This window comes from Castanea sativa, chromosome 1, assembly GCF_040712315.1.
Source record: "Castanea sativa cultivar Marrone di Chiusa Pesio chromosome 1, ASM4071231v1".
NCBI classification, from domain to species: domain Eukaryota; kingdom Viridiplantae; phylum Streptophyta; class Magnoliopsida; order Fagales; family Fagaceae; genus Castanea; species Castanea sativa.
This window is the reverse complement of record NC_134013.1, coordinates 43,492,925-43,565,013: the sequence shown is the minus strand read 5'-3', so window position 1 is coordinate 43,565,013 and position 72,089 is coordinate 43,492,925. Positions and strand designations below refer to the sequence as shown.

At 35.9% G+C, this 72,089-nt stretch overlaps 2 protein-coding genes, 2 long non-coding RNA genes and 2 pseudogenes across 9 annotated transcripts; 1 reads left to right on the top strand and 5 right to left on the bottom strand.

Annotated features, from left to right (window-relative positions):
* Positions 1 to 7,504: 7,504 nt before the first annotated feature.
* LOC142637339 (uncharacterized) lies at positions 7,505 to 18,000 on the bottom strand. Of its 4 annotated transcripts, none has more exons than XM_075811630.1 (8): positions 17,883 to 17,989; positions 16,509 to 16,601; positions 16,143 to 16,262; positions 15,980 to 16,058; positions 15,602 to 15,688; positions 14,446 to 14,508; positions 13,979 to 14,063; positions 7,505 to 7,987 (listed from the first exon to the last, which is right to left on the bottom strand). In XM_075811630.1, the coding sequence occupies exons 2-7, from the start codon at positions 16,562 to 16,564 to the stop codon at positions 13,986 to 13,988; spliced, it is 483 nt and encodes a 160-aa protein (XP_075667745.1). In that variant the 5' UTR covers positions 16,565 to 16,601; positions 17,883 to 17,989; the 3' UTR covers positions 7,505 to 7,987; positions 13,979 to 13,985. The 4 variants fall into 4 exon arrangements, with proteins under 4 accessions (XP_075667745.1, XP_075667731.1, XP_075667738.1 ...); XM_075811623.1 differs by lacking the exon at positions 7,505 to 7,987 and adding an exon at positions 9,717 to 9,973; XM_075811637.1 differs by lacking the exon at positions 7,505 to 7,987 and adding an exon at positions 13,559 to 13,879 and having other exon boundaries at positions 17,883 to 18,000.
* Positions 18,001 to 25,980: 7,980 nt separating this feature from the next.
* On the bottom strand, positions 25,981 to 32,625 carry LOC142639592 (uncharacterized). 3 transcript variants are annotated; one of them, XR_012845160.1, is made up of 3 exons: positions 32,393 to 32,625; positions 28,775 to 29,125; positions 25,981 to 26,391 (listed from the first exon to the last, which is right to left on the bottom strand). It is a non-coding gene; the product is annotated as an uncharacterized LOC142639592 (long non-coding RNA). The 3 variants fall into 3 exon arrangements; XR_012845162.1 differs by having other exon boundaries at positions 28,775 to 29,083; XR_012845161.1 differs by having other exon boundaries at positions 28,775 to 29,078.
* A 16,913-nt stretch (positions 32,626 to 49,538) lies between these two features.
* On the bottom strand, positions 49,539 to 51,596 carry LOC142627723 (ubiquitin carboxyl-terminal hydrolase 6-like; annotated as a pseudogene).
* A 449-nt stretch (positions 51,597 to 52,045) lies between these two features.
* On the bottom strand, positions 52,046 to 55,690 carry LOC142627713 (purple acid phosphatase 15-like; annotated as a pseudogene).
* Positions 55,691 to 61,606: 5,916 nt separating this feature from the next.
* Positions 61,607 to 62,591, top strand: LOC142639664 (uncharacterized). The gene is made up of 2 exons (XR_012845163.1): positions 61,607 to 61,650; positions 62,351 to 62,591. It is a non-coding gene; the product is annotated as an uncharacterized LOC142639664 (long non-coding RNA).
* Positions 62,592 to 66,500: 3,909 nt separating this feature from the next.
* On the bottom strand, positions 66,501 to 67,205 carry LOC142627703 (uncharacterized). Its single transcript, XM_075801570.1, has one exon. The coding sequence runs from the start codon at positions 67,203 to 67,205 to the stop codon at positions 66,501 to 66,503; it is 705 nt and encodes a 234-aa protein (XP_075657685.1).
* Between the last annotated feature and the right edge of the window lie 4,884 nt (positions 67,206 to 72,089).

The window sequence follows — 72,089 nt, the reverse complement described above, 5'->3', positions numbered from 1 at the left end:
AGAATAGAAACCAAAATTGTTAGGAAATTCCTTAGGTCTCTACCTGAAAGATTCCATGCCAAAATCACTACTATTGAAGAGCAAAGGACATTGATAAAATTCATTTGACTGAGCTTGTAGGAAACCTTCAAATCTATGAGATGGGATTAGGTAAAATAAAAAGGTGAAAAGAGTAAGAGCATGGCTCTTAAGGGTATAGAGGAAGATGAAGATGAAGATGAGGATGGGGATAAGGATGAGGACTTAACTTTCATAGCTAAGAAGATTATAAAGCTTCTCCAATATAGGAAAAATGATAAGAACAAAGCTCTAAAGAAAATTGAATCTTTTAGGAATGGTAAGAGTGAAAAACCCCTCATCCAATGCCATGAGTGTAAATGTTTAGGTCATATGAGGATAGAGTGCCCAAACTTTATGAAGGAAAAGACCAAGAAATCAAAAGGTAAAGTGTTGGTTGCCACCTTGAGTGATACTAAGAGTGATCCTTCTAATGAGTATGAGGATGAATGTGGTAATTAAATGGTTTTTGCTGCCACAACTGATAAAGTGATTGTAGAGAATGTTTGTGACAGTGAGAATTCTTCTGATGTGATGTACTTGAGAAGTTGACCCTCCAGGAAACCTATGATAAGCTATGCATTGAATATATAAAATCTGAAAAGGCTTCCCATTTCTATAGAAAAGAGCTTAATGAGGTAAAAACAAAAAAAGTTGATCTGTTAGTCAAACTAGATGAGACTACAAGGTTAGTTGAGACTCTTGTTATGGAGAAAAATTAGGTGAAAAGGTCAAGAATCTTGAGGTTGAGCTTAGTCGAGCTAGAACTCAAATAGAAAGGATGTCTAGTGCAAAGCTTGATGAGGTTTTGAGTGCTCAAAAGCCTAGATCTGATAAGACTTGTTTAGGATATGTTGATTCCTTCGGCCCCTCTTCTTCCACAGCTTATGGTTTAAGATATGTTGTTGAGGTTTTGAGTGCTCAAAAGCCTAGTTCTAGTAAGACTAGTTTATCATATGTTGATTCCTTCGACCCCTCTTCTTCCACAACTTCTGGATCAAAGATTGTTTTTGTGCCTCAATTTGAGAAGGCTGATAAAGGTAAGAAATTCATAACTGATACATCTTATTCTAAAACCTTTGTTATACCTCATTCTAGAAAATCTAGTAGTTCTAAAACTACTCATGTTTGTCACCATTGTAGTATTCATGGACACACTCATCCTAACTGTTTTAAGTTGTATCCTCATAAGCAAGTGTCAAAAAGGTCTCAGATTTTCTACACCGTTGCTTGGAGAGTTATTAAAAGCTTTGAGCCTTTTAACTCAGTTTAAGGGGAATTCTATTTCCTTTATGTCCTACAATAGACATGCCAAGACCCATGCCTTTCCATCTTCACAGCCCAAGACTAAAGCTGTATGTGTGAGGAAGGATTCCAGACTTAATTGTCTTCCTTTTGTCCTTTGCTTTAATTCTTCCCATCTTAAGTAGGACTTTTTTTTTTATTCATTCTTGTGTTTCATGCATTGCATTGTTTTGCATTTTTTATTTCTTTTATTGCTTTCAAGAAAAGAAAAAAAAAATTTAATGAAATTTTTAAAAAAATACAAAAAACAGTGTTAGGGTATACTGGTACTTGTGGACCTTTGGATGGCCATTGAAATAAGGTTTTTTAACTTTGTATCTCTTGTAACTTAGATGAGCATCTTCATGCACAACTAGATACTTATCTAAGTAATGTGAGCTTTGTGACTCAATTATGTGATTTGTTTAATTTGGTTAATCTTTTATCATTTATACCTTTATCACTCTTTTTTACAGGAATGACTAAAAAATCTTAAGAGAAAGGCATAAATAACCATCTTACGGCCAAAATTGGAAATTAACACCATTTGCCAAACAATATAATTAGTAGGCACTGTTTTCAAACTATATTTTTTACTAATATCTCGAGTTTAAAAGACTCGATTTAGGGCTTATAAATTGAGTCTCAAAGACTCGATTTTCATGGTTTGATCACGTCTGATGTGGCATTTTTTCCACGTGGTGACTACTTGGAAATCGAGTCTCTAAGACTCGATTTATAAGCAAATATCCAATCGCACAAGATAAACCACCTAAGGGTCAAAACATAACAACTTTAAATACAATTTTCATAGCATTATTTTTCCTTCTTTCTCTTTCTTTTCCCCTATGTCTCTTTCACCTGAGTTTACCAAGCTAACAAACAAAGAAGAAGAAGCCACAATCGTCACACCTTCAGTTCGAGCCTCCCTTTAGATCTGCTAGTGTTTCTCCATCCTTTCATGAAACCAACGTTGCAAATCTCTTCTTTGGCCTCCGATTTGCAAAACCCAAGAGTTCGATCTCCATTTCAGAGACACGCGCCGCCATGCGTGGTGGACGTCGACCCACGAGCCGTCACAAATTTCCCGTCGACTGGTGGTTCATGAAACCATCGCCACAGATCTCTTCTTCGGCCTTCGATGTGTAACACCCAAGAAGCAGGCGTCCATCTTCAGCCTGATACACCTCCACGTGCGGCCTGAAGTTTTGTCGTTGACCCACACACCATCGAAGATCGCCATTGGCTGTGTTGCTTCGATTCCGAAGAACTCATGCCTTCTTCCTGCACTTTCAGAACCCAAGAACTGTGCTGGTAGTGGTTCTTGTGGGTTCTGGGGTTTTCATCACTTTTTATTTTGGAAATTTAGAGACAGTCCCATATACGAAGCAAATCCATTTTGTGGTTTTGTCAAAAAGCATGGAGAGGAGGCTGGGAGAGACTTGGGAAGAAGAAGAACAAGAACTTAGCTGAGTTTTCTTTTTTCGTATCCTCTGTTTGTGGCTTCTAGGTTTTTTTCTGTTTGAGACTTGGAGGATAAATCGAGCTTCTAACTGTCGAGATATAAATCGAGTCTTAGAGACTCGATTTTCAAGTGGTCACCACGTGAACAAAATGCCACATCAGACGTGATTAGACCATAAAAATCGAGTCTCTGAGACTCAATTTATAGGCCCTAAATCGAGTCTTATAAACTCGAGATGTTAGTAAAAAATATAATTTGAAAATAGTGCCTACTAATTATATTATTTGGCAAATGGTGTTAATTTCCAATTTTGGCCACCATCTTACCACTAAAACTCGTCAATCATAAAACATATGTGTGCAACGCATGAATGCCAAGCTCAGTAATGTGTAGCATTTGAACAACAAGAAAATGATGTTTGGCTTACATAATTAGGTATTTCTTTTCTCTTTTATATGTCAATGTATGATATGTCTTTTTACTTAAAAGAAAAATATGCAAAGAACATGAAAAGCAAAAAGAATCAAAATATTTTTAAATATGGTTGCAAGTGTGTTTCTAGGAAATGTGGAGTTATATGATGTACTTCAAAGGTGATGGTCTCCATCAAACAGTTATGATTATGTATGAGTGTTCTTGATTCTCCTATATCATTATTGTCATATGATGAGATACTTGTGCTCTCTTGCAAAAGTTTCATACACAACATGCAATTCTTTGCTACTCTTGATACAATGTACAAGTATAATGTGATTTGGCCATTTAAAGTTACTCTTGTACTAGTGTGAATTTTTTTAATACAAAAATTTGTTTTTTTGCTTTAAAAAGTCTTTTGGAGTTGTAATTGTTTGCATTTCATATGTGTGTAATTCATTTTTTGCATATGTTGTCCCCTTGATATCTGTAGCATCTTGTTCATTACATTCATGCTTGTACATGGTTTGTTTGTGCCCCTTTGATCATCTTTATGTTTCCCTGGTAAAGCTTTATAACTTTTTGTGCCCTATGTCAATCATAACAAAAAGGGGGAGAAAATGTGGTTTGGACATTCTACATGTTAGGAGGAGTAATACATGTCTTCGTGAAGGGGAGCTATGTTTTATTTGCTTAGGGGGAGAGCATGATATACTTTGGGGTTCTGTGCCCATTTTTTTTGGTATACATATTCTTGAGCTTTACTTGTTTATTACCTGACATTGTTTTTCCACATGATGCGCATAACATGTTTGTTAAGTGCTTTCAAGAAAGACAGGTATGGAGCCAATCAAAATAGGCAATCCTAGTTCGTGCTATGATTTCTCAAGACTGGTTGTTTTTAGATAAGCTAGTGTATTTGAATATGGGTTCATTCATTGTACTTGGGTTATTATTGTATTGGACTTACTTTTGTACTTGAGGTTTTGTCATAGATTGACAAAGGGGAAGATTGTTAGGGTCATGTGTTTTGGTATTGTCAAGCCATACCAAATTATGTCTTTTATTGAGTTTTGATGTGTCTTAAAGTTGTAATTGAAGACCAAGTTGAAGACACAAAATTTGCTCAAGAAAAACACATTTTTAGCACTTCTTCAACATGTACCTCGATAGCAGCTCAATAAAAGCTAGAAACTTACTGTCTCCTTGATAGCAGCTCAACCTATCGAGATTGTTCATGATAAAAGCTTGATAGCAGCTCGATCTATTGAGCTTCACGGATCAGCAAAAATCAGCAACGCAAAAAAGCCTATAACTTATTCATTAAAGCTCGAATTGAGATCTCTTTGAACCGGTATTTAAAGGACATCATAAGCTATATATTAGAAGGTTTTTCAGAGAGAGAAACTCTGTTTATGCGGCTAGGGTTTTGTAACCAAGTTTTCTATTTCACTAAATCAATGAGTTTCAAAGTAGATCTGAAGATTCCATTGGTGAAGAAGCTGAAATCATAGCAACTACCACAGACTTGCTACTGTGAGGAAAACCTTCAAGAGGTTCTTGAAGTCAGTTGGAGGTTCCAATTGTAATTGTGGGTGGAGCATTCATATATTAGAGAGTTAAGAGGTTTTGAAGTGGTAGAAGGTTTCTGCTGTAAGTTCATGTGCTAGGATTGTAAAGTCTAAGGACAAAATAGATCTAAAGATTCCAATGGTGAAGAAGCTGAAGTCATAGCAACTACCACAGACTTGCTATTGTGAGGAAAATCTTCAAGAGGTTCTTGAAGTCAGTTGGAGGTTCCAATTGTAATTATGGGTGGAATGTTTATATATTGAAGAGTTCAGAGGTTCTGAAGCGGTAAAAGGTTTCTGCCATAAGTTCATCTGCTAGGATTCTAGAGTTTAAGGGCAAATGTTTTATACTAGATCTAAAACTTCTATTTATTATAGTGGATTGTTTTTTAGGAAGGTTCCCACCAAGTTTTTTTACTGTAAAACTAGTTTGTTTAATTGGTTTTTCTATGTCATCATATCTTGTCTTATTATTATTCAGTTGTGCATGATATTGACATAATATTAATGTTTGTTTGTTTGAACAAGAATTATTCATAATGAACCTAATTAACAACTTGAGTTTAAAACTTGTAAATTCTATCAACTGGAGTTTAAATTTCCCAACGTGAATAAAATTTGAAGAATGGATCAGCAGTTAGGGATGTGCAGCAAACCTGCCAAAACCAACTTGACCCAAACTAACCCACCGAGTTGGGTCGATTTTTAAAGGTTGATGGGTTTGGTTGGGTTGGGTCATGATTTTTTTTTTTTCTTTTTTACAGTGGATCGGGTTGGGTTCGGGCCATGAGATTTACAAATCCGTCTAACCCGATCTGACCCACCTATATTTGATATGTTTTTAAATTTTAAAATATATATTAAAAATATATATTATATAATATTGTTATTTGCTTTTTTGCCACTCTTCTTAAATAAAACCCAAACCCTAAGTTCTTCTCATAGAGTATGTGTTTGTTTGGTGTTATGCTCATGATTATTTGGTTATAAATTTGCTCTTATTTGTGATTGTGTTGTTCTAATGCTCAATTTAATAATAATAATTGTAATTACAAAAAAAAAAAAGTCCAACTCATGGGTCTAACCCAACCCAACTCGATCCACTTAAGTTAGGTTTGACCCCTTTGTTGGGTTGAGTTAGGTTGGACTTTTTTTAACCCACCATAGTAGGTTAGGTTGAAAAACTTCTTATACCGACCCAACCCGACTCATGCACACTCCTACTCAACACAAAAAGAAAAACCAGGATCAAAAAAATTGTTGAATGGTGAGGACAGCATAAACTGAAATTAAGGAACTTGTTAACCTTAAATATGTTAGCTGCCTATTAACTAGTTAGTTGTGAAAAAAAATGTGGGAACAATTTCTTCAACTTCTCTATAAATTAAAGAAACTTCATCACAAAGAAAAAAAGGAGGAGAAAATGCAGCAAGCACAAAGCGCGCACACCAAAAAAAAAGAGACCGACAGAGTAGGGACGAACAAGCAGGGCTTTAAAAAAATTTCAGCAATAGGTTTGTATGTGGGGTTTCACCAGTCTCTCTCTCTCTCTCTCTCAAAACTAAAGTTCTGTTTAGTAAAACAAATAAGGTCAAGTTTCATGAAGAGTTCCTAACTCTATATATGAAAAACTTGGAGTACAAGTCCCTAACTCACAGATCCTATTTGTGGATTACTAAATAAAAATTCTCTCAAGTTCTGGTTTAATGTTTTCTCAATCAAAGTCCTTGACTTTACCCAATTAAATACAGCAATGGAATCATTGACTCTACTAAATTAAATTTTAATGGAATTCTTGACTCTACCATCATAAATTAATTTAATGAAGTCTTGACTCTACTAATTTAAATATAAGAGTTTTTGACTCTATCATGATGAATTACATCAATGGAGTCCTTAACTCTACCAATTTAAATATTAGAGTCATTGCCTCAACAAATCAAACAAACAAATAGAGTTTTTGACTCTACCATGATGAATTAAATTTATAGAATCCTTGATTTTACCATTATATTGGGTCCTTGACTCTACCAATTTAAAAATTGGAGTCTTTGACTCTCCACCATTAAACAAGTTAATGGAATCTTTGACTCTACCAATTTAAAATAATATGCTTCAATGGAGTCCTTGATTCCCAAAATTATATTAAATAAAGTAGGATTTCTAATTCCTTCAAATTTCAATATAACTAATTCTTTGATTCCTAATTCCTTAATCAAAATTAGAGTTTTCAATTCCCAAAAAAATGGCTATAAAATTAATTTGAGGAAATTTTCTAATTCTCAATTTCTAAAATATATTCATAAAAATAAAATTGCTTCAAAAGTTTTCTTTCCCTTAATTAAATTTGGGAACTTCAATCAAAGTATCATTGCTTGTTAAAATTCCTACAAAGAAGTAAATGAAAGAAAGGAAAATTTGCTCGAACATTCAACTTCTCAAAAAGAGAATCCTTGGTACAATTTTCATAAAAACATGGGTCCTCGACTTATCCTTGAGATTAAAATCAAGTATCTCACCCAAAAAATAAAATTAAGTCAATGCTTAATCAAGTAACAAGTATTTGACTTAAATGTTCATCACGTATAATGGACAAAATCATATTCGAGAATTTTAAATCTAAAACCTCAATTTAAGAACTGTAAATTGGCTTGAACCCCATCAAGTGTATGTAGACAACCTAAATAAATTACTAGATACAACCACAAATAAATAAATAAAAAACATATTCCCTCAAACATAAAAAAAGATAAGTAAACTAATGTACAAAGGCAACATGGTTGGAATCAAAGAACAAGGGATTGTAATTAAGAGATACGTTATCTTGAATGGGCACTACTCACATCAATAAAACCCATATGCCCAAAGTCCTATGAGTGAAATTATGTTTGATGAATTTCACTGTATAACAATTTTTGTCCAATAGCCATCTTCTAAAATTAAGTTTCTTAATTAAAGAAAACATATTGTAATATGGTGTACTTGTAGACCTATAAAACTACTTGCAGGGTGATAAGTCTTGCTGGCTAAAGATCACTATTTACCTGATTGGCTTGGGATGGATAAAACAAATCAGCTTAGGGATGAGACGTTATTGCAAGGACTTTCCTGCAGCACATGATAAGGGATGGGAACCGAACTTTCACATGGCATGAGCTATGGGTTCTATACTGCTGCAGAATGGACAAAGCGACTCCTATTATAGGCAAGAAGGTGAGAGAAACATAATTAGCTTCATGCTACTTGCCCTTTTTATAATAATAATAATAATAATAATAAAAGTATTTGCTAATGCTAAGATCAAAATAACTTCTTGAAATTCAACCTATTAGAATAATTCTTAGATTTCCCAATTTTCATCAATTCAGATTTTGGGGGTAAATGCTATTTATCATGATATTATAGGACTTTTGTTCAAATGTTGTCCTAACTCAATTCCTTCCAATTAACTACAAAAAAGCCTACATAGCCTGGAGTTTTGGACAAGAGATAACTGCAAAAACTTCTTTGTGTGAGTTGCTCTTATTAAATAGTGTAGTAAATTGTAAAGAGGCCCCCTTTTTATTGGCCACATAAATTAGGTCCATCAAGGATTCAACATAGATTGGCCTCATTGTTATGGTTTTCAACATTAATACCTAACCCAACTCCCTCTTTCCCAAAGAAGAGAGAGAGAATATGCTAGCTACCTAAGAAAAGCAAATCGAATGGGTTTCAAGGGTTGTTACAAGTGTTTTCTATAGTTGTGTAAACAAGGAATCACCAGTTGTTTGATTGGTCTATAGCTAAACACTCATGGAGGGATAATTCTTGTTCCCTAATGTGTGCCAAAGCAAATTGGAGGGTGGAATGATGAATTCACTTATGCAAAGAAAGTCATAAAGGGGGAGGTTCAAAATTTTAATGCTATTGTTCTAAGATTGACTGGAAATGCTCATGTTAGTAGTTTGTTAAGAGGGGGGGTGGGGGGAACACTTGATAGTTCATCAGATTTATGGGATGTGGCTGTTGTTTGTAGTGATATTTTGCACAATGTGAATGTGGGTTTAGCAGTTGTACATGTGAAAACTAGTGAAAAATGAAAATTATTGGAAAATATAACAAACTCCTTATGGTGTTCAAAAGAATCAAAACCCATTTATATATTCCTACTCAAAGGAATGCATCAGATTGCATTAAATTCTTAGAACAAAAAAATTATCTTATGAGACAATCTCATGAGACCTCTCTCTCACAATGTATGGGTCCCACGTGCTATGAGATGATGATCTTGAACATCTCATGAGATATCCCCTCACCCAAAACCCCCCAAAAGGCCAAAACACCCAATCAATATTGCAAGCCATCCTTGTAACCCAAAAAATACGCTAATACAAAATGCCAACATCACCACACCACTGTGACTCAACCTTTTTTTTTATATAGGGAAAATTATAATTATAAATAAATGAGAATGCAGTCTGTGGGGATTGAACCCACGACCACGTGGTTAAAATCCACACGCTCTTCTCCCATTGCCCAACCAACACACTCTCTGACCACAACAAGATGTCCCATTTCTCAATCTGCAACAATCATGTGTATACTTTTATCATTGTAGTTCATCTTGAATAGGCTCACCAGCGAGACCCAAGTCAATGTCCAACGGACAACTGACATCACCAGGGTGAACAAGTCCATGATTTGAAAGTGGTAAATATGGTAGTGTCAGCTCTAATATGTTTCTAAATGCCCCATTGGTCTACCTCTGAGTGCTGCAATAAGTCTCAATGTCATTACAAAAGAGCTCAAACTCACCACACTATTGTCGACGTAAGACAACCACACTGTTTTCAAAGGAACAAATAAACTATAAAATAAACTCTAGGAGTTAGCACCTAAGGGCTGCTTGGAGTTAGCACCAAGCAAACTGGAGTCGGCACTAGTTTAAAAGAAACACACAATTTTAATAATTCTCAAAAGCTGTCTTACAATAATCATAAAAAGTGCTTAAATAGCTACAATAAAATACATAAAGAGACCCTAATTATTAAATGTCCGGGCTTACTTAATCTCAAGCCCAATAACTAACAGGCTCCATCTATAAGGCCATAGGTTGGGGTGTCTTATTTTTGCTCTTCCTTCCATACATGCGTATAATTGGGGGCTTGTACCTTGTGTCCGCACCAGGGAGGAACATTATCTAAACATTCATCAAAAAAGGTTGGTTAGAGTTCTATCAGACCACTTCCCCATTTCTTTGGAGGGCGGGGATATTTGTAAGGGACGTAGGCCTTTTCATTTTGAGAACATGTGGCTTTAAGTGGATGATTTTGTGGAGAAGGTGAAAAATTGGTGGGACTCTTATCATTTTATGGAACTCGAAGTTACAGGTTAGCCATGAAATTGAAAGCTTTAAAGGGAGACTTAAATAAGTGGAATGAAACCAAGTTTGGAAATGTACCATTAAGAGAATTAAAACTATGGAATGATTTGAATGCCCTGGATTCTAAAGAGGAGAGAGGGTGTCTCTTTTTGTTGATGAGAAGCGCGATAAAGAGAGAATTTGCTTGGAGAGTGAGAGGATTGCTTTGTTGGAGGAGATTAGCTAGAGACAAAAATCAAGGGTGCTATGGTTAAGGGAGGGGGACAACAATACAAAATTCTTTCACCAGATGGCTAATTCCAATAGAAGGAGTTACAGTATTGGCAGTTAAAATATTGGTGGAGTGTTGACCTTAGATCAGGAAGTTATTGAAGAGGGTATTGTTCGGTTCTATAAAAGTCTTTTACTCGAAAGATAAGCACATTCGTCCTCATCCAGATGTGCTGAATTTTTCGAGGATTTCTAAGGATAAGGCTGGCTAGTTGGAAAGACCTTTTGAGGAAGCTGAGATTTTTGGAGTGGTCATGGATTTTGATGGTGATAAAGCTCCTAGGCCTGATGGATTCCCTATGGCGTTTTTTCAGACTTGTTGGGCCATTATCAAAACTGATCTTTTGGAGGTTTTTCAATATTTTTTTGATAATGCTTAGTTTGAGAAAAGCTTGAATGCTACTTTCATCTCCTTAATTCCTAAAAAATCTAATGCAGTGGAGGTAAGGGATTTTCGGCCTATTAGTTTAATTGGAGGGGTGTACAAAATTATTGCTAAAGTTTTAGCTAACAGGTTGAAAGTGGTGCTTTGGGATATTGTTTACGAATCTGAAAATGCTTTTGTCAAAGGAAGACAAATTTTAGATTTTGTTCTTATTGCCAATGAATGTTTGGATAGTAGGCTAAAATCAGGAGTTCCTGGAGTGTTGTGTAAGCTGGATGTAGAGAAGGCATATGATCATGTGAATTGGGACTTTCTCATTTATATGTTGGATCGTTGTGGTTTTCATGAAAAATGGAGAAGATGGGTTTTCTTTTGCATCTCTACTGTTAAATTCTCCATTCTCATTAATGAAACTCTGTGTGGTTTCTTTGAAAGCTCTAGAAGTATAAGATAAGGTGATTTATTATCCCCTTTATCGTTTGTTATTGTTATAAATGCTTTTAGTAAAATGTTGGATAAGGCAGTGAGGGATGGGCTCATGTCTGGTATTAGGGTGGGTCCCACATAAAACTCTTTGCAGGTGACCCATCTTCTCTTCGCTGATGATACCCTAGTCTTATGTGATGCTGATCTTGGTCAGATTCTGTTTCTTCGGCTGGTGCTGTTTTGGTTTGAAGTAGTTTCTGGGCTGAAAATTAATATGGGTAAGTCTGAATTGGTCCTTGTGGGTGTGATTCCAAATATAGCAGATATGGTGAATGTGCTAGGGTGCAAGCAAGGCTCCTTCCCAATGAAATATTTAAGTATATTTAGGTCTTTCATTGAGTGCTAATGTTAGAGATAATTCAATTTGGAATCCAATTATTGAGAAGGTGGAGAGGAGGTTAGCAAGTTGGAAATGACTGTATCTCTCAAAAGGAGGTAAAGTTACTCTTATTAAGAGTACTTTGTCCAATCTTCCAAATTATTTTCTCTCTTTTTCCTATCCCGGTGGAGGTTGCAAACCGTATTGAGCAACTTCAACGAAATTTTCTCTGGAGTGGTATGGGGGATGTTAAAAAAACTCACCTAGTGAAATGGGCTATGGTTTGCACTCCTCTTCATTCTGGAGGTTTAGCTATTAGAAGTTTAAGAAGTTTTAATAAAGTTTTGTTTGGAATATGGTTATGGAGATTTGGAAATGAACAACAGGCCTTGTGGAGGAGAGTGATAGGGGCAAAATATGGTTGTGAAGGGGGAGGTTGGTGCACTCTTCCCGTTATTGGCCCTCATGGAGTGAGTTTGTGGAAGTCTATTAGTCATGGTTGGCCATCTTTTATTCGTCACATCCAATTTGAGGTTGGGGCCAGGTTTACTATTAGATTTTGGCAGGATATTTGGTGAAGGGACATTTCTTTGTGTGTGCTCTATCCAAGACTTTTTTCTTTAAGTCGAAATAAGGAGGCCTGTGTAGTTGATTTGATGAAGTTCCCAAATGGTGTTCTTTTCTGGGATCTAACTTTTAGAAGATATAGCGAAGATTGGGAATTGGAATCCTTTTACAGTTTAATGTCTAAAATTTATGGAGCTTCTTTGAAAGGAGTTGGGGACGATAAGATGTGTTAGAAACCTGCTATGGGAAAAGGTTTTGCTGTTCGTTCTTATTACCAGGTGCTAACAAAAAGTTTCGATCAGTCTTTCCCTTGGAAGACTGTTCGGAAGTCTAAGGTCCCCTCTAGAGTTGCTTTTTTTGTGTGGACTACAGCTTTGGGGAATATTTTGACTATTGATAATCTTAGGAAACGGCAGATTTTGATTTTGGATTGGTGTTGTATGTGTAAAAGAAAGAGGGAATCAGTTGACCACCTCCTCATCTATTGCTCTATTGCTTTTGATTTATGGTCTATGGTGTTTACTTTGTTTGGTATTCATTGGGTTATGCCGAAAAAAGTGGTGGATCTGTTGGCTTATTGGCAAGGAAAGTTTGGGAGGCATCGGAATTCTGCTATTTGGATGGCTGTGCCCCATTGTTTGATGTGGTGCATTTGGCGAGGGGAATAACCGACATTTTGAGGATTTAGAGAGATCAATTTCAAATCTTAAACTCTTCTTCCTTAAGACTCTTCTGGATTGGGTTACAGTGTTCGGCTTTCATTCTTTTTCTTCATTCCATGGTTTCCTGGACTTCTGTACTTTATGCACTTGATTTGTTTTTGTCCTTGATGTATACTTCATGTATACTCAGGTGACACCCCTCTTCTTTTTAATATATTTTTATTACTTATCAAACAAAAGACATCTGGTTTCATTTCATAGTTACCATATCTGTGGAATAAAGCTAGTAAGATCCCACCAAGAGTTTTGTAGCTCAATTGGCACCTCTCAATATTTCCAAGAGAAATGTCCAAGGTACAAATCCCCACATCCCCCATTGTAAATATTGAATTTATCAACAACAAAAAAATAAATAAATAAAAGCTTGTGAGATTGCAAATTCGCAATACATAACAAAAAAGGATAGATGATAAATACATATAGCAAGATTCTATCTCCTGCTGCCCTTAAGATACTACATGGCTTAAATTGTTATAAATAAAAAAAGAAATGAGGGAAAGAAGTCCATTTCATATTTTCAACAATTCATAATCAAATTTTCCATATAACATCAAGCCATTCAATTAAAATGGGGACCAATTTTTTTCAACCATAAGATGGGGAATATTGAAGAGCTGTGGAATATAATGCCTAATGAAAATGCTCAATGAAAATTTCTAGACAATGAAAAATTTTAATTAACAACAATATGTGTACAAGCTACTTGATCTAAGGAGCAACTCTTTAAATGCAAGTGACTTCTCAATTCTAATCCTAAAAGTCTTTCCTCATCTCTGACGATAATTTTAAATGTCAAATATATTGAAGAAAAGCCTTATCAATAAAGTTCTTATTGGCCTTCCAAGGGGTTTGTAACTTCTACATCCCAGGAAATAGTCTTCCACTTCCATTCACAAGATGAAAATAGTGATCACAGACATGATCCAAAACAAATCAGGATCAAAGTTTTGGAGTTATGCCCTTCAATGTCAAATCTACAGCAGACATTATGCAGAATAATCTATATTGTATGGTAATCAACCAGAAAAAAAGGGGGTGACTCTTAAATAAACTAATTTTGAACATTTTCCCACCTGATTTTTACTTCACCTCTGTTGCCCATATTCCATAGCGCTTGAAGAATTCTCTAAATCCATAGGCACTGAGGTCATAATTGAACTGGATATGGGCAGATAGAAGGACAAATAAAAAAATAAAAAAACTGTATTTGAACAAAATCTCATATGATTTATTTATGAAGTTCTACTGGTCTTGTTTTTTTATTAAAGATTTGGAATCTATGTAAACAATCAGCCTTTTAGCAAGAAAACCCTAGAAATATATATAAATATATATATATATTTTAAAGCAAGAAAACCTTAGAAATATTTCAGAATAAAAAATGCCAAATACAATTTACTATGAGAAGAAGACAATTGCTCATAAATCTGCCTGAAGTATTCACTACCCATAGGAAAAGTATTAATTTCAGGTTTAAAATGTGTCAAAGAAGCCAACTTTTATGCCAACATAATAAATAGAAAAATAAGCTATAACTTACAGGTAGAACCTTCACAGCGTACTTTGTAATATTTGGATCAGCCACCCTGCCCTGGTTTGATGCCTGCACCCAAAAGACACAAAGTACTGAATTTTCTTAGCAGAAACACATGATAGAGTTAAATGATCAATGCATTACAGACTTTTTCATGTGGCCAAGATTCCTTTCTGAAATGAAATTGTGCAATATAGAATTACCGTAACAACAAAAAAAATCAATCAACAAAGACCATATCTCCAAGACTAATTTGAAATGCTTTGGATAAGACAAGGTAGTAGAATTTATTATCAGAGATATCCAGATAATCCTCATGGCCTGTTTGGGAGTTTAGAGAAGGAGGAGAGTAGAGGGGAGTAGAGGGGAGGGGAGTAGTGGGGAGGAGAGTAGAGGAGAATGATTACCCTCCACCTTGTTTGGATGTTTTTATAATTAGTAAGGGGGAAGGGAGTAATTAGCCCTTCCCCTTGTTTTTAACATTGTAATTTTATAAATATAATAAGGGTAAATTAGGTAATTTACTTTATCAATAATTTTATGTGCTCTACTCTCCCTCCAAATCTCTCCAATTTGGGGGAATTAAAAATGAGGGGGTTGGAAGGAGTTGAAACCTCTTCAAACCCCTCCAAACCCCTCCCCCTCCTTCCTTAAAAAACTCCCAAACAAGGTAATTGAATTACTCCCCTTCCCTCTACTCTACTCCCCCTCCTTTTTTAAACATCCAAACAGGCCATCAAGGTTCAAAATAAACAAATAGTCCGCATCAGAAAACACATGCAGTCTGTCAGTATTGCCAAAACATGATTTGAGTGACATATTTGCCAAAAAAATTAAATCAATCAAAAGAAGAATAACAACCTGAAAATTTCCTTTTCACACTATAATCCAAAGAGATACTCCTGCGGATGAAGACAGAAAATGAAATGTGCTAGATTGTTTATTTTATCATTTGACAAGGATCTTCATAATGGAACAAAAGAAGTAGGTGCTAGATTGTATCATGCGCTACATATTTGCATCATACATACATAAAAATAAAAGTAAAATAAAAAATTGAATCAGTTAATTATTGTGATGAAGGCACTAATATGTTATGGTGATGACAAACCAATACGGAACAAATATAGGGGGGGTGGGGGAAAAGAAAGATAATTCCTACCTGTTCTGGACTATGAAAAATTTCAATGAATGGATATTCCTTCCTCTGCCGTGTAATGCAGAACCCAGGATATTTTGGACACTCAACCTGAAACCAGCAGCACAAGAACCAAAGATTGAAACCCAAGGGAGGGTGACAATCAGACGAATATTTTAATTTTTTCACAAACCCCAAAATGAAGTCTTAAAATTATTGAAACGAGGCATTCATTAATAAAATTATTGAAATGAAGCATTCATTAATGACATGGACTTTAATGCATGAGTATGTTTCGAATAGGGTTGTGACATGGTGCAAACCGTGTAATTATAAGGTTGTGATGAAATTTATAATTTTGAATAGACATTTATGATGGAGCATCATGCACATATAACTTACACGCATAAATTTAACATGCGGATGAAATTCAGCTGACGCTTCCTCTAGTATTTTGTCAAGATGTTTTGTGTAATTACCCCTGCACTATCCAAAGCAAGAAGCTAAGGAATGGTGTCAAATGATGAATAGGTACCAAAATGAATGGGTATTAACTCCAAATGACCTGATGGTAAAAGCCACAACTACAGGATAACCTTCATGAAGGAGCTGAACAAACTCTCGCTCTGATGTAAAATGAATAACCCGCGATGGCCCAAGATCCTTTGGATAACCAGTATAATACCTTAAATTTGTTCACAAAGTAACATGTTAGAAGTGGAGTAAGAGGAGGTGCTTTTATGAAAAACAACAGGAAGATAAGAGTGCTACAAGACAATTTGTGAGAAAAGCCCACGTCAGCATTGGGTGCATCTCACCACAACAATTCAGCTCTCAAATATGCTTAGCACTTTATTTCACTTCAGCAATCCTAACAAGTTCATATAATTATAAAAAACAAAAATCATTGACAAATTGATGATGCTCATACTTGCATGTTGCACGGAAATGGGTGATCATTCGATCAAAAAATGAAGGATCTGCCATTTCAAATAGCGATACACTGGATGCCCTCTTCAGTATCCTGCAATTTTAAATTCATTGTATATGTCAGTAACTGGTTCTGTGGTTCATAGGATAAGCTAACCCACTGAAAAACAACCCGTGTTCCCTTCCTAGTGTTTCAGATCACTAAATCTAATTAAAACAAAAAAGCTATTGACAATTGAGAAACTAAGCATGGCACACAACATGTTGCTGACATTATCCTATCGCTTTCAACTTATTTCTCCTTCCCCCAATTCCACACAAATTACTTTTGACATATTATTCAGAGTCCACACATTACACTAAAGTGGAATACTAGATGCATTGGATGTACTAACAATATAAGACAATATTTCTTTATCAAACATGTCGAGTGCTTCTTGCAAAGACTTTCATTACAGACATATACATGGGTATATATGTATTTCCAAGACAGTCTAAATCTTTGAAGAAGAATGAAAACAAACAAACAAAAATTTTCAGGGAAAAATAATTCTTACAAACACCAAAGCAAACAATTGGCACGCACAAAAGTATGGTATGTTTGGTTGCGAAGAGAGTTATGCTATGTTTGGAAGTTTGGAGGGAGAGGAGAGTAAAGGGGAATGGTTATCTTCCAACTTGTTTGGATGTTTTTAAAATTAAACAAGGGGGAGGGGAATAATTAGCCCTTCCTCTCACTTTTGGGTATTTTAAAAATTACGATACAAGGAATAGGAAATGGTTAAATATATTTAAATAGACAATTTTACCCCTATTTGAAAATCATCTTGCAATATTGGTCTATTTGCAAATTGCAACATCCACACATTGCAAATTTTAAAACAAGAATAAAGCAATTTTCAATCATCTTAAGCAGAGGCTGGTACCAAGTCAACCAAACAAACTAGAACAACTGATTCTGCAGCATAATATGAAGAAAAAAAAAAAAAAGACCTGACCACAAAATCAAACTTGCACAGTATACATAATAACAGGATTGCAAGTGTTTAGAGAAAAATAAACAAGACACACAGATCCATATATCGCTATAATCACCATTGAGATAAAAACTTATGCAAGTTCACAATCAAGACTCACTCAACCACTTCATCAAACACGTTATGAGCAACACCACACGTTATGAGCAACACTTTGAAACTTTAAAAATGAAGAAAAAAAGCCCTCAGGTCCGAAACCCACTCACAAATATCATGTTATTACGCTCTAAAATCACAATTAATATGAAATATTATCACCCAATAAAATCACAATTATAATAACATAGTTATTTGATCCAACTCGAAACCCATGAAACAGAAAGAAACACAGAGTTTGCCTCTGAAAGAGAAAGCTAGGCGTGAGAGACAGTCCGAGAGTGAAGAAGTCGTGTGAGAGAGAGAGAGCCAGCGTGAGTCTTCAGACTCAGAATTGAGAGAGATTTTTTTAAACGTTACAGAGGTGGACAGTTTATGTAATTTTGTTAATATGTTGAGGGTAAATTGAGAAATTTGGTTGATCTTCCTGATGTCTTCTGCTCTCCCATCAAATTTCTCCCGTTAAAAAAAAAAAAACAACAAAAATAAAAACAAAAACAAAGTTTGGCTACAAAAATTGTTGTAATTTAAGGTTACAAACTCACTCAATTAAATAAATATTACAATATATTTTGAAAATCTAACTGTTGAATTATATATTCTTTACGCTTTTAATACACATGTTAAATTTTGTGTGAATCGAATATTATTTCTATAAGTTTATATTTTGTACATAATTTTAAATTACATAGCAATTGAATTTTAAATTTCTTAAAATTTTACAAGTATGGAAGATATAAGAAGATAATATAATCCAATGGTAAATTTATCAAAATTCATCTCCAATAAAAAAATATTCAATAGTTTGTAACCTAAGGTTACAACTAATTTTGTTGCTAAATTTTGTTCTTTAAAGTATAAAATTAAAATTGATGGTTAGAACTTAGAACCCCACCTCTTCCAAACCCCTTTAAATTCCTCTCCTTTTTTCTTTAAAAATATCCACAACATTTTACAACAAATTCTATGTGATAGATTATTGCTTGCTATTACTAGTGGACAACAAAGTAATTTCAGTTGGTTAAAAACCTGCCGACTAGGATTGGTTGGGAAAATATTGTAGACGTAGCATCTCTCTGAAAAAAAAAAAAAAAAAAAAATTCAAACATCTTAAATTAAATCATTATTCCTCCTTCCCCTCTACTTACTCCTCCTTAATCCAGACAAAGTATTAAGGAAAGGGAAAGATAGGATACCTAAGACTGAGAGTACTAGTGGGTATTGTAAAAGTAAAATGCCAATAAATTTTCTTTTCTTTCGGTTTCACAACCAAATGGGGATTTGGAGTGGATTCCAGTTAGAACTGATAAAGTCTCTAATGGTTGTATAAAAGGTCTAGGGTTCAATCCCCACCTACACTAAAAACTGATTAATGTCTTAGTCTGATGATAAAAAGCTATCGTCAGAAGTGGACGCCATAGATTGAAATTCTCTAAAAAAAAATAGGAATTTTGTGAAACGAAAGAAGTAGAAAGTAAAGTAGAAACAAATAAAGCATGTGGAAGTGGAATATAAGTAGAACCTGTGAGTGTGGACCTAAAAAGCCCTGCTTTTATTTTATTTATTTTTCCAAGCTTTTTTTTTTTAATTTTATCCTATATCTCTTTTATTTTTTTACATCCTATATACGCACGAAAAATTTGTAAAAAAAATTAGACATTTAGCATCATACCTCAGCTTCCAATATTTTTTTTGTGTAAACAATTCCCTTGTGTAGCTCACCATGGGATTTACGCATTATTTCTATACATTACTTAGGAATGTTTTTCTTATTCAATATTTATCTCTTAGCAAGCAATTTTAACCACATCAGTTATATTAGTTTTTTTATCTTATACATTTTATTGATGCAAAAGTGTTACTTAATAGAGCCGACCCTAGACACCGAAACAGAAATGAGATACCCCAACAAGCAATTCATTGTATTTGTATTTTGGCAAGAGCTCCCCTCTCTTCCTTTTTACCTAGGGGTGGCAAAATCAACTCAAACTCATTTGCCCACCCAAACCCACCCACTTAAATAAGACTCAAACCTACCCAATTATTAATTAGGTTAAATGGATATTAACCCAAGTAAACCCAATTAACATTAATGTTAATTGAGTTTTAACTAGGTACCCAATTAGACCAAATTTTGACCCAAATGTCATTTTTACAAATCACCCAACTCTAAAATACTCTAAAACCACTAAAAAGACAAAAATACCTATGAAACCTCAAAATTTACCAAAATACCCCTAAATCAAGAAAATAACCGAAATACCCCCAAAGCCTAAAAAATGACCAAAATACCCCCGAAACCTAAAAAATGACCAAAATAACCCTGAAACCTTAAAAATGACCACAATACCCTTGAAATACCTCTCAAATTATCTAAAATGACCAAAATACCACTAAACCTATTAGATGAACAAAATACACCCAAAAGCCTCTAAAATTACCAAAATAAAGTTTTGGGGTATTTTGGGATGTTTCGAGGGTATTTTTATCAAATTAATGGTTCTAAGATAATTTCAATCATTTTGTAGGTTTCAAAGGAATGTCCGTAGTTTTTTTAGGTTTTAGAGGCTTTTCGTTAATTTTTAGATTTTGGGGCTATTTTAGTAATTTTATAAGTTTCAGAGGTATCTCAGTCATTTTTTAGGTTTTGGGGATATTGTGGTCATTTATTAGGTTTTGAGGGTATTTTGGTAATCTTTTAGGTTTCAGGATATTTTGGTCATTTTTCAAAATTTCAGGTCATTTTGGTCATTTCTTAAATTTTGGAGGTATTTCAGTCATTTTTTAAGTTTAGGGTGTATTTTTATCATCTTATAGGTTTAAGGAGCATTTTTGTCATTTTCTAGGTTTCAGGGGTATTTTGGTCAACTTTTAGGTTCAGGGGTATTTTGGCCATTATAAAGGTTTCAAGGGTATTTCGTCATATTATAGGTTTAGGGGGTATTTTGTTTATTTTTTAGGTTTCGGGGGTATTTCGGTTGCTTTTTAGGTTTATTTTGGTTATTTTTTTAGGTTTTGGGGGGTATTTCGGTCAGTTTTAGGTTTAGGGGGTATTTTAGTAATTTTTTGGTTTTAGGACCATTTTTGTCATTATATAGGTTTTGGGGGTATTTTGATCATCTTTTAGGTTTTTGGGGTATTTCAATCATTATAAAGTTTTCGGAGGTATTTCATCATTTTATAAGTTTAGGGGGTATGTTGGTCATTTTTTTGGGTTTCGGGGGGTATTTTAATAATTTTTATGTTTCATGAGTATTTTGGTTATTTTTTTTATGTTTCAGGGGTATTGTAATCATTATAAAGGTTTCGAGGATATTTTGATAATTTTTCAGGTTTATGGGGTATTTTGGTAATTTTTTAGATTTCGGGTTTATTTTGGTCATTTTTAGAATTCAGGGGGTATTTCAATTATTTTTAGGCTTAGGGGGTATTTTGGTAATTTTATAAGTTTCGATGGTATTTTAGTCATTTTATAGGTTTCTGGGTTATTTCGGCCATTATAAAGGTTTAGGGGGGTATTTAGGTCATTTTTTAGGTTTAGGCAGTATTTTGGTATTTTTTTAGTTTTAGGGGATATTTTGGTCATTTTTAAGTTTCGGGGGTAATTTGGTCATTTTTTTAGGTTCATGGGAGTATTTTGGTCAATATTTATGTTTCAGGGGAGATTTTGGTCATTTTAGTAGGTTTTGAGCATATTTGGTCTTTTTTTAGGTTTAGGGGGTATTCTGGTAATTTTAAAGGATTTTAGGAGTACTTTGGTCACTTTCAAGTTTTAGGGGCATTTTGGTAATTTTGATTATTGGGTAATTTGGCGGGTTGGGGTTTACATATAATAATTGGGTTAGGTTGGGTTGGGTTGGGTTGGGTTTGGATTAGAAGTAATTAGTTATATGGGCAACAAATGGGTAAATGAGTTTAATTTACCCAACCCAATTATACCCACTTCAAACCCACCCATTTGACACCCCTATTTTTACCCAATTTAAAATTTCACACACCTCCAAGCAAAATACCAAACCATATAGATATAACTCACTTCATCAATCTGCTACACTACCTAACTCTTTTGAATCTCTTTTCTCAACATATTGGAACCATGATTTGAGCTTTTTGACAAAGAAGAAAGCTTCCCTTAAAGATCTAGGAGGACCAGAAGCAACTGCTTAAAGCCAAAGTCTCACTCAGCATTTGGGGCTTGCAGTTTGAATACTTACTAGTCTAATTACTAGAGATAAGAACCCCCAAATTTAATTACGGCTTGATCAAATTTCGCTAAACACAAGTAAAGTAGAATATATGTAATTAGTCAATTAATTAACAATTGCATTCAACAATTGCATGGATGAATATAAAGATACAATGTTATAATTTAAAAGGTAGAAGAGAAAAAAAAAATCAAACCCAAGATAACACGAGATGTGTTATCGAAAAAGAAAACCAATAAACTTGCCGTAAAAACCTCTCCAGGGCCCTATAAATTGAAATAATCCACTAGTAAATAAGTTGGAGTACAAGGATAACCAAAGAGACCCTCCAAGCCTAATCTACCCAAAATACGTAAGCCCTCCAAACTTCAGCTACCAACGGACTTCTTGAAGTCTTGTCTTTACTAGCTTTCTGAATCCTGCAATACCGCCCAATTACACCACTATGCCCTACCAGCTTAATTTGACTAAGCTCCAATGCTCCCTAATGAACCGGGACACTTTGAATACTCAGTTTGTGTGTGTATTATATTTGGGTAAAATCTTCTCTTAAGGAATAACAATGAGAGAGGGAGGGAGAAGAGACTACAAATATTTATTTATTAAGGATGAGTAGCTCTCTCTAAAATGTGGGTGTTTCTAATGTACGAGACCCTCAATCTATCTAGGGTTTTCAATTCGATAGCCTTCTTACAATATTTTGGATAGCGAGGGTACATATAATGTAGGTGAAAGATAGGAAGAGTCGCACAAAAAAATTCTAGTTGTCAGAGCATTTCGCTTGTCACCTACGAGTTAGCCAAGTCGCGAGCTACATGTGAAACACACATAATAGGCATTTGAACTTCCATCATGTGCTCCTCACATGACCTTTCGCGGGTGCTGTAGTCTCGATCTAGTCGCGAATTCCACTGTCTTGAGAAATTATTCACCACTTTGAGACTAAACCCATGAACAATAAATTCCATAAAATAAAAGGAAATAAACTCATAAAATTACGACAAATTTGTTATGGAATAGAGCCAACATAAATGTTATGGGAAAAACATAGTTTTACACAGTTTTAGTTCAAAATCGTTGTTGGTGAGTCCAAGGACAAGGAGCTTGTGAAGTTGTGATTTTTAATTCTTGTATGTTAGCATTAATTCCATGTCAAATTTGATTGTATTTTTTCAATTATTTACCTATATGTTTGTGGGATTAAATGTTATTGGATATAGTGTTCAATTTTGTGAAGAATTGTGAAGAACATGGGAGTTTGCGACTGGCTCATGACTACTGCAACCTATGAAAAGCCACATGAGGAGCACATGAGAACAACTGACGTGTTAGAGGTATCTGCGACTTGCTCGTGACTTGGCTAACTCATGAATGCCTCTCGAAACCCATTGACAACTGGAATTTTATGTGTTTCCTTTTTTTCCTTACCCATACTATAAAAACTCACATCACCCACAAAAATTGTAAAAAATTTTCAAAGAGAAAACCCTAGAATTCCATTGGAGAGTTGGAGATTGTAATTTATCAATCATTTACACATTTCTCTTAGTTTTCTTCACTCTCTTCCCTCTCAATTTCCATATTTTATGAGAGGAACTCAACCCAAACATAATACACACTCATTCAAAGTGTAGAAAGTTAACTTGGAACATTTGGGAAGCATTGGGTTCGTGCCAATCTTTGCTAGGAGCAATTAGTGATAATTGCAAGATCCAAGAAACTAACAAAGATAAGACTCGGAGAAGTCCGTTGATCGCTGAAGCTTGGAGGGCTTAAGTATAGTGGGTAGATTAGGTTTGGAGGGTATTTTTGTATTAATGTACACTAACTAATTTGCTAGTAGATCATTTTGGCTTGTTGGGAGAGGCAAGGTTTTTCGGCTAGGTTCTCCAGTTTTTCTCTTCGATAACACATCATGGTGTTATCTTGTGTTTGCTTCCTTCTTCCCTTACTACTTGTGCTTTTACTTAATTGTTAATTATGTTTATCCATGCACTAGTTAGTAGTCCCAATTGATTACATGTTTATCTCTCTTATTCTGCATTATTTAGAGTAGATCAAGTTGTAATTAAAATTTGTGGGTCTAATCTCATTCTAGTATTTATTCTAATGAGTTTTCAAAGCTCACTCTCAACCTCAATACCTTCTTCGAATCTGGATAAAAAAATGAAAAGAAAAGAAAATAGAAAATAGACAGTCTTTTAAACGTGGTTTGCTAAGTCTTTTAAATAAACATATCACTAAATTTAAAAAGGGAACCTAAGTACCCAAGGAACACTACCTAAGCTATTGTATCTAAGTTTTGCCCTATGATAAATTTTGAGTTGCATTCGTCAAATGAAAGTAAGTACATACAATTGGGCTTTTTTGCTCTTTGGACAATTTTTTATAACAATATCGTTATGTGACCAAAAGGAAACATATTAGTTAAGTAGCATTTTGGGTCTTAGAGATTTAAGTTCACAAAAGGAACTCGAATGTCTAAGACTCAAGTCCTAAAAGGTGGCAAAATTGATGTGGATAAAAAATTCACGTGATACTCAAGTTTCTAGTTTGACTCCGGCCTTACTAATAATTTCTTTTTCTCTCTTTGAACCTCTCTTCTTCTCTCTAGATCAAGCCCAAATCGAGTCTCCAAAGTCGAATCTCACTCACTAAGCTCAAGCACAAACACCATGAGCCACCACCGAGGTGGTTATCTTTTGTTGTGTCTTATTCCCTATCTCTCTTGGTCAAAAACTCATATCAAAGTGCATGAACTTTCTCCTCTCTCTCTCTCCGATCGAGTATCCTATGGGACTCTAGGCGAGATGCGAGTAGTAGATTTATGAGGAGGTTGTTAGGTTTGCAAATCGGGATGAAGTGGTGGCGTGTGAATTTGTTTTTTGTTGGGTAGTTTGTAGGTGATACATGAATGAGTTTATGTCTACATGAAAATTTGAAGACTTGAAGGTGTATTTTTAGTGAATTTGTGTTCTGTGCTAGTGAATTTGGCTAGGGTCAAAGTTTCTCTTGTTTTATTTAAGAAAATTGAGTTTTAGAAACTCGAGTACAATGTTGATTTTTTGCCCACATTAGTTTTGCCATCTCTTAGAACTTGAGTCTTCAGTGAGCAACTTAACTAATATGTTTACTTTTGAACAACATAACTAAAATGTTACCAAAAATGGGTCAAAGGGCTAAAAAATCACATATAATATATTCCATCTATTATCAAAGTTTTAACAGGTTAGAGTATTATTCTAACGAGTCGCTAACCCGTGTGATACATGGAAAAACTATTGGAAAATAAATTTAATCCGACTTTTTGTTCTATTAAATTTAATCTTTCTTTTATTCTTTTAAAATAAGAGTCTAGGTCTAATGATAAAAAGCAATCATCGTGTAACGGACGTAATAGATTAACATTTTATTGAAACTATAAAAAAAAAAAAGGGCATAACATCATTTTGAATAGTAAATCTATAGTTTTATAATATCTTTTTTTTTTTTTTCTTAATAACATCTTAAACTTTTTTTCTTCTTAATGGCATAATGTGTTAGGATCACAAAAGAGTTTGTGTAGAATCTAACTGTGAAAAGTTGTTTTGAGAGGGTCAGAAATGCAATAATTTTGTTAAATAAAAGCATTACTTTTATCACATTTTATAATAACTTTACAAATTTGTAGCATTTATCTTTTTGTTAAGGTTGTATTTGAGGATTGGAGTTTTTCTTAATTGGATATGTTTACAGTTAATATTTACACACTTTTGTTTCAATGGCCAATTAACTTTTTACAAAATTGACCAAAATGACATTTTACACCTGTCAAAGTTTGCATCAATTTTTTCAACAAATAATAATAATAATAATAATAATAAAAAAATAAAGAATAATTTAAACAATTATTCTACATGAACTTTTCATTGAAGAGCCAATTTAGATTCAACTTCCACCTAAAGTGCGCAACAAACCATTTCCCAATTTTCAATTTCATTATTAGTTGTCTCAACTTCATATTGCTACTACACCAAACACCTGTTTAGATGCGTACTTAGAAGCGTAGCATCCCATAAAAACCTCTTGCCCAATTGACATTAAGCCAAAAAAGCAAACAGCCCCAAAAAACATGCAACTACTTCACACTCTTGGCTTTAATGTTCTTGGAACCAAATGCTTACTAAACATCAGATTTTGTATATCAAATTGTTGCACACTCTAAACGCCTTTATTCATCTGTTAACAATTTCCACAATTACTACAATAGGCCATTGAAAAAAAATTATATAGTAATAGTAACTAATAATGCTAGGTCTATCTTTATCTTAAAGCTAAGATAGTGATGTTTGAGGGAACATTTCAACTTAATGGGGTGCAAGCAAAATACAAATCAAACTAAACTATTAGGATAAACCACTACTATAAAAAAAAAAAATGCAGGTCCTCCCATTCCTTCTTGCAAACCAATAGTAGTTGCAAGAGTTTTCACGATTGCTCAATTCAATGAGAGTATTCCTCCTGATGGTCTTGACGCAAGCATCCTCCTTCTATATCCTGCCATCCCCTGCAAGTTAAAAATATGAAAATTGTCAATCGGTGGTTTCAAGCAAAAGTTACATTTGTACAAAATATAAGCAGCCTGACTCATTTGCTTGAGGAAAGAAAGACCAACACCTCAGTAAAAAATTTCTGACTACAAATAGGCAATTACTTCAATTTAGCCGCAAAAAAAAAAAAATGCAAAGTCTACAACGCTTCCCAAAACCTAAAAGAAAATAAAAAGAATGAAAGAAAATGTTCATCAAAGCATCATTCACAGTAATACATACATACATACATACGTATATATATGTGTGTGTGTGTGTGCGCCCAAAAGAACTACAAACAACCAAATCAATTAAAAAGTAACAATATACACAAAAAAGAGCCTCATGTGAGGACCATCATCAATTGGAAACAACTGGAACTTCAGCTTCATAGGAGTATATTGTTCTCATCAAATTTTTTTTTGCAAAAAGGAAGGCAAAGTAGGCAAAACTTTGCCAACAAAATTAGAATCCTTTTGGTCTGGAATTTAGATTGGAAACAAATCATGCCATCAAAAACTTTAGATGTCTAGAATTTAAATCCTTTTAGGAATACCGAAAGAAAAAAAATAGAGCACCTAGGTCATGTTCAACCTCTTTATCCATAACTACCTGCTACAATTGCTCGGTTGCATTGAAAACCAAAGAAAACCCAACAAATGCAGCTTTTTTGCATTTATTATATGTATATGATGAGATGACATCAGCTAATATCCATTTTAATGACCTTCATGAAATATTAACATTGTGAATTTGTGATGCTGCAGACAGCAAGATTAAAGATGGTTAGTCACTATGGTTCTTTTGTCAATCATAGTAACAGGTGCTAAGTAAACTGCTTAGCCCCTCAGGGGGTGAAAAGCCCTTGAATTAAGCATCTCTTATGAATGAAAGTATATGCAGCCAATCACAACAATTTAACCCAACAGAGCAAGTTGCTAAACAACTGTTTTTGTTGAAAATAAATAATTTTCCTTTAAAACAAATAGAAGCTCATTTAGCAAATATATGTTCTTGGGAAAATAGCAAGACGTAGATGTAATGGAAGATGTAGCCCACTTTATCAATGAAGAAAAGCCAAAAGAAATTGGTGCATAGAAACGTGATTTTATCAAAAATTTCTAATAGCCATTAGTCACAACAGCATGCTAAATTCCTAAATGTTTCTAAATGAAATTTCACTGAACACATGGTATGAACAATAACTAAAAATAACAAACACTGAAGAGTGTAGGACTACCACAATACTATTAATGCCGACTCCCCAAAATATAACACCAAAACCTTCTCATAGCAAACTCGTAAATAATAAATTAATAATTGAGACTTTGAGACTTTGCAAATACTAAGTGGTATTTAAAATAAAGAAAAAAAAAACCCACAGATTGAAAGAAAAGGAAAAAAAAAATATATTACATTGGTTTAAATCAAGTATAGAGTAGTCATTAAGTACCTCTAAAGATGCTTCTTTCACAGTCACATGAAATTTGAATATGAAATCTAAAGAATTGGCTCCTTTAGGATATGGAATTCTGGAATGTGCGAGCAACTAAAAGGTGTGTGTCTAAGGTTTTCGACTTTCTTATTAAAGATTATAAAACTGTCCCCAGTTATTTTTAAGTCATTATAGTAGAGATCAATTGTAAATCATATGTAATGTCAATAATTTTTCATCTTTGTGAAACATGTTCAGGTACCATAGATTTAACCTTACACGGTGGGCATAAGTGCATAAACCCCTCTGAGATTAATATCGAAACACAATCAAATTAGTAAGTAAATATATGCATGTCTACTTATAAGAAATTCATTTCCAACAACAAAATAAAAAATCGAGGCCAATGACAATGTATCCAAATAAGAGTGGTGCTTCCAGCTTTTCTACTTATCATAACAAAAATCACTTATTTTTAAGGATTACATATATATTGAGAGGATGAATAGCAGATAATCCTCATATTTTCCTGACAAATGTTATCAAACATAATATACAACGTACATTCAGTTGAATTAAGTAGTCAATTCAAAACCTTCTCCACTAATAGATGCTTTCATGTAAGAATGTAGTATTATTCATGCAATAGTAATATCAATTCAATTCTAACAAATAAAAGAGCATCGCCAACATTAAACATGTCGATATTACAAATTAACTTCTAGTAATTTCAGAACTAATAACTAAAAATCATTATCATGCAGCAATTATATATGGGTTTAAAAGCATCCTATCAATCATTCAGACCCATTGCATTATCTTATAGCAGAAAAATATATAAAATTTAAGCAATAATAGATCTCGATGATCCTAAAATACCATATAAAATGTTAGATCTTGATTAGCTTGTGATACATACCTGATACCTGATACCTGCAAGAGGTCTCTATCTACACTCTTCAACAACCACTCTTGCCTGATTAGTTTTCTAAGCTTCCATAAATTTCCATATCAAGATTAGAAGCTGTCTACACCAAATTCATTGTTGTCTAGCTTCACTCACCCACCTTTGGTTCCGATTGTACCATAACAGCCAGGCTATATTCAGCATGAACTCCACCTCCATGACATGCCCATTTTGCTAATAACACTATACCTATGGAAACATCATGGATGGTCTCTAGACTTCTGGCGCTTCTGAGCACTCCCATATTTCATGTGTCACTGATTCTGCACTATCGCCACATATTTCACTTGAGAATGATGAAATTATTTTCCTACAGTAAAGATTGAGCTTATTCATAGGTAAAATATTATGGATCACCTTTCAAGCAAAAATTAAGAGGAGGTAGACTTACTTTATTGAAGAGTATTTTATCTAGTCTTCCTACTTATTATTTATCTTTGTTCACTATTCCACAACATGTGGCGGATAGATTAGAGAAAATTCAGAGGAATTTCTCTTGGGGGAGATCTAATGATGTCTTTAAATTTTCACTTGTTGCTTGGGAGAAAGTTGTGTAGCCAGTGGAGTCTAGTGGCTTGGGGATCTGGACAATTGGGTTGTTTAACCAACCTTTGCTTGGGAAGTGGCTCTGGCAATTTGGGAATGAGGTCACACGTTTATGGAGGCAGGTTATAGCTTCCAAATATGGGGAGGCCAGTGGGGGATGGTGTGCTACAGTTGTTAGAGGGACACATGGGTGTGGTATGTGGAAGAACATTAGGAAGGGGGCTAAGAGTTTCTTTGGTCATGTGTTGTATGCGGCAAGTGAGGGTTTTCGTATCAGATTCTGGCATGACCCTTGGAGTAGCCCTACTGCCTTGAAAGATTTATATCCGGTACTGTTTGCTATTGCTAGGAACAAGGAAGCTATGATTTCTGAAATAGTTGATTATGCTCCGGATGGGAGTGGTAGAAGCTGGAACTTACGTTTCCATCGTGCATTTCAAGACTGGGAGACAGGGATCTTTTATGATTTTTTTGCGCATATCTCCTCCAAATTACCAAGGGGGGTGATGATACCATGATATGGCAATTGAATCATAGTGGTGTTTTTGACGTATGCTCTTTTTATACTTCATTGCTAGCAGCCCCATTGGTGTCTTTTCCTTGGAAGAGCATTTGGCGTGTTAAGGTACATAAGAGGGTGGCTTTCTTCTTATGGACAGCTACTAGGGGTGGGCTTCTTACTATAGACAACCTTGTTAAGAAGAAGTTACCTCTTGTGGATTGGTGCTGCCTGTGTCGATGTGAAGAGGAAATTGTGGATCATTTATTGATCCATTGTAAGTATGCTTATACCTTGTGGAGTGAAGTCATTTGTTTGTTTGGAGTTCAGTGGGTGATGCCAAAGAATGTTGTTTCTCTTCTTACTACATGGTGGAATTGGTTGGGGAGTCACACTTCAAAAGTGTGGAATATGGTTCCAGCGTGTCTTATGTGGTTAGTTTGGAAGGAACGCAATACCCGTACTTTTGAGGAAACTGAGAGACTTGTAGACTGCATGAAGTCTTTGCTACTTGAGACCTTGTTTGAGTGGTCTCGGATTTGGGGGTTTACGCATTGTCATTCTTTGCTTGACTTTCTTAATTCTGTTAGTCTCTCTATTTGATTGGATTGTATTCTTTTCAGTGCAGTGAGTTTACTATCGTAAATTCATTGTGCTTTTTTTTTTTTTTTATCAATAAAGCTGTCATTACCTATAAAAAAAAAAAAGTTATGGCTGCACATTTAGTGTCCAATACAAAGAGAAGTACTTTTTAGCACATCACAGCACATCATGTTTGATATAATGTTTAGCTAAATAATTGTCTTTCAAAGTCATCATTCTTTTTGTGATGAAAATATTTGCAAGCACTCTGACATGTTTGATATAATGTATAGCTAAATAATTGTCTTTCAAATTCAATGTTAGTACATTCAATGCATTTAGTGTGCCATTCTGGTGTAATGCGTGGACTTGTTTGGTAAAATATGCAAAGTATTTTTTCTGGAATTGGAAGAAGGAGAAAAACGTTGAAAGCAATGGGATAATATTCTATATTATTTTCTTGTGCAGTGAGCATTTGTTACCCACATAATCTTATCTGGTGTATTTCTTATTTAGAGGAATTTTAACAATGGCAAAGATTGAAGCTACATCCAACAGGTCTTGTAACTTTGCCAAGTCCCACTCTCCTCTCATTGCATCAATTAGCAAACTAATCTAGAGTTCTAGGATAACTTCGTGTAAAGTTCTTATAATCATAATCATTTATTGATAAATATATTTAGATTTTTCTACATTATTAATAACTAAAATAGATGCTTGATAATCAAAGAATCTACTACTCACAGCTTTAGCTGAAATGTCATAGTGGGAAGAATACTATCTAAACTTCCTGTCAAGTGTCTTCTACAATTAAAATGTGTTTGCAAGGCCTGGCGTGATCTCATTTCCAATTCCGAATTTGCCAAATATCACCTCAAACATTTTATCATCCAGGAGCAACTAATGCTCATGGAGCACTTACGTTATCTAGTGCAGTATGAGTTTTCCCATATTCTAAATTCCTGCCATATATATTAAAAAGACAGTTTTATTTATGATCCCAATTAAGCTCTTTAAGATACATGATGCACAAATTACTAAGAACAAAGATCATAACAAATTACTATAAATTGATGATTTCTCTAAAAATTTTAGGAAATATGGGATGAAAGTAATTGCTGACCTGCATGCGATTCAAGGATTACAGAATGGAAATATCAGTGGGACAAGAGATGGATTTCAGGAATGAGGAGATTCCAATATAAAGGATACTATGGAAGTCATAAACTTCCTAGCAAAAAGGTTCAATAAACTTAACTTTTATTCCTACTATAAAGTACCATATGTTTGATAAAATGGTTTGAAAATGCTCTTTAAGAGTGACAAACCACATGTGCAATATAGACCACTCCAATAAGAGCAACTGATGAATTTTGAATGTTCCCTAAATCCTAAATTAGACCTTGTTACAATAGTGCAGCCAAAAAAAATTGTACAATACTATCAACTATTGCCAAAACTATCTAAACGTTGTTCTCTACAATATAAACCTATCCCACCATCAATGCCAATCCCAACATCTAACATATGAATCATATAAGAATTTCAAATACACAATCTCAAAGAATTAGCAATTAAAATTCCTTATGAATTTCGAATTTAAATCCCCAAACTATACACTAAAATCAAGTTTTTAAGCGGTAGCCACATGAACCCAGATAAAAATTCACAAAATTAAATCCAAAAAAAAAAACTGAAGAATTATGAAGAGAGTAATATAAATTCAGAATTGTAAAGCGAGCAAAAAAATTTCAGAAGAGAGGAATGAAAAATACAAATTTTTAGCCGTGAGTTGCATGGTAACAAATAATCCCTAAAAAAATATTATTTATAATATAATATAGGGTTATGGATTCCTAATCAAATTTGATTAAGGTTATGGATTCCTAATCAAAATATAATATAGGGTTATGAATTCCTAATATGTTAATGGTATAGAAAATTATTTACCAGTAGTGGCGGTGTCTGATTTGATTTTCTCTTCAAGCTCTGTTGCAGTCCCATCGTCACCTTCGCTTTCGGAAAAACTCTTCGACTGTGAAACCATAGTTGTATGTATCGCCGAAGGACCAAACCATATGGGTGGTGATGCCTTCTTTCTATCTCGGACCTGACAGTGTGGGGATGGCTTCTTGGCAGGATTGATTTTCAGTGTTGGTGGGTTTTGGGGAAGGAGAAGAGAGAGGAACAACAGAGCGTAGGTCTGCCTTCTTTTCTTTTTTTTTTTTTTTTTTTTTTTTTTTTTTGCGCTTATGTTTTTTTATATTTTGGTTTTTATCGGGTCTCAGAGGCAAAGGCAAAATTTGTAGGTGCATAGTATGCGTTCAAAGTTATTTAGTTAGTTAGACTTTTTTTGGAAGTTGATTTTAATAAACTCAACTTCTGGGCAACTTCAGTCTACTTCCATCAACTATATAAGTCTGACGTGGATTAAAAAAAAGAAAAAAAAGTCATGTGGAAGTCGAGTTCAGTAAACTCAACTTCTATTGAAAGTTGAGTATATTGAACTCAACTTCAAGCTTGGGTTAAAAAAAAATTTATGGGGATAAAAAGGGAAATTCAAGTTTCCTATAATCGATTTTGAGGGCCTTCCTCTTCGATAAACCTTCTCTCTCTCTGGTGCCTCTCTCTCTCCGGTGTCTCTCTCTTGTAGAACTTTGAAATAGAACTTGCAGTTTCCTCCGTCCATCATCTTCCTCTGTGGCGAGGAATCCGACTCAACAAGTTTGTTCTCTCTCTCTCTCTCTCTCTCTCTCTCTCTCTCTCTCGCATGGGCCCGCAATTTCTTTCCCTTTATTTATTGGCTGAAATGGGTTTTGATTTGGAGATTTGGGTTTCATTTGATTTGGGTTTAGTTTTTATTTGTTTTTGTTTACTATGCTATTTCAATTTTACTATGCTATTACATATATTTGCTATCCGTATAATGTTTAAACTTGCTGAAGGCATGGTATACTTAGGGTTAACATAATGTGATGTAGTGCATTGGAACCTTATGTTTAGTCTTAGACCAGTTCAAGGTACATGGTACATTTGCCTTCCTTTTTTTCTTTTCTTTTTTCAAAATTTTGAAACTGAATAGCAGGGTATAGGAACTAGAAAATTATGCCTAGCTAGAAACTTAAATATCCTTTGGTCAACTGAAATCAAGTAAAATGCTTAAAAAGCATTGAAATTCATAACACCAGATTGAGCTTGCATTTCTAGCAATGCCAAAATCAGCAATCTTTACAACCTGGTAGACAATTTTTTTGAAATTTAGTAGATAGAAACTTAGAGATCAATCTTAAAGCCATGTTTACAGCCATGAAACAACCTAACAAAGCTCCCATCCAGAAGAACCAATAAATCAAGGACAAGAATGCATGCAGCTGCCCTCTAGTTTGGAAGCAAAAAGAGAAGGGAGTATTAATCTAAAAGAAATATTTAGGCTGTTAAAAAATTTCATGACAATCAGTAGTGCTTTTTTATCAACTTTCATCCATTAATACCTAATAAGCTCTCATCTTTGTTAATTACATTATTCGAGAAAACCATAAGCTGAACCCTGCCTTCTGAGTCCTTATTAAACTAAAATTAACACCTTCACATCCTATCATACTACCTGCAATCACGTGCCACATCAATTAGGGGTCACTAGTCAAAATTTGTTGTCGGAGAGCGGTTCTCCATCATGCGTACTAGCCAAAATTGTTAATCGAAAAGCAATTCACAGTTAAATTGGTCATTTTTATTTCAGAAAATGTAGATGTCCTTTAATTTAAGCAAACTAGTCAAATAGGTTAATTTTGACATGATTGTTTTTAACCATGTCATCATTAACCCATCATCAGGCTATGCATCAGTATCTCCAGACTAAGACAGTGATCAGTGAATAAGCCATGACTTTAGGAAACTCCAAGAGAGGTAAGAAGTAATCCTTAATATACAATAACAACAAAAAAAACATACAAATCTAAAAGGCAACAACATAAAAATGAAAATCTCTTACTCCATTTCCATCTAGCAAAAGATTGGAAATTTCCAGGTCCCGATGGATTATATTATTGTGATGCAACTAGTTCATTCCCTTGGAAACATCAACTAGTGCATTGGATTTTCTGTATTTAACTCAGTTATGTGTTGAAAATGGATGATAAAGTGTGTTTAAAATTGAATTAGAAATGGTGTTTTTTGTGTTTTTTTGTACTGTGAGGTTTTGAGAAGGGTTTCTAGTGTAGATTTTCCTTGGAGGGCTATTTGGAGGGTGATGGCAGCCATGAAAGTAGTCTTTTTTGTTTGGACTGTGTCTTTGGGGGAAAATTCTAACCGTAAATACTCTTATAAAATGAAGGAGACTATTGTGGATTGGTTTTGGATTCATTGTATTCATGATTTTAATGTGGAAATGTACCTCAAATCTATGTGATAATACGATCTGTACCCTGCACTGATTCTGCATATAGTGTATGTAGTTTTGTGGTTTGTTTGTTGGGTGTCTCTTGGGTGCTGTCCAAGCAAGTGGTGGAGTTGTTGGTGTGTTGGAAAGGGGGATTTGGATGCTATTGGTCTGTGGTTATTTTAGGGAGGCCATTCAGCTTGTAACTTAGTTTCTTTTATTTAATAAAGATTCTCATTACCTATCAAAATATTATTGTGCTTCTCTTAGCATGGAAGTCTACCTTTGAATTGAATTCCAAGACACATTAATGATTAATCCATGTGAAACGATGTAGAAATTCTCTCTTAGCATTTGGAGCATTTTGACTAGCATTTTGGGGGTCTAATGGTCTATAGTGCACCACTTTAGGAGGATCATTCTCTCTCTATTCAATGTCACTAACCAATATTGCACATTACAAAAACCTATTATTTATAGTTGATATGACACAAAAACTTTTTGCAACATGACGATAGATCTTGGACCCATTGATCGTAGTGTATTGACGGAACAAGTTAAACATTGATCTGAGTTATTGTGGAACGTTGGGGGACAGGTAATTGTATGAGTTTTCTTGTACTATGCATTCATGTCACAACTTTAATTAGCCATAAATACTAAATATTTGCATAAGATTTTTATTTTTTGTTATAATATTTGCAGGATCCTCCTGGCACACTGGATTGTCGAAGTCGCCATGAAGAATTGACACTTCGAGATCCTATGGTAGATGATCGTGTCCTTGCCATTGTAAGGTTGCTTGGTCTAGAGGGTCTGCACTTGGTCCCATCCATACAGCTTGACCATGCATTGATCACTGCATTTGTGGACCGATGGCGCCCAGAGACCCATACATTTGACCTACCACATGGTGAAATGATGATCATATTGCAAGATGTGGAAGTTATCATGCGGTTGCCCATCGAGGGTGAGGCAATGGGTAGGCCCACTAAAAGAACTTGGACAGACATGTGTGTTGAAATGCTTGGAATTCAAATTTCAAATGGCCCTTAAACTATGCTAAAAGGTCAAAGGATTCTGATACCTGCACTTGTCGAAAGAATCAGACAACCACTGCTTCCGAATGCCAATGAGATTCAAGTTCATTAGTATGCTCACTCCTCTATACTATCCCTACTAAGGGATATGGTATTTCTTGACAAGTCCGGAGATAGGGTTCATCTCATGTGGTTAGAGTTCATGCAGAACCTTCGTAATCCACGTAAGTACAGTTGGGGTAGTGCAGCCTTATCATGGTTGTATAGACAGCTGTGCAATGCAACCGACAAGAAGGCAAATCAAATTGGTGGACCATTGATTTTGGTCCAATTGTGGATATATGTCAGGTTCCCACATATGTCCCCACAGATGGTGCCCCAACCCGAGGGTGTTTATGGTCCACCACTACCACTAATTCCTCTTGCTATGAAGTAAGTATATATTGCATAATTAGTGTGCTATCAAGTATTATGCCAAATTTTTATACATAAAAGGCTAATGACCATGCGATGTTACCTGCTTGTAGGTGGGCAGGGGCGATGTGTACAAAGAATGCTCCCACGCACGTGCTTTTTGCATATCGCAATTAAATTGCCACGACACGGCCCGACCAGGTATAATACTTGTATTTATACGTCCATAACATCTTATGTCCTTCAAAAAGTTTTTTATTGCCCACTATTGTGCTACTTGTTATGCAAATTATGAGAAATTATCTGAATGTGGTTTCTTTACTTGGTGGCTTTTGTAGGTTAAGTGGGAGCCATATGGAAATGACTTGAGCCACCTTCCTCCTAGTTTTCGCATTGAGGGAAGTAACGTGTGGAGGTTGACCGTTCCACTTATATGTTTTTGGCTTGTAGAGTTCCACCTACCCGATCGTGTCCTACGACAGTTTAGGCTAAAGCAGGAACAACCCACAAATGCTAATACCAATCGCGATTTGCACAAAATAGATGCGATGGGCAAGGTAGAGAAAAATTGGTCGGTGGAACATGCAGTTCATATTCAGAAGTGGAATGATCGTGACAAGTACATTTGTAATGCACTGAGGATGGAGGAGGTGATGTCACGTCATCATCCATATATGGTGTGGTATCGTAGGATCACTCGACTGTATATTAACCGCGCTAGTGCTAAGATGGACATTTTGGTAATGTGCATAAATTTATTTTGTTTTGCATGTTGTGTTTGACGTTATGTATGTGTTGTACTCAATAATGCCGGTGATTTAATGACAGTTTGCAACCCAATTGGCTGTCCTTAACTGGTTCAGTGAAGAATCTTTCGAATATAAGTTCATTAAGAAGGCCATTGAGGATGTGGATGAGGTTGATCGTATCGATGTGCCAGCCAATGATGAAGCAGCAAACCAAACTGAAATACCAGATATAGGGCCACGTACGAGCTCAGTTGCTCTAATGACACGTCATCAACTTGCCCCTACCCCTCCTCTGGCCATTGTGACCCCTGTTCCACCTGTGTCCACCCCTAAGGACACAACCGGCCCTCCCATGCCACCCATCCCTCTTATTGACACCGGATCTCCCTCGCGATTTACCCATGCTGAATTCGAGTCCTCCCCACACACCACCACCGTTGACCACAACTCACCCATGGCCCTGTCCTATAGCTCCCCGTAGACAGTTATACCCACCCTTAGCCTTCAAACACCTCACATTGAGCTCATGTCTACCAGCCCAAGTCATACACAATCACTACCTACCTCCTCTACCTTGATACATGTTCCACAAGCCACGCATCCACATGACAGTGATGTTGAGTAGGGGCAACATGACCAAGCTGAGCAGCCACAGGATGCAAACGCTCACGCTCCACCCAAATGAAAATCGACTCGCGCCATCCAACCAAGGAGATGCGGCACAGGTTCCCACCTGGTATTCCAAGTGCTTTACTTTGATTTTAATTTCATATATTTTTTGGGTCTCTTTGTGCATGAATTTGTTTGTTTGTAAAAGCTTAAAAATATAACATTATCAGCAAGTAACAGAGCATGTTCCGGCCAAACAATGCAGCCTAATATGTTGAAATCCTATAGGGGCTGCTGCAGTCTTGAGATTCTTATTGTAAGTACGAACTAATTTCCTTTTTCTTTAATGAAAATTTATATTTTTTGGGATAAATTTTAAAATGCAGCTAACCCCTGCAGCTCGAGCCCCTTCCCCCTTGTACCCCAAGCACTATGTGCATAGATACTCACAATATCTAGAACCCATTTTCTGTCACAATCCCATCTGTCTGTCACAGTTGTCAAGAATGATTGCACTTAATGAAGTCTATTGATAACCTCACTTCTATTCTAGTCCCACAATAGCAGTAATGATTCATTGTTACATTACAATCTTGTGATGCTAAAATTGCTATGTAGAATGCAGTGAATTAAACTGAACACTTACAACAAAAAATGACTTAAACTGAACTGAATTGAGACTTACAAGTATAATAATTCTCCTGCTAAACACTGACGATACTGTGTCCATCAGCTTGACTTGTTCAGCTCGGGACATCACATCACAAACTGAACTTGTGACTTGGAAACCCTTCATCTCCCAATCATGTAAGCATGCATTGAGATGGGCTTCATTCCTTGAGCATGCATGTACTTTTGCACCTAGCCTGCCAATTCCTCCACAATAGCATGCCTGACACAGTTACAAAACATTGCAATAAGCCTTTACTAGTTTTTATAAGATTAGAACTCTTTAGCCACCGGCCCCATTGAGGCAGAGTTATTTAAAAACAAACATCCATGATGCAACTAACTTGAGAGAGAGAGAGAGAGAGAGACCCAATTCCTTGTGTTCCACCAGTAACAAGAGCAGTCGATCCCAGAAGTGACCATCTATCATCTCTGCAACTACTCCCTGCCTGCACCATGTTATCCCCCATCTTGATCTCTCCTTGGTCTATTGATTTCAATGTACTTCCAGCAGCTCAAATGAGTTATATAGTAATGATTAAAATGTTTTCTCCCCCTCAATTGATCTGAAATATACCTAAGAAATTCAGCCTAGTGGAATTACTAAAAACAGAAAAAACAAGAAGTTAGATAAAAACAATAAATATAAAAGTTTTAGCATAAGCCAAAAAAAGGTAAGAAGGAGTTAGCTAGATATATATTAATTTAAATTATTGATGTACCTTCCCTCCAAGCGTTTCAAGTGACACTTGAAACGCTTGGAGGGAAGGTAAATCAACAATTTAAATTAATATATGCCTAGCTAACATACATATATAAGGAGTTAGCTAGGAAAATATTAATGTAAATTGTGAATGCACCTTCCCTTCCCCCCAAGTATTTCAAGTGATTGTTGACCAAGAAAGTTTCTTCTCAAGGGCTTAAAGTTTTCTGCTACTCCAATGTGCCTATATATAAAATCTTCTTTATAGTAATACACAAAAAAAATTCTTCAACTAGCAAATCTGAAGTCACCATTTCTTCTCTCTTGTCAGTTCAAATCACTTCATGATTACAAAAATATTGTAAGTCCTTCCTTGGATTTACACAGCTGATCTTAAGGAGAGCCTACTTTTACTTGATTAAGCAAGAACTTAAAAAAAAATAAATAAATAAAGGAAAAATTGGTGGAAAGTTCAATGGGGTAATGGTGTGATCAGAAGTGAACTCAAAGGTTAATAACTTTGAAATTCGGGTAAGACAGCCTTCCTTTTGAAATTCATAATGGCAAGTCATTTTGAGAAGATGTTGGAAAGCTCTGTTTTCTATGTAATTTGAGAATAAATGATGCCATCATTATGTTCTGTTTACTTTCCTATTGTAGTAGACATGAAAGTAATGTGGTAATCTCAGTTGATTTTGTGTGGTCAATCTAGATCATGGCAATGCTACAGTAAAATATAAATGTCTAGCCAACATAGCCTTATTTCACTCTCCTTAGCATAATGATTGCTGGGTTGGGTCTCAAGTTAACAATTGAAATTGTAGGGCCCTGTATCAAGTTAACAATAGAAATTGGCCTTACCTTCGCTTTGACTTTGATTTTTGTCAACTCACCTAATTAGAACTATTAATTTGTTGTGCTGGCTCCATTGATCGTCCCCCCTATTTTAATTTCTTTCTTACTGATTTATCTATCTATTTATAATTTCCATTCTCTTTTTAAGCTGGCAAGCATTTGTAGACTCATACAAATTGGAGAATACACTTTTGGAATTAGGTCTCATGTTTAATTATCAAAGTTTGTAATTTTCTAAATAAGTTGCATTTGCATAAGCCTCATTTATAGACTCGTTTTGGACGTTAGGCCAAATAATCAAGCATTTGGCTGAGTCCCTCTCTTTTTAAATCATGAATTTTCTTGTTTCTGATGTTTGCTTTCACTTCTTTTTTGGTACTACTGCTAAACACTTTAGTTTCAACATCTATGAAAGCTTAAATGTTGATTGCTAAGCTGCAGATTGCACATAAACCTAGCATATATGTCCTAGACACTCCAAGTGTATTGGTTCCAAGTATCCCTGACATAGTGACAAGGCAGATACAATACTCTTGCTTGCAAGTAATTTTCCTTTATTTGTTTTACAAGATTTCTTTATAATTTGTATAGTACACATGTGAATATGTACACTTGTATACACACGGCGAAAATTGCATGCCTTTTAAGCATAAGGTTTGCTAATCTTGCTTGAAACTTGACTGTCGTAAATAAACAGAAATATGCTGTTGGTATCTCCAACCACTACTACTAAAATTAAGAGAAGTAACCAAATCACCTGACGCAACTTGAGCTGATTCAGTAGCAACAAGGCAACTAATTTTAGCCTAACTTGGGTTGGGTGAGGGCTAAAATATTTACACATTGAGCTGTGCTGGTTAGGAATGAGACTTACATGCTCTAGTTCACCTCCAACCAGGTCAGGTTGCCCAAGTCGCAGCCTCTAAAATTTCGAGCTTGGCATATTGAGATTTCATCATAGTTAATATATATATATATATATATATATATATATATATATATATATGTGTGTGTGTGTGTGTGTGTGTGTGTGTGTGTGTGTAAACCAGCCCAGGTTGCCCAAGTTGCAGCCTCTGTTTTCAGCTTCCATCTTGAACTTTCAGTTTCACCATAGTTTATATCTATTTTCTATATTAAATAGAGCATAGAACAGTAATTGTGTTTTGGTTTAATGGACTAATGGAATTTTGGTGAGCCAATATGAAGCGTATTGCGTCATTGGTTTTGTGGGAAAACTAGATCTTGATTTTCCCTATGGTCTAACTACTCAGCTGATAAATATTCAATACAATCTGAAACATATAGGCATTTTGGGGGAATGTGCAGATTAGCAGTGTGGATGGCATGAATATAGTAAGTTAGGCATTGTTTGAAACTATAAAGGAAAATAACAACTCCAGTTTTTGAAACTCGAGATTCACATAATAAATCGAGTCTCAAAAACTCGCTTTATGCTCGCTTTGGGCTTGCTGAGGTGGACAAAATGCCACCTGGATCTCGAGTTTCTAAAACTCGTTTTAGGGTTTAGATAAAACTTGAGTTTTATAAACTCGAGTTTTACTATATCTTATTTTTAAATTATGTTTGTTATACGCATGGAACTCGAGTCTTAGAGACTCGAGTTTTATGATAGTAACTCGAGTCTTATAGACTCGATTTCCTCTGGGCATGTTTATTTAAAAACTCAGCCCGTGGCATTAACTCTCACAGAAGACCCTCAGTAACAACACACAGAGAAAACCTAAAACAGAGCTCTCAGCCTCACTAACTCTCACTCACTCACCCTCACTAACTCTCACTCACCCATAACTCTCTCACACCATAACTCTCTCACACCACTCACTCTCACAAAACCACATTGTCCACTCTCACTGCTCTTCCCTCTCAGCAAATTCATATCTAAGGTAAGGGTTTGCATAATTTGATTGTCATTGTAGTTGGGTATGTTGTCTATGGGTGTGGGTTAAAGAGTTTTACCATTTATTTTGTAGATAGTTAACATAACTTAGTTAATTTATCAATATTGTGAATTATAGAACTTTGTTTTGTTAGTGTTAATTTTTTGAGTATTTATTTGTATAGTTTTTGTTATCAAAATTTTATTCATCATTTTATTTTTATCATGATCTTACAAATTTCTTTGACTTTATTTATCATTGGTTTGGGTATGAAATGGGTAGTGAATGAATGTAATGAATGGGAATGGGTATGTAATTATCAAAATTTTATTCATCATTTCTAGGCTTTTATTTTTATCATGATCTTTCAAGTTTTTTTGACTTTATTTATCATTGGTTTGGGTATGAAATGGGTAGTGAATGAATGTAGTGAATGGGTATGTAATCATGCTCCTCTACCCACCTAGTTCTTTCAGAACCCTTTTAGGCATTATAGGTCACCACACAATGGAGTAATAGATAATTCCGTCTCTCCATCCACTAGGATTAGAAGGTTTACGTCTTGGCCTTTAGATATTAATGGGCACTCTATAACCTGGCTTGAATATGTTCATTGGTAAGATTGCATTACTTTTTTCCCTCACTTTACGACTATGTGATTTAACTAACATAGGACTTGACTTGAACAGGTTCACAATGCCTGATATTGTAATAATCATATACCATGGTGGTCCACTTAAGAATCCCAATGCGAACAAGGGATTGCCATTTGAGGGGCCGGGTATGAAAACCTATTATGCCGAAGTTGATCGTAGGTTGAAAACCCTTGATGAATTGAAGATATATGTCATGGAAGAGTTGTGTAAGAATCCTGATGCGTACAACATGCAAATTACTTATCGTATGCCAAATGAAATCATGAAGCACCGGATTAATTACAAGTATATGCTGATAGAAAAAGACAAACATGTGAAGATCATGTTTGACAAGTTGGAGAGTATAGTTGAAGTAAGTAACATTGAGTTGTACATACAATTGGAGCCGCATGCAGGATGGCAAGAGGATATCCAACAAACAACCACAAGCTTACAAGTTGCGCTTCCGGATGCTCAATATGAGTATTCTACACATGTAGAGGATGATGATGTTCATGCCGATGGAGATGATGATGATGATGATGACGATGACTATGTTGATGAGACTACTGCCGTTAACAATGATGATGACGATGATGATGACGACGACGACTATGTTGATGAGACTACTGTCGTTAACAATGATGATGACGATGATGATGATGACGATGATGATGACGACTATGTTGATGAGAATCTTGCCATTAACGGTGAAGATTTTGCCGATAAAGATGACTATGAAGACATGATTGAGAGAGGGGACTTTCGGGACTTTGGGGACTTTGAGAGGGACATTGATGACGATGAGACATTGGATGGTGGTGAACCTGATGCAGACAATGTTATTAGTGTCCAAAACATTACAAACACAATCCCTACCTACGCACCTTCTGCGTTGTCATTCTCTGCAAATACTTGGGAAAATATGGTTGATCCTTCGCATATTGAGATGCCATTTGTGTCTACTTGGAGAGAGGGGATGAATTTGTGCAAAAGGTTGACTTTTGCCAGTAAAGTGGAGGTGAAGCGCGTATTAACAATTTGTGCCCTCAAGGAAAACAAACTCTTTAAGATCACTAGGTCGACGAGGAAAATTTTTTGTGCGAAATGCGTGCATGAGTCATGCAAGTGGTATGTCTATGCAGTTATGAAGCCCGAGCTCCAAAATCTATGGATGGTCACCGTGTATGTGGGTCCTCACACGTGTATACCGACTAGGGTGCGAAATGATGGTAGAATGATGAGTTGTAATTTTATTGCAGCAGAAATCCATAACAAGTTACGTGAGGATCACACCACTCAAATTAAGCATCTCAGATCTCTGATAGAGGCGAAATATAATGGCCATAAGCCTTCTTACTACAAGGTATGGGATGCGAAACAAAAGGCGATTGCGCTTATGTTTGGAGATTGGGAAGAATCTTACCAAAGGCTGCAAAAGTTGCTAATGGCGTATATTGATCAGGACCCGACTACCCGGTTTGCTATCGTGTCACACCCACCGATGAAGATCACACCGTATTGTTGCATTATGTGTTTTGGTCTTTCGGTCCATGCATATCGGGATTCAAATGCGCAAGCCGGTTATCGGTATTGATAGGACCCATCCGTATGGTAAATATCGGGGAAAGTTGTTGGTCGCAATGGCAACCGATGCTAACAACAAGGTATTCCCTCTCGCCTTTGCTTGTTGTGGATTGTGAGTCGGGGTCCGGTTGGAGGTGGTTTTTACGATGCCTCGGAGAAACGATTGGCCACGATACACGACGACGGCATTTGCATAATTTCGACCGACATCTCGGTATCAAAAACGCCATTGCAAAGCTGGCCTAGAAGGGATGATGGAAAAGCGAGGGGTATTTCATAGATATTGTCTTCGACATGTTGCTAGCAACTTCAACACCCATTTTCGAACTCGACTCTAAAGTCGGCGGCGTTGAAAGCGGGATATGCTAGTCGGTAGTTAAATTTGCTACCATAATGGACTCCATTAAGCGAGGTGGAAATTGAGGCCATTAGGAAGAAGAAGAAGGTGACGGGGAGGGATGGTAAGGAAAAGAATCAAGATTATCTTCCATACACATACCTAATGAGCGAGGATGTGGACATGTGGACCCAGTCATACGATGGTGGGAGACGTTTTGGAGCAATGACAACCAATATATCAGAGTGTTTCAATGGTGTGCTGAAAGGTGCACGGGGCCTTCCTATTGCCGCGTTGGTTGAGTTCACTTGGAACAAACTTGTTCAATATTTCCACGACCGGCACAAAGAATACCATTATAAGTTGTCAGAGGGTAAGAAATGGAGTGAATATGCCTTATCCACGTGGGATGGAAATAAGCGTAAATCTGAGAAACACTATCTCAAGCCATTTAGCAATGAAGAGCTGATATTTCAAGTAGTTACCCAACTCAACATGTGTAGCGCAGGAGGGGGAAACCACAGTTACGAATTTCGGTTACGGGAAAAAACATGCAGTTGTGGGAAATGGCAAAATATAGGGATCCCGTGTTCACATGCAATTAGAGTATGTGACTATTTACATATTGATTCGACCATGTATATTCACCCATGTTATGGTTTGAACCATGCCCTTAACACTTATGAGCATGCATTTGTGGTTCCTAAGTCACAATCATTATGGAGGGATCCCATGGGGCCAAAGTGGTTGCCTAATCCGGCATTGTTGCGGGCCAAAGGTCGACCGGTGAAGTCACGAATAAGGAATGAGATGTATGGAGTAAGGAATAAGGATCAAGAACCGGGATGGCGGAGGGAGGACGCAGATTTGATAAAGAGTCAACCGAAGCAGACATGTGGACTGTGTCATGCTTCCGGGCATAACCGCAGAAAATGTCCGCAGTCCCGCGGTGCTTCCACAAGCGGCCATGTTCCACACTAGGTAGGTTGGCAAAAATTTATGCATCGGTTAAATAATTGTTGTTCATTCGATGTTTACCTAATGTTTACTATCTTGTCTCCTAACGCAAATACTCTACGTTTTTCAGGCATCCTTCCATGGACGACGTTTTTGTCATGCGGATCGCTGATCTTAGGAAAAGTGACTACGTTGTATTGGCTCTATGTGAACTTTTTGATTGTTGTTGAATGTACTTGTAATTCTCTATCCAATGTACCTCTATGAAGATTGTGATTTGAGTAGTATGGTTAGAATTGCAAATTAAGCGTGGTTGGACATGTTTAGAATGGTGATATATTGAGAATGACTTTTGCTGTGATTTGAGTGCATTTACATTGTAAAACAATGCCTGAAACAGAGCATTTTCTGCTGGGAAAAAAAAAAATTTGCCTAGTGAAAATCGAGTTTTAGAGACTCGAGTTCCACTGGGGAAATTTTTTTGAAACAGGGCATGCCTCTCTGCCTCTCTGCCTGAAACAGAGCATGCTGTTGGGGGAAAAAAATTTGCCCAGTGAAAATCGAGTTTTAGAGACTCGAGTTCCACTGGGCTATATTCACTAAAACAGAGCATTGCTCTCTGCCTGAAACAGAGCATGCTTCTGCTGGGGAAAAAAAAATTTGCCCAGTAAAAATCGAGTTTTAGAGACTCGAGTTCCACTAGGCAATATTCATGAAACAGGGCATGCCTCTCTGCCTGAAACAGAGCATGCTTCTGCTGGGGAAAAAAAAAATTTGCCCAGTGAAAATCGAGTTTTAGAGACTCGAGTTCTATGGAAATCTCGATTCTTTAATACTTGAGTTGTAGTGGAAAATAAAATCGGTCCATTTGGTCTAATTTGGTCTGATTTGATCTAATTTGGTCTGATTTGGTCTAATTTGGTCTGATTTGGTCTGATTTGGTCTAATTTGGTCTGATTTGGTCCATTCAGTCCACTTTGTTCCATTTTGGTCAGTTTCGATCCATCTTTGTGTACTTACATATATAATTGGAGACAACAAGTTTAGGTTGAGAGCCCTTATTCAAAATCTAAATTTATTAAAACAAATTCTCGAGTTTGGGGGTCAGCTGTCCACCATTACTACACTGATATTCATAGTGCTACATGTGCTGCTCAATAGCTCGGCACTGTTGAACCCTATCTAGTCATATCATTCACACTCACGTCAATACACAGATCTGCATCATTTTGCAATGCACTGTTTTCAAGGATGCAGAAGACCCCTGAAAAGTTTATGATGCATTTAGCACAACTCGGTATTGTCTTGTCAAGTTCATGTCAGATGAAACACAAGCATGCTAAATACTCTTCACATGAATACTGTTCAGCTGAATAGTCATGGCAGTACACTGCAACTACTGCCCAGAATAAGAGAATCTCACTATGACATTGGGAACATTTGAACAAAAAATTCGTATCATGGTTTTCCAGCATGTATTGACATGACAAGCCTGAATATGTTAAATTTTATTATTGAATACACAGTGGAATGAGGTTATAAATGTACCACAATTCTTTTCTTATTCCTACACCACTAACTTTGTAGGTTGAGTAAGCTATGAGTCGCAACGCCTCAACATCATCTCGTACACGTAGAAACAAGTTTCAATCTACTTCAACAAATGAATTATCACAAGTTCCAGCAGATCAACAACTACAAACATACACAGACCACTATGGAGGGAAATGGGTTGGAAAGAAGAGAGATTTCGTTAATATGCCAATATACACGTACGAGAGTCTTGGAAGCGTTGGCCACATCATGGTCGGCAAACCTACAAAACTAAGTACAGATACCACCGCAATGGAGTTCACCGTAGCAGAACCACCATGGTCAACCCTATACGAGAAGAGGTGTGAGTTGGAGGTGTATTGTCGATGGCACGGGTTATGAGTTCCTAAGGCACGCTCAGCCGAGTTACCTAGAGATGAGCCTGCCAACATACTTGCTCACCTTGAACAAGAGAACAATCAAATGCAAAGGCGGCTAGACCGTTTTCATGCAGTCCAAAACGCTAAGAAGCATCTAAAGGGAAAGACGCAAGAGCGAGCCATGAAGTCTATTAATGAAATTACTGCATTAGATGATGAAAGTGATATTTCAGACTTCTCAGATTCAAGCAATGATGATTTCCAAAAATTTCTACCTACGAACATTCGACGTTGTTGTTAAAGTTTATACGTTGTGTGCAATTTTTAAATGTTGTTCTTAATGTCTGACAAATCATGTCACCATATATTCACTTGTTGCAAATCCAATTAAACAATTGCACACAGCTTGTGGCTAAGTTTATATGAAATCAGTTGCTCATTTTTTCCTTGTTGTTCTTTGTTCGTATAGAATGAAAATTATGGTCTAAATCACATAATATACACATCTAATTCCAGAACTTATTGTGAACTATCCAATAAATTATAATCACTGAAGATAAATATAGTCTCAAAAATGCCATCAGCTTCAGCAGGGCTGCTTCCTTGGAAGGATTCAGATGGTCAACTCTCCATATTGGAAAAAGCACCTTCTCTCACAAAGAACAGTTCTGAAAGGAAATCAAACGGATCAATTGGGAAAAAGAGTAAAATAATTAAAAAGGATGGTCCTAGTATCCAATAGGTGCCTTCAGTTTTCAATCTGCCCAACTAGTTTCAGTTTAAGTATTACAGAAGAGGAAGCCCATACGGTTGCAAATATGGACATTGTTTTTTTCTTATTTCTGTGGGGGTAGCCTGGTTGCTACAGGGACTGAGGGAAGTGTGCAATTTACACGCAAGCTTCTTTGCATTACAGATCTCTTGTATTGAAATTATTTTCCTGAATTCAATCATAGAGACTCTTTCTCTCTCTTGGCTAAAGCAGAGGATGTCTTGATTGAACTTAAATATAGTCCACTAAAATACAACATAATCCAGAAATTATTGCACTCGCATTATAGGCAACAGATGGAATGGGACACTCTGGTCATGTAGGTAATCAATTGTGCAAATGGATCTGAACAAAACTTTTAAAAACCACCACTTTAGAGTTGTAGTTGCATCGATAATTTTCGAGTTCCAAGAACTTGAAATTGTATATGTCAAATTTCTCTTGTCGTTTGGCAGCGAATATATGAGATAACTTGCAATTATGAACAAATCCTAATATTAGGCAATGTGATTTCTTAATAAAAAAGAGGAAGAGAACAAAAAAATCAATTTGGTTTGGCTTGTTATTTCTGTCAAGTTTGCTAATCAAACATGATGGTTAAAATTTGCTTTTGAATTTTATTGCCTTGTCAATAGACCTTAAATTGTCAAAAATTTATTATTATTCAGACAAGTGATTAACTTCAAAAATTTTAACATCAATATACAACCATGGTCTCCCTTGAAAAAGTTATATGATTTCACCACTGAGCACAAGCTTTAGAAGAAAGACCATCTTGTTATTAATTTATTGGACAGTTCACAATAAGTTCTGGAATAGAAACTCTTAAGTATTAACATAAATTATTACACTTTAGAAGTTGGCATTGCCAGATTAGCTCCAGTGCCGCTTGGCAAATCCTTCCATTGCTGAGTGACTATTTTGATTTGGGTGAAAAAATTAACACCAGCCTTGCCTGAAAATTAAATAATAAAAAAATCAATTAAATACAAGTAACCACTACAGTGAAAGAAAAAAAAAATGTAGTTACAGATCAAAGGAAGGAAGATATTTTACCATAGAAATTGAGATCGCCTGCAAAAGATGCCTTACAGCCAGTAAATGAGAAGAACGGCAAAGGAACTGGGATAGGAACATTGATGCCAACCTGAGTCAAAACAAAAAAAGTTGAGAATTATGTATTCCACTTAAAGCACTGGCAGTGGCAAAACTATAGTTTAAGAAACCAATACAGCCCAACAAAGAATTTATCTAAACTAATGCTAATTCAACCCACATATCTCTCTTCTTTTTTTATTAGTAAGTTATACACACAGTATAGGTTACAAACTACCAAATAAGCTAACTACAGGGTAAATAAGATCCGCTCTTGTATGAAAAATGAGCAACTGAGATGGAAGCACGCTTCAGTTTTGATTTTGTTGTGGATGAGCTGGAAGTAAACTAACAACATCTGCCCAGTACATATACAAATCAGAATAGTAGATGACGGGAATTGATGAGGGAGGCAAGCTAAAAGATTTATAATTAACATAAATTAGAACCCCCCCCCTCCTTGGACTTACTGCCTATTTTCATTCTCAGTTTCCTCTGGAGTATTGTTCTTCTCTTGAATGTTTCAGCAACATCTGGATACTTTCCCTTGATGAAGCTATCCAAGCATTTGCGGTAGGAAAAGTCTTCTTTACGACCATCAGTTGAGGCAACGTAGGGCAATCTAGATAAGTTCCTAACCTACTGGCTCCTGTCTCCTGCCACTAAATTTAAAAACCATATACAGCTATGATGATCCCCACATAGCTAGCGGTTCCTAACAGCCTATGTTCACTTTTTCTATGTTCTATATCCTTAATACTCTTTCTATTGTAGATTTCATCGATTGTAGTTCACATTTTTTGTAATTCTTTAGGTTATCTAGTGTAGACATCCCAACATCCTATGCACCTGAGGTAGTAAGTACATGGAAGTACTAAATAGTCAAGTCTAGAAAACTGACCACTTTCTTGCTTGACCCAAGCAACATAATGTCCTGAATCAGCACTCCTACCCTTGTGGGTCAGCACAGCAACCAAATCATAAATTCTAGTCATTTGTGTTCCGCTATCGGATGGAACACCTGCATTTTAGTATCAGTCAAATAGTGAAAAGGAGGGACCACATGCACTGGACTTCCAAAAACTCACATGAAATCTACAGTAGACTCCCTAATTTCAGCTAACAAATCCTAATTTTAGGTTGATACCTTCTTCAGATGTAGCTATAGATGGTTCACCACTTCTATTTGATGATCCCTGTGTGCCAAGAAGAGACATGAGATAATTTTGTAATGAGAAAGAGATACATGTTTGGGTGTTTGTATGGATAGGTTGTGTACCTTTGCATCAGACATCTTGACATCATTGTCTTCTGCCCAGAGCTCTTTTCGCTAGCTTTCAAACCAAGCTTTTTACCTTCCTCGTCCCTTAGGATCTAAATTATAAAAAATATACATGAAAATGTCCAACACAACCAAGCAATCAAATGTTTTTGAAATGGAGATGTAACTTTAAAGTTCATCAAAGCCAAGGGCAAGCAAAAACCTTGCGAGGAGCTTCCAATTTTTTGCGGAGATCATTCGAACATAGATCATAAATATCCAACTCCAAAGGATAATCCACTTTCTAAAACAGCAGTGAACAAATTTTAAGAAACATGAACACTGTAAAACTTCTCACCAAGATAAAGAGTGGTGAATGCTAATGAAAGAAGGCAAGACACAGCATGAACTGTGTACTCTCATATTTGACCCCCACAAGGTAATCATCTCAAAGAATGTTTTGTTAAATTTCCACAATGCACTGTGTACTCTAATTTTTTTTTCCCCACAATGATATGAAAGTGACAAATTCAACTTCTGTACTGCAACATATAATGAAAGAAGGAAACTGCAATTACCCGCAAAATTTTGACCTTCTGATTTGACTCCCTCTTCCAGAAAAAACGCACAAACTGAACAGTCAGGTACCTTGGGAAAAAATCAAAGTTACATCAGCAGTATGAATTTAGATAAACCAACACACAAAAAAAAGAGGTAGAGAAACACCCTACCAGCTTCAGTCATCCATTAAATAGGAAGATCCTTAAGGTTGGATCCTATGAGGCCACATGGTGGAACTTTTCATGCTATAAAGGGCAAAAAAAGAATAATTCATAAAAATCAGAAGAAGTTGTACCTTGGCAGGCCATTGATACGAGACTCTTTCAAGTAAATTGCACTATGCCCCAAGGAAGGGGAAGCCTTTTCCAATTCTGATTTTAAAGCCTACACAAACAAGTGATAGGAAACTTGCTTGTGATTCCTCCACTTGTTCTCACACTAGTTACAACTATGACTTACATATCCATAATCAACTATTGTGAAAATATTGTGATAAAAATTGATACTAATTTTAATTTGAATGTACTATTAAAATTATTTTTTTCTTTTTCTAAAAAAATTAATTTGACTAGTTTGCAACATCATTGTCATCTTTGTTCTAAAAAATTAATTTGATTCCTCCACTTGTTCTAAAAAACCCTCTATTTGACTAGTTTGCAACATCATTGTCATCTTTGTTTATTCATCAACTCCGTAGTACGAGAAGCTCGAGGGTTGACATTTATGAGTAAGCCTCCGCCCAACAAAGACCAGTGTTTATAAAGCTTGTGCTTGTCATTCATTATCAACAATTTAGCCAAATGGCATAAAAAAAATTCACAAAATATGATTATCATCACTAAACCAAGAAAATTTTCATTTAACTGAAACAGAATCTTACAAATGAGTTTAAATCAGCAACAATCAATAAAAACCCAATTGCCCACTTGCACAACTCAAAAAAATGTCTACCTTTCCAAAGCAACCAAATAGTCACTATACAAATATTACAAAAAAAATCCAAGCAATTTTTGTATGGTTTTGCATCAATTACCTCTTAAAAAAGGGCAAAAGAGCATGGGCCTAATGACCCCATTACGCTTCGAAAAAGGAAAAAAATATCATCATTCTAATATAGATTTAAAAAAGAAGAAGAATAGACCTGGGATTATAGGCAAAAAGAAGGGATTACCTGAGTGGCAGAGAGAGAGAGAGAGAGCCCCTATGAGTAATGAATAGAGAGAGAATATCTGAGAGAACAAAATTTGAAATTAGAAACGTTTTGTTATTAACACAAAATTTTTCCATGAGAGAGCGAGAGAGCTTACTAATAGAGAGTGGTGGTGAAAACATGCCTTAGAGAGTGATGGAGAGGGAGGGAGAGAGCTTGGAGCCTGCGCGATAGAGGGCTGCAAGTGAGAGAGATATAATGAGCTCCATGCATTTACTGACTACATTATTTAGCAATGGCATTTGTCACTATAAGTCCCCCCCCATCAGAAATTTATGGCAAGAAATGCGCAAGCCCTTTAGGCAAAATCTTTTAGTGACACTTTTTGCTGGTGGCTGACAAATTCATTGTGGAAGTATCCCTTTCCCAGTGAAGGATGCTTGGCTGCTAGGTTCAACAAAAAAAAAAAGAATTAACAATGCATTATTCGCTGACAGCCTTCTTTAACTGCCAGGAACTTTGCCGCCAGCAAAAGGTTACCATCAATGGCCAAAATGAGGCCATTCATCAAAAACAACTTAAATGAATAGAAAAATGATAAAAGATATTTCAGCATACTTCTTTTTTTTTGGCCCCTGATAAACAATTATGCTTTCAGTATCTATTGTTTTATGTTGCACTCTATAATGACCTATACATTTATTGTGTGAACAGAATTTTTACCTCTGCTTGATGAAAAGAGAAAAAATTTAACAGTTTGATAAAGTTTAAAGTTGAACTAAGAAATCGCTTTTAAAGTTTTAGAGCACAATTCTGGCTGTCGCACGATGTATATTTGATCACCGTGGCTATCTTCATTATATACATCTTGATTCCTATGCCAAGTCCATAAAGCATATGTAGAATTCATAACCTGCATTAAGAAATAGAAAGGCAATTAATGAGGGGATTAGGAACTAAGAACGGTAAGTATATGAAGGCAGATGTCATAAAAGATCATAATGGAAATGTAAACCAACATGCTCTTCATTGTTTTGAGCATTTTCTGTTTTTAATTAGATAAAAAATCTGTAAACTTTTCATTTGAGCCACTGCAGACTGGATGATGTGCTTAGAATTATCAAAGGTTTGCATGCACAACATACATGTTCCAAACACCCCTTTTTTATTATAAGAATACATTTTCCAAACGCAAAAAACAAAAGTTGAACCTCATAATCACTCGTGGTCAAGAAAGCAGCCCCATTTAGTTGATTTATAAAAGAGAAGATCCTTAACATAAGTTACCCATCCAAGGCGAGCTTAGAATTTAGGCTTACTACCATTCATGATAAACATATTGCTATTTATTGACTGAACCAATGAGTACTCATGTTACTGGGGATCATTTAAAAGAAGGGCTAGGTCAATGAAGTGTGAGGTGTACATCTAGAGTCTTGAGAACCCCATATTTTACAATAAACTTAAATGGGGCCATGTAGAGAATGGTAGTAGGAAACTGATACACAAAAACTGTATAAACAGAAGGAACAAATTGATTTCCACTGGAGCTCAAATAACATTTTTGAGTTAGAAAATTCAACTCTGCATCAAGGGCAAATAAGTAACTAAATTTTATAGATGTCCCCAGTATAATCCCAAGTAGCACTAGGATTAGGCAGTAGGGATAAAAATTTGGGTATGAGTTGTCAAACCTAGGAGAGGAATATCGGAAAAGTACATAATGTGACGGGCTAGGATTGTACCTCAAGTATTCCATGCCCAAAGCTGCTTTCTCTATATGCACTCCAGTCTGGTTGCCTGTTCCAACAAAACTGCCCTTTAGCAGGACCAGAAGAAAAATTCAAATGACATACCCCTCCAAATTCAGGTGTGTTATCTCCAGCTGAAGGACACTTTCCAGGGTCATCAGCAAAATCAACATCAACTTGCTCAATATTGCCACCATCTCCAACTATTATATAGACAGGCCCACATGGATCCAATGTATAGTTATAAACTCTATTCATTCGCTCATAAGCATGCACCTGCAAAGCAGAAAATATGTTGCACTTCATTCAATATAGAAGAAAATTACTTTTTTGAAATATTTAAGGTATTTTCCAGTTCTCCTTATATCTATCCACTCAATCATATCATAAATACAGGACAGACCACCACATGTCTACTGATTTATGCAAATGGCCATTGATGCTCCATTTTGTGTGATAATTGTTATAAATAACAAAACAGAAGTAAACTAAGCAATAGTTTGGAAGGCGGAAAAGGACAATTATTTAACATCAAATTCTTTACCTCTGATAAATAAGCACCTAAAAATGTTAAATGATTACAATCATATGCTCTCTAATCAATGAGTGTAGGATAGGATAAAGTTTGACTTACATGTCCAGAAAAAATAATATCAACACCATATTGATACAAAATTGCTTCCATTTCCTGCCTCATGCATTCAAATTCCTAATAGTGTGAAGAATAGCTGTTATACCATGGTGGATGCCATGCAGCTACCAGCCAAGGGGTTACAGTGCGGTCCACTAGATCTAAATCTTTCTTTAGCCAAGCATATTGAGCACCTGAAAGAAGATTAATTGAAAAACTCCAGTTACACAAAACAATCTAAAAAATAACATACTGGGTGGTTTTGGTCTATATATTTATAGAAGTGACAGTATCAGTTACCAGTACTGTTATAGTCAACATATGCCCCCAACATGATAAAATGTACTCCTCCAGCATTAAAAGAGTAGTATAAGTTACTCTTAGATCCACTCTCTGCTGAGGGAACTGCAAATCTCGTCAAATATGATTTGAATGTGATCCCAGAAACTTGGGGCTCAATCTCGTCAAATATGATTTGAAAACACGTATAATAATCTGAAAGTCAACCCAAATTTGTTAGCTTTCTAATTTAAAGCATGCGGGATTGGTTGTCAAATCATTCATACCACACCAATAATTCACACCGTACTGATATTGGAAAAGTGTAGAAGGTAATAATGGTTTATGGTGCATAAGGAGACACATTAAAAATATTTATTGAGATCTAGCATATAAGAAAATAGTTCAGTTTAGAGGCAATAAAGTCAAGAGTACTTGAGGGAACTTACTCAAGCTGGTAGTTATCTCTTGTTACAAGGGTTATAAGGCTATAAATAAACTCCAATGGAACTTGAGAGTGACATAAAATATGAAGACTTTATTGGTGAGAGTAAGATTTAGGTAAAAAGAAAATGATGGATCAGAGAAATCTCACCATTTATTCAAAGCTTAAGATTTTGGGAACACTTGTTATCATGGTGTAGAGCATAAAAGGAAAATCTAATTGTATTTTCAAAGAACCTGGCAAAAGGATTTGGAAATAGGACTCTAATGATAAATTTTCAATCGATCATATTCAAGCTTTAATGCAGGAGATAAGGAAAAATAAAATGTTAATTAGAGAAATCTAGCCATTCATTTACAGCTTAAGCTTTTGGGAATGTATTATCATGGTGTAGAGCATATAAGGAAGATATCATTGCCTTTTTAAAGAACCTGACAAAAGGATTTGGACATAGGACTCTAAAAATAGATTTTCAATTGATCATGTTGATATTCTGATGCAGGATGTCTTTGTTTTCCTTACAGGGGAGAAGTGACTTCCCTCAAGTACAAGCCTCCATTTTAATGACCTCAATGAACAAAATTCTGACAAAAACATCATTTAAACCACCACATTATAAAGGATAGCATACAAAATTGAAATCAGCCATCCAACAAATGCAAATTGGTTGCAGTCTCCATTTTAGTTTCCTTGTTGCATTCTTGTTTCCTGATTTTACTTCCTCCATCAAGATTTTTTTTCCCTTTAGTGCAAAAATTATTAATAGGATTGATAGAACAACATACATCAGACTCCAAAAAAAAAATTTCACAGATTCTTAAATCTTTTTTTTTATATACAACTCCAAAAGTTTTGGAGTCTTTTGGAGATCAGACTCCAAAACTTTATTACAACACTTAAGACCAAAACGTTTTATGCCATTTATACAGTTCACATAAGTTCTATTTTATTTATATTTTGGAGTAATTGGAATGGTCCTTGAAGTTCTACCCTTTTCTTTTATTACAATACTAAAATTCAGAGAAAAAAATATTGGTCTTTTACAGATGCATACCCCAACTCTTTTCATAAACAGGATATCTTTATTTAAAAATTAAAAAATGTTTTTAAATATTTTATTCTAAAGAAGTAATTGGCCAGCAAAAACTGCAGGGAACTTATTATCATACATTTACCAATCAGTCATATTGTCAAGACTACATAAAAATTTGCCATTTTCAACGCAGGAACAAGCAGTGACAAATTAGTTCAGCGCAGTATATTTTATTCCATATTGTATGTAGTTACTACTTACTCATTTATAATTTAACTAATTCTTGCCCAAGGACTCTTGGCCTAGTGGTGCTTTCAACCTGATATTCAACTAAATACCTCTCAACAACTGCATCTCAGCCCATGGTTGACAGATAGCCATCTCATTAGAATGAATTCATCAATACAAAATGTGCAGCTAACCTGTTTAATAGAATGATAAACAGACCTTAGGGCGTGGAATATCATAAGCATATCTTTACCCAGCATACCTATGATTGTACATGGTAAGGGTTCACCAAATGTCCACCTACACAGGCATAACTGAAAAAATTGCAATATGTTTTTCCATCTTTCTCACCAACAAATAATAGTAATGAAGTAGAAATAAACCTGAATAACAAAGGACTGTTGAGCAAGTAATTCTGGTCTCGGCCTCCTATAAGCTATTAAGACATTTGAATCATAGAGCCCCTTGTCTAATGATACATCATGCTTCTCACTTCCACCAAATAAGTTCGGATGTTTGATGTAAAGACTACAATAAACAAACTGAACCCTTTATTTTGACAATGCCATAGTTCTCCATATGGTTAGAGAGCTAAGTAAAAGAAGTTAAATTCCTAATTTCAAATTTCACATTTTTTTGATTACCAGAAAAACATAAAAAGAAAACCAGCTAAAAACAAAGCCAAATTTTGATTTCAACAAAGTTGAGTGAAGCTTTTTATTCCCTTACGCCAAACAAGTGAGGAAAAACAAAGTTTCAACTTTTATATATCTTCTCTTTCCCTTCATTTATCATCTCTTTTAAAATTTAATGAACCCATATAAATCCAAAAAACAAGAAAGCACCATCTAGAGAATGTTGACCCAAAATAACAAAAATCAGAACCTTACCTTCCAATTACCAGAGAAAGAGGACTGCCAGTGCTCCTGTTAGAAGGAATTAGAGTGAGAGAGAGAGAGAGAGAGAAATCAATTACTGGGTAAGGAAGAAAAAGATAAACAAAGCATGAATTGAGCAAGAACCTGAAAGGAGTAAGCATCAACATTTACATCAATCTTGGCTGTCACACACACACACACCCCACAAAATCAAAACGGGCACATTACTCATCATAAACACTGGTTTAGAAATCAACTGCAACCATATATTTACTGAGAAACCAGCCAATGACCACTAAACACACATCATGATCATGATTTCCTATACCATAAAGAGGACATTATTATTTTATAATAAATTTAAACCAATGAAAGGGGCTCAAAATCTTACCAAGAAGGTGTTCAAATTAAAAATTAGGCAGTCTCCATCAGCTGTGCTAAGGGTTCAAGAGCCTGTCCACCAATTGCAGGAAAAAGAAAGCATTAAAACTTCATGGTTTACATCACGAGACTTTGATTGACCAGCAGGAGTTCCTGCCAATTTACTGCATTTACATCCCGAGACTTAGACATTACCTCTGTAACAAACCTCTTTTTCAAGGTTCACCAATTTTGCGTTTTTTAACCCTTGTGTAATGTTTGGGCGGGGGAGGAGGCTGCGGGGCATCATCCTTAGGCTCATCATCGTTCTGCAAAGACATTAGATGCATACAATCAATATTTGGTGAAATGATAAGGTGTGTGAACTGCAAAATAGGCCTATACATTGTAATTAATGGTATCGTACCATAGAGCTGCCTTTGTGTCCTATTTTGTGTCCACCTGTCCCACAAGTGGGAGCTCTTCTAGCACGTTGTGGTCGACCTCGTGGGGGTGAGGGCTGATGAAGGGGATGCTCGTCCGGTACATCAGTATCTGGCTGAAGAGTGTCAATCCTAACTGGAGGTCCTAGAGGGTCAGATGAGGATGAGGTAGGTGGGTAATGATGCTCTGTGTACAGGCTAGGAGTGGGGATCATTGTCATGGGTTCAGTACGGGGTGGATCTATGGGCAAAGTGGGTGCACTGGAGCTGGTGGATGGGTTTGAGGGTGTCTCGGGGTGCATAGGGGTCAACTGAGAATGAATACCGAGATCGAAACTGGGCTGTGAAGGTGGGGTGGGTGAAGGGACCTTGGGCTGAGGAGATGCATCTACCATGGGTGGAGGGACCTCAGGCTGGAGAGATGCGTGCGGGATGGGTGCAGGTATCTCAGGACTACTTACAACCCGAGTAGTTGTTGCACACTGACCACGGCCCCTAGCTACACTTGTCCTTCGGCTTGCTGTAGCAGGCCGACCATGGCCCCTAGTTGCGCTTGTGCTTGGGCTTGCTGTAGCAGGCCCACCACGGCCCCTAGCTGCAGTAGCACGGGTCGGTGTACGTACAGGTGCTGCGCTTGTGCTTGGGGTTGCAATATTTGCTGATTCAGTCTCATGCCCATTGTTTGCCTCTACATTTGGTGCAGGACCACCACCAAGCCCAGCCAGATCATTTAGGACGCGTCGGACATGGTTGTGGGCTCGGCTGCCTACAGGAAGCATCTCCAACAGCGCTAAATGGCTTTCAATCTGAAACCGAGAAAGAACCAGTACAATTAGATTTGAGACATTTACGTATCAATTATAGAATGGATAATATAGTACTTATTAATCTACCTAAACACTCAACTAAGATATATCTAATTAGAACACATTACCGATATATCTAATTTTGCGCTGTTGCGGTCGACATACTTTCGAGTGACTGGACGGTACCAGCGGTAATAGTCATGATCGCGAGGCATCTCACCAGTCTGAGGAGGTGCATGGCAAAGTCGTTGTCGTCTCTCATCCCATGTAAGGATATACGGTCCATGCTCCTCCCTCCAATTCTTCTCCACCTTCCCACGCAAGTCTATTCTATGCAGTCTTTCATCGTACACAACATGGTCGGGTCGCTCTTGCGCCAACCCAAACTGACGAAGGACACGATCTGGGTGGTGTATCTCTACTATGCAAAAACACACAAGTGGCACCCTTGCCGTCCACGTATCCCTCCCTGCAACGCAAAAGTCAGGAAGGTGGCCGAAGTCTGCCTCGTATGGCTGCCAAACAATCTACAATAGAAACAAAAAACAATTATCATAACATCAAGTTTATTAAAACAAGGGAGAATACATAAATAAAGGGAAAAACAAAAATTAAAAAAAAAGATGTGTTAAAGGATGAAACAATCATATTCTTAAGGAAAATTAACATAACCAAACAAAATTTTTGTTTGCCATACTTGGTCCGGCTGAATTCTAACTAATTGCTTGCGATAGTGGATCAAGGCCATGCCGGATGGCCTACTCTTCGAGCTTGGCACCCGCACCCACCTACAGTTAGAAGCGAATAACATAAGATAAGATAATACCCATGTTATAGTTACTAAGAAGAGTACATTGCACACACAATATTAGAAAAATACTTACTTAAATGCAAGTGGAGCATATGGCCATGGGCCATAATCACATCTAGGTGGAGGCTCTATCCTCGGGCACAAGAATGGCAACCTTGCCCATGCCCAATACTGGACCAATGTGCACGCCCCACCAATCTGCGATGCCCCTTTCTCGCTTGCCCGACACAACTCTCTGTACAACCAGGCCAAGCAACCACTACCCCAACTATACTGTGGCGGATCACGAAGGTCACGCAGGAACGCCAAGAACATCAAATGCACCCTATCTCCCGACTTGTCCATGAAAAGCTTATCCCCTAGCAGCGCTAAAATATAGCACCGAGCATACTGGTGTATCTGCATCTCCGTTGCGTCATGAGGCAGTGGCACTGCAATGGCGTGAACAAGGCGGCTGATGAGAATTCTTTGCCCCACCAAAGTTTTGTTGTCATTCGCCGGAGTAAAACCAAGCAACTCCATGCACAGATCTCGCCAATCCCCATCCACCATAGCAGTCGGCCCAACCAAGACCTCACCATCTATAGGAAGTCCAAAAATGACCTCCACATCTTGTAGGGTGATTGACATCTCACCATGTGGAAGATGGAACATATGCGTCTCCGGCCGCCATCGCTCAACTAGGGCCGAAATTAGGCAATGATCTATCTCTCTGGAAGGGGCCCTAAACAATCCTTCCAGCCTTAGCAACTTGATAATGTCAATCACCCGATTATCTTCCATCTGAATGCTTGCCATCTCCTTAGTGCAACCACGGCACGTAAGTGGGCCCGGGTCCTGCAAAATCCATAAAAATTATAGCGGTTATTACAACTACAAATTGTGTTTTGAAAGAACTTGCTAACTAAAAGTCAAAGACAACGTAAAAATTAAAGCGATTGTTAGAACTAGATATTTCACCTCGCCATTCCAAATGTCCTCTGATCGATGATATCGTTGTCGCGTCAACAATGACTCGTCAAGTGGACCAGGGTGCAAGATCTGTGGCTCGTCATCAATCCGAGGCTCCATACTGCAAACATTCAGATACTCAACTGTGAGATCATTAATAGTGTGGGGGCAAAGGAATGCTATTCTACATGCAAGGAAATGTGACTAAACATGAGATAGATCCCCATTCAAAATAAGACTATAATATTGCAACATCTCAAAATGGAATACAGAAAAAACTAGTTGGGACAAAGGGAGGAATGATTTAAATGGGAATGCTAAAACAAGAGTTTTTGGATACTTATAATTGAAATGTGTTTTGATGTTATGATGCCCTTGAAACTCAAACTCTGTTTTATGACACCAATGCACCCATCTGTATACCGGAAAACCAAGCTCAACATGATAAACTGAATAGATTAAGGTGATTGTCAAATTGTTAAGGTAAAGTTTAAATCCAAAGAGATTTGTTTAATCTTCTGAAGACAGTAGTGTGACAGTCTAACAGATGTTGTCTGTTAAACTTAAAGAGTAGTTAGAATTATCTTGCCTAGTATACTAAGAAATTTTCATATAATTGATACAAATACACCAATTTGATTTTGTGGATAGGGGGAAGTTGAGTTTTAATGTCATTTTAATATGTTCTATATGGCTTATAGCATCTCTTATTTGCTTGCAGGGTAGTCACTCTCATATTGATGCAAAACAAAGCGATGTCCTTATAAGGTATCAAAACTCAAAAGCACAAAATAATTCACAATTTTTTCTCTTTAAATTTTCCATAGAACAAAATAAGGTATCAAAACTCAAAAGCCCCAATTTTTTTTTAAAAAATTCGTAATTATAACCCAAGAACAAAAATAAAAGCACAAATGATTAATTAGCATAACCTTCTAAATTTGCATAACCTGCTGCAGTCGAGGCAAAGAAAGAGGAAAAGGTGGAAGAGAAAGAGGAATCAGATGATGTAAGCATTCTACAACAAAATTTAATAACCTTGATTAATTAGCATAACCTTCTAAATTTACTTGTTGGATTTGGTTTCTTCTTCCCTTCCAACCAAATAAATATTCCGAACCTCTCAATTCATATAATTATTTTGCAAGTATTTTCTTTTAGGGACTAGGGGATTACATATATTCCAATTATGATATTTATTTTTGTGTTTAGCATTTTTTGTTTAAGTGTATCCTTACATATACATGATATCAATTTTAGGAGTCATGTGTAGCTGTGGTGCCACATTTAGGCAATAACATTAGAGAACATGCTAAATTCAAATTCAAGGGCTAAAATTGGTCAAATCAGAACATCAAAAGAATATGGTTGAAATTAGATTGTGTGGCCAAATGAGACAAAATTCAAAGTGGTAACTTTAGGTAGTGGGGCAACACCAGTCTGGCCCCTTTCTTTCTTATTTTTGCACCATGGGATCCTAGTAGACTCTATGGGGACCAGTGGGAATGGGTGACAAATCCATGTCCTCTCTTTAGACTAGACTATTTCACATAGGGGCATGAACTTTGTTTCCTTAGAGATGTTATCTTTACCCTAATGGATTTTTTTTTTTTTTTTTTTGGTTCTTACCAAAGAAAAAAAGCAAGCAGGCGTATATAATTTAATCCCCTTTTAATCTGACTTCTTTTCTTTTGTTCTACTTTTTGCAGGATATGGGCTTCAGTCTCTTTGATTGAGGAATTCAGATATCAAGTTACTTTTGTTTCAAGATTTCTCCAATTCAGGACTTTGTAGAACTTAAGAGTTTGTCTCTACAGTGTCATTTTTGGTTGTTTCCCATTTAAGACACGGAGATTGATAACCATGCTAAAATCTTACGGATTAACTTAGTATTCTGTGTTAAAATTTTTTGTATGGATTTTTGTCTTTTCAATTTGCGATGTTCCTTGAGATGCTGGCATGGTCTACTAATTTCCCATTCTCGTTGGGTGTTGATACTTGAGACTTCGATCTTGGATGGCTGAAGTTTTGAGTACCGATTATTTTGATAATTTAGCCCAGAGAAATATTTCTGAGACATGAGTTAATACTTAAGTTAACTAATGCCAATGAAATCGACCATTCACTTATGTTACAATGAAATCATGCCAATTACTGTTGATACTTAAAAATAAGTTATAGTATACAATTTGAAGGGCTGCCAGTAGATGGGCTGTTGGGGGCAGCAATTGCATACTACAAGCTGGCAGTTGCAACAGGAATTTAGTGAACCATTGTGGTAAATAGTGCTATAAATGTATGCGGTGGCCACTGTTCTAGAAAGTGCTGCTAACAGTGGCCATAGGGAGGTGTTGGTGGTGACACACACTGACCATGAAGTGGTATAAGTGAAGGTGCAGAGCTTAGTGAAGTCAGATATGATATTGTTTCCAAATGAGGATGGTATCATGCAAAACTCTATGTTTGTTGTGGGATGCCGTAGTCAGATTCCCAAAGAAACTGCACTTTTAGTCTCACGATTGTCATATGTTTTGCTTAATAATGGACAGAGCTAAATAAAGTTCACCTTCGAGATAGTTTGGAGGAAAATTGTTCCAGAGAAATTGCTGGTCACAATTTCATAATCCCATGCGATACTTTTGGTTGTGGTTTTAATTCCTAATCCTTATATTTTTTTAATACCTCAATAGAAATATTTCATGGAGATAGATTTGAATATTACCCAGAAACCAACAAAAACAGAATATGCCAGCAACCCAAATCATACAACAAGTAACAAACCAAATTCGTCTAACTTAAATCTTACACTAACAAGAAAAACTAAAGCACTAACAACAGACATTATCAAACACAAACACTTGGCAAAACCCAGATGGAATAATTATTTAAAAAGCTCAAAAACATACCTGCAAACTTCCGTTGAAGGATCGCCTGAAGCCGGTTGTGAGGAAAGAGGAGACCGTTTGAGGGTGAGGGTGATTTTCGTTGAACGCCGAGGGGTTGAGGGTGATTTCCGTTGAACGCCGAGGGGTTGAGGGTGATTTCCGTTGAACGCCGAGGGGTTGAGGGTGACTGCTTTGGGTGTTTGAGAGAGAGTGTTTGAATTTTTAGTGAGAGTGTTTCAGAGAGAGCGTTTGAGAGATTGAGAGAGTGTGAGTGTTTGAGTGAGGTTGAGAGAGTGTGATTGTTTCAGCGAGGGGTTTGAAAATGGATGTGTAGATTTCAAGTCATATAAAGTCGATTTCTACGTGGCTACACGTGGAAAATTTGTCCACGTAATGGTATTGCCGACCACTGCAACTCGAGTTTTAAAAGCTCGATTTTTTCTTGGATCTCGAGTTTATAAAACTCGAGATGCTAGTTTCCTACATTCTTTTGAACAATGACAACTAACGAAAATGTTAGATATCTAATGGTAAATGGCAACAAAATTCTAGGCATTTTTCTAAACAATGTGTCAGACTTACAATCTGCAGATTCTCTTAACCACTTTTTAAACTTGAGTTACCTCTGAAACTTTGATATTTTTTTTTTACTTAGGTTTTCAAAACTTGCAACTTTTTTATCAAGGTGAAACTGTGGAAACTCAAAGTTGAACCATCCAGCCTGCAGAGCTGTCTGATAGTAATAGGCCCAGGCAAACCTGACAAGAACTGGGAAATTAATTCTTTACTATCAATTATGATGGTTGTGTGTTTGATCCTAGTTTTTCATTTATTTCCCATATCATAAAGCTTCTTCATTAGAAATGAGTCAATCAGAGCAGCCAAAGTCCAGTTTTTCATTTATTTCCCATTTCTCTCTGTTTAATTCACGGTGCACTGCATGCAAATACTTGGTAAAGTGGATGTCATGATTAATGATACACATTCATATATACTTGGTAAAGTGGCTGTTGGACACTTGAGTGCACTATTTGGTGACTGATAAAATAAAAGTTCATTTTTGTTGGTGAAATATGAACATATGTTTGCAACGTTTTCTTGATGGTTTATGGTTCTTCTGTTTGCAGCCACTCAACCACTTGGTGGAAAGGGCAAGAGGGCCAACAAGGGCACCAAAATCAGTAAATGAAGCAGATCATCAAATATTTTTTTTGTTTTTGTTATGGTTCCCACAGTTTATGTCACTGGTATGTAAATTGGTTAGGTGCCATAGTTTATGTAACTGGTTCCCACAGTTTGGTTGGAAGATGTGCATGTCTGATGTGTGGTGGACCAGTAGTTAGGTTTTGGTTGTAAACCTCTATGCACGTGGCTTAAAGACAAAAGTGATTGTCTTTACTTTTGGCAGATGATAACATTATATATGTTTAATCAATGCAGCAGAATTTACAATTGAAGAAATTTGCAGCAGAAATTTTATTTGATGCAGCAGCATTTTTTCAATGCAGCAAATTTTATTTGTATTATTGAGTTTTATCAGTTATTGAGTTTCATCAAAGGATATTGTTATCTTAATTTTTGGTCTGTTTTATTCTCCAGTTTAAAAAAGTTGAGACAGATACAGAAAGAGCAAGAACACATACCTGCTGCTGTCAAAAAAACAGAAAAATCTTGAGAGACAAGAGAGCTTTTTCTTCAGACCACTGCACTAAATCTCATTACTCATCCACTCCTATTACGATGTAGGACTCTTGCTTTGCTTTCAATCAACTTATCTTAACCGAATTCTTCTTCTTCTTCTTTTTAACTTTATTTTTTTATTTAAATTTCGGTTGCCCTATGTAGCCTTCAAAATGACTTGACACTCCTATAAAACAGTTTTGTTATTATTATTTATTTTATTTATGCTTTGACACTTTCCTTTTATAATTTATCTATCTTCCTAACCGTTAAAATTAGTCCATTTTTATCTTAAAAAATAGAAAATAGCCCATTTTACATCACTACAAAACTTTTTGAGGAGTCGTTCCTAATATTTTAGCATAGGACTGAGAGAAGCAGGTAATCAAAGACATGTGCAGAGATTTTATTGGCAAAATTGTTGTTAGTAGGAAAATTGATGGACCCCTCCTTAACAAATTTCTTTGTGTCAACTGAGGCATTTTGAGGTCAGATTGGAATTGTTTTAAAGTCACAGGCTAGGTGGATTTTCTTTTCTTCAGAATTGGTGTTGAGTCTCTCGTAGTAGTGTTTTTCAATGGGGTTGTATCAACTTGTTGTATAGCCCATATGCTATAGTGTTTACTTAAGATTGTATCAGGCTAGATCTGGTTTCATAGTAGCTGTTGGGTGTAAACATAAACTGAATGCAATCTTGGGACAAATGTCATAAATATAAGACACCAAAGTAATCATATAAAAGTAGGATGAATTTGTAAATGAGCATTAAAACATAGAAATCACAGTAGGCAAATGGGAATCCAAAAAATTGAGTAACAACAACAACACTCTAAAACACGCCTGCATAGTTTCCAATGCTCCTATGGCTAACTGGCTCCTACTGCCCAGCATATGGAATCAAATTTCTAATAAAATCATCATTCCTGAAACAAAAGGAAGAATGGCTGTGAATGTCCTCAAATGGCTGGAAAACAAAAACATGCCTACATGCTATGAGTGGGAACTGGGATATTTTTGGATTCCCATTCTACTAAACACAAACACATGCTAGTTGCACACACACACACACACACACACACACACACACACACACACACACATATATATATATATATATATATATATTAACTAACAATTATTGCATATTCAAATGATGATGATAGATGCTATACTCTTTATAACGACTGTTAACTAACAATTCAAACCACTGCTGACTTCTAATAAGTATATCCCAAAAAAAAAAAAAAAAAAAAATCTCCTGAAAGAGAATCACAAAATTGCATGTGTTGCTTACTTAGTTCGGAACATGGCTGCTTGTTGATGTGCGAATCACATTTGGACATCTCCTGCAGTTATGGCTCTCTTCATGACACACTCCACATTTCGGCTTGGGCTGACTCTCCCTCCAATCCATCTCATTTCTTATTCTTGTTGACATAGGTCGACCTTTGTCTCGCAATATTTCAGGGTCAGGGTACAACTTTGGGCCGACAACCTCCCGCCATAATGACTTATCCTTGGGCACACAAAACTCATGTGAATAAGTGGCAAATCGCTGTTGTAAAGTATAACATGGGTCAATATATCTCATTGCATTGACATGTTCCCTGATACAAACTGCAATCACATGTGGACAAGGGATCTTATAGATTTCCCATTTGCCACAAGTACATGTGTTCTCCAGCAATCTTACTTCATGACTATGGTCTCCCCCATCAGAGCTATGTGGATTATGTGTTGTGCAAACCTGATATACACCGTTCTGCTGGTTAAATGGCCTTACATAGTGTCTTGTCCATTTTTCGTAATTTGCTTCATATTTCTCCATGGCATGCTTGTTGAACTCCTGACCATGTTCAATATCACCCAATATTTTAGTGCGCCGATCATTGAAATAGGTGACAAGTTTGCACCAAATGTAGTCAACCAATGCATATATGGGTAGTCCACGTGCACCTTTTAGAACTCCATTGAAACACTCAGACATATTGGTAGTCATTGCCCCATAACGGTGTCCACCATCATGTGACAATGTTCACTTCTCCAGACCCTCCTTCATTAGATAGGAGTACGGCTTCTTTTTTGCTATATTGGGATTGGGATCCTTACTGATTTTGAGTTTAGCTTCCTTAAGGCAATCCAATATCTTTTCAAGTTTACAATCTTGATGCTCGTATCCTGCTTTCAAGGCCAAAGACTTTAAGAATTTGTCATTAAATTGAGTGTTGAAGTTGCTGGCCACATGTCTAATGCAATATCTATGATATACCAGAACATAATCATTGGGCCACTGTGCAATGGATGATATTATACCTTTATGTCGGTCTAATATTATGCAAATGCCAGAATCGGGTACCACATCCCGTATCGCAATCCGTAGGCATTCTAAAAACCATCCCCAACTAGCTTCCGTCTCATCATCCACAACCGCAAAGGCAAGCGGAAAAATCTCATTATTAGCATCAGTAGCCATTGCAATCAACAACTTTCCTCTATATTTTCCATAAAGATGAGTTCCATCAATACCAATTACTGGCCTACAATGTGCGAATCCAGCAATGGAAGGAGCGAAAGCCTAGAACACATACTTGAATATAATAGTACCCAGTATGTCCCCGTTGATCGACCGAAAAGACACTTGTGTACCTGGATCGCTATCCTTATATGCCAACAACAACTTCTGTAACTTTTGGTACGACTCTTCCTAATTCCCGTGTATGTTTGCAATAGCCTTTTGTTTCGCATCTCATATCTTGTAGTACGATATATCGTGGTTAAACCTTTCCTTCATCAAATTTTGGAGATCCTTTATTTTGTTGGTGTGATCTTCAAGTACATATTTATGAAGTTCTTTGGCAAGAAAATTTGAATCCATCATTCTGCCATCTTTGTTCATCCCAACTGATGGACAAGTGTGAGGACCGCCAAATACTTTGACAGCCCATAATCCGTTAAGCTTTGGTTGCGAGAATGCTTGGACTTTCCATGCACATGACTCATTTGCGCACTTCACACACAATCTTTGCTAGTTGGACCACTCAGTTATATAATTCTTGTTGTTGTCCAGAGAGTAAACTATTAATGCCTGTTTCACTGCCTCTTTATTAGGGAAAATCAACCCTTTGCTAAAATTCATTCCCCGCACCCAACTTGATGAAAATGGTATCTCAACATTTGAAGGATCAACTATATTATCCTAAGTGTTTGCATGGAATGACGGGCCATAAGCTTCATATGTAGGGATTGTAGCATGATCACCATCGCCTATATCATCTTGAAACTCTATAGCATCATCATCATGATCATCCACGACACCATGACAGACATTGTCAACATTTTCATAGTTTATAGTATTCTCGTGAAAGTCATCTCTCCCAATCATCTCTTCATACTCATCTCTACCATAATCAACATCATCTTCGTCTTTGTCTTCCCCCCTAGAGATTGAATACCTTCTTGTTGATAACTAGATTCGCAAGCCTCCATTGGAGTTGCTGTCTCTTGACATGGTAGTAAATAACCCCCAACTATAGTGCATGGGGTAAGAGTTGGATGACTATTTGCATGTAATGATTGGAATTCTTCCCCGCCACCACCCTCCAAAGTTGTTTGTTGCACATTTTCACCGCCAACTTCTATATGAGGCTTCACACTTATATACAACTCAGCAGCTTTTAACTGGGGCGTAGAGTTTATCCTGTCAAACATAATCTTAATATGTTTGTCTCCTTTTATTTCAATAGGCGTGAAGACAATACGGTTACTGAACACTGCATGAAGAGCACGATATGTAATTTTTATGTCATGTAACCGACGGTCCAAATCCAGCTCTTTCATAATTTTCTTTTTCAACTTCTTCAAATTGATCTGTTGCCTTTTTTTAGCTGAATAATCTCTAATTTTTTACCAGGCCCTTCATATGTCACTCCATAAGTCACATCACTGCAGGACTCCGCATCATAATATAGATATAAATCAATCGAACTCATTACAAGCCTATAAGTCAAATAAGTTTACTAAAAGTTAGTGACAAATATAACACATTTATTCGATATGAATTAAAAAATATTGCCTCAAGGCAAATATAAAAGATAACATTGTATAGTCCACCAAACAACTATAAACAAATTTTTAAACTCAAACAAATTTGTATATTGTCGTTAACCTTAAAAAATTAATATTCGTTACACCTTACAACTAACAAACCATTACACATTACAACACATTGCAAATAAATAACATGTTGCTCATTCATTCACGTTATACATAACAACACATTACAACGAAAAACCCATTGCATATATCAAATAACAACCCATTACAAAGCACAAATAACAAATGCAAAAAACAACAACAACAATAATATTATAATAGCACATAATAATAATAATAATAATAATAATAATGATAATAATAATAATAATAATGATAATAAATTACCATTACAAACAGCACATCATCAACAATATAACAGTGGTATGTGTATATATATATCTATCAAATGGAAAAGTGAGTAATTTATTAAAAAAAAATTGAAGAAGGTTTGAATATTAACCAGGTCTAACCAAAAAAAAAAAAAAATTAAAAAAGTTTGAATATTTACCTACAAATTGAAGAAGAAGAAAAGCTTTTTAATTTGTAGAAAAATCAATGTGTGTGAAAGGGAGAATTTGGGCGTGGGAGAGAGCTGGGAGAAGTGAGAGTTGTGAGATGAAATTAGTGTAAGGATTAGAGATGACAGTGTATTATATTTGAGACAGTTGAGGTTGGTGTAAAATTAATTGGAACTCGAGTTTGATAGACTCGAGTTCTATTTAAATTTTTTTTACCGTGCTTGCATAACTGACTTAGGTGGGGTAAGTGGTGATGATTAGCCTGGAAGTCGAGTATAGTATACTCGACTTTCAGTGAAAGTCGAGTACACCATACTCGATTTTATATGTCTACCCAAGCTTGAAGTCAAGTTCAATATACTCGACTTTCAATGGAAGTCGAGTTTACTGAACTCGACTTCCACGTGGCTTTTTTTCCTTTTTTTTTAATCCACGTCAGACTTATATATTTGGCGGAAGTGGACTGAAGTTGCCCAGAAGTCGAGTTTGTTAAAATTGACTTCCAAAAAAAGTCCAACTAACTAAATAACTTCGAACGCATGCCATCCACATAAAAATTTTCCGCAATTGTACTGTTTGGCAAATTTTGCCGGGTTTTTTAGAAAAGGTTTTTTTTTTCACTTTTTTTTTTGTTGTTTGTTTTTTTTTTTTTTTTTTTTTTTTTTTGCGTTTATGTTTTTTTTTTAATACTTTATACTTTGCTGACGTGGAAAATTATATATATATATATATATATATATATATATATATATATATATATATATATAGATTAAACCCTTTTGTCCAGTGATAAAAATTCCAAAAATGTTAAAAGAATTTTTTATAATTTCTACTGATTTTTATTTTATTTTATAATTTACCACATTTTCTATATAAATTATTCTTTCAATATTGGGTTTGTTCAAGTTTTTGAAATGTTACAATTTCATCCCTTGTATTTTTTCCATTCGTATCTATTAACGAAATGCCAAGGCACCCATATTTAAGAGGCAAAAATTGAGTGACCTCATAATTTTAGGAGACCAAAAATGCAACCAAGAAATAAACAAAATATAAATGGGGGGATGAAACTGTTCCATATTTTAAATTTAAAGAATTGAATTAAAACTTTTTAGCAAAATATATATGGCAAAAATTCGATATTTGAGAGATTGAAAATGCAATTTAGCCATGGTTTTTTGTTTTGATGGGAACTTAGTTATACAGACTATGCTATCATTATATAAAGTAAAATAGTGTTTTTCTTCTTGATTTTACTATTTATTTTATGATGCGAACCTCAATCGACACGCTTTGAGACCCAACAAAAATATTGGAATATTTAACCTAGGAAAGCTAAAAATCAGATTTATGATAGAAACCCTGACCCAACGTTTATAATCGAAACGCGAACCAAAGGTATAAGTTGACCTTGACCCAATGATTATAAAGAATCACGAACCAAATGTATAAAGTTTGAACGCCACAAGGAAGAATCCTTGATAAGTTCACAGTTCTTGAAGAACCAAAAGAGAGCAAAGCCTCACCTTTTCTGAATTTTATTCAATAATAATCTTCAAAAACGTTTACAAACTTCAGGGCCTATTTAAGGGCTCCATAAAACTTGACAGACAAGAAAATATATTCTAAAATAACTCCTAATTGATACCTTACCATATCAGGAATCAAGTTTGACCTAAAAAGCATTAAATGCACCTAAAAACAAGGAAAATACCTAAAAAAACGTACTAAATAATAAAACCCTAAATAAAAGTTGATTTGGTCTGAAATTAGCAGATTCAAAATAGGAAAAAAATCTGCCTTAACTGATATAGAGCTGGAAAGTCAATCAGCCATTCATTCATGCCATAAATCACTCCCAATTAAGTCAGATCAGTCCTAAGTAGCTTGAATTAAATTTATTACACTTTCGTCTTCCTTTGGGCCAAGCTTGGAATGTCCTGCGTTAGAATCAGCCCAAATCTCTTGAATCAGCCCATTAAGTGCTTCTTGGATCTTCTTGGATCTTCTTGGATCTTGCTCTTGTAATAGGCCCAACTGAAACATACAATAGATCCTTGAATGCTTGTTAATTCTCATCATTTTATTTTTCAACATTGATGATACTATTGAAATATTTTGCTTTAATTTATATGTAAAATAAATTCGCACAAGCATTGTGCTAGCTTGAAGTATGTGTCTAAGCAAGAAAATTTATAGGCACAGTTTAACAAACTTTTCACAATTGTTAATGTAGCTTATTATTAGTGGTAAGTATAAAAATAATGTTA

What these genes read in the sequence shown, in the direction of transcription:
- LOC142637339 (XM_075811637.1), bottom strand. Translation starts at nt 16,564, where the DNA reads ATGGCAGATCCTTCATTTTTTGATCGAATGATCACCCATTTCCGTGCA. An exon ending in GTTGTGGCTTTTACCATCAG is followed by an intron (nt 16,059 to 16,142) that starts GTCATTTGGAGT and finishes TGGATAGTGCAG; the next exon opens with GGGTAATTACACAAAACATC. An exon ending in ACGCTGTGAAGGTTCTACCT is followed by an intron (nt 14,064 to 14,445) that starts GTAAGTTATAGC and finishes GCCCATATCCAG; the next exon opens with TTCAATTATGACCTCAGTGC.
- LOC142627703 (XM_075801570.1), bottom strand. Translation starts at nt 67,205, where the DNA reads ATGACTACCAATATGTCTGAGTGTTTCAATGGAGTTCTAAAAGGTGCA.